We start from the raw sequence: 58929 nt of genomic DNA, 5'->3' as shown, positions 1-58929 counted from the left end.
ATATTCATACCCATTAACTATTGTTTATGCTGCTGTGTCACTGACATCTAAAGGGCTGAAGTTTGATTCGCTAAAACAGCTTAGTTATGTTTATCTGCTATATTATCATACAAGTTATACGGGCATAGAAGTTGTTCACTGGTCCTTCGGGAACCATGGACTGATGTACCGTCGATGTTTGTTATGTACCCTGAGCTCCTCGGGAACTTCAACAAACACCGAGGGTACATCATCCCATGGTGTCCGCGGGACCGGTGAACAAATTATTTATCTTACCGAAGGTCTCAATGTTAATTTTGAATTGCTTGAAGCACGGGACACAGGTACAAAAGGTGTTGTAACCATTACTAGATTTTACAGAAGATAAGAAAACAGATCTAGAGTTATTTCCTTTTCCATCGACTTACATTTCTAGAAAAACATCAGTGTCTCATATATCATACGTGATTCAATGCTGTTCAAGATAAAGAATTACTAGCTCGAAGTACCAAATGAGTTCGGCATTCGCCACTGGGTACATAGAAAATGTTACTCACTTGATAGGTGGGTACACTGAAAATAACGGGAGAGCGCTCAGCTAATCAGTGAACGACACATGTGAGGTAGGATAATAAACAGTACACAGGGACACTATAAACAAGCATGCCGATATATGCAAAAACTGCACCTGGCTTTACGTTAATATATCTTCGTGTTATGGATTTTCAGATGCTTAATGACGCTCGATTATCGCCTGACCAACTGTAAAACATGCCACTATCTCATAAGGGCGTTGAGGTACAGTCGCTTGGTTAAGCGTTAGCTCGTCCCGCCGAAGACCCGGGTCCGAAGACACATGCTTCACCCATTTCTGGTGTCCCCCGCCGTTATAGTTATGGAATATTCGTAAAAAGTGGCGTAATACCACACTCACTCATAAACTATATCATAAAAAGATAACGTTGTCCTAAACAAGAGCCATTATTCGAGAATTTGCAATGTACGTTTGACGCAACACCCCTTATTATAGCCCGTTTAAGCACTGCTATCCGAGATAAAAAACGAAAGCTTTTTTCCGACTTATATCAAATATATCTCAAGTATACCACACAAACCTGCAAATTAAATTTAAACTGAAATATTGTGTGGAAAAAGTTGTTAATAAATTCAGAATACACATGTGACAACTGTTTTGCTATGTTGGATTCTTTTGAAAATGATTCCTGCAATTTATCCTTTAAATTTTCAACAAACTATTCCTTTAGGGGTCCCCGTTGGTCCAACCTTTTGAAGAGACGCTATCCGACTATTACAGGTGAAAGGAACGTTATTAGTGATGAGAAATCAAGTTTCAGGCTCACGCATGTACTTATGGATTTCACCAGTGTTAAGCGTCTAAAATATCACTTCCTACTTAAATCCCAAGATGATATTACTGAGTGAGTGAGTGAGTGAGTGAGTGAGTGAGTGTGTGAGTGTGTGAATGTGTGAGTGAGTGTGTATGCGCTTTTAGCATTACTCCAACCAAATCCCGGCTCTGTTTGGCTCAAAATCTAACTTCAGAACTAATAAACATAAAATGTTCATTGAAATGATGACCATAATCGAAAGATCAGACCTCACTGTGAGGTTTTTGCAGATTCTATGTCTTAAAAAAAAAAAGAAAAAGTTTAACAAACTGTCATTAAAATATTGACACAATTATCTGTTTCCTACGAGGGAGGAGTTCAAAGAAAGGGACAGCCAGGTGTTCGAGAAGCACGTGCACCAGCGCCGACAAAGTTATTCATTCATTATGCTGTGCCGTCTCCATCCTTTCTCGCACACGTGTCCGTCCCTTTTTGATCTTGGTCTTTGTTCCCTGTGATTTACCACCCAGCACCATTAGTCTACGATTGACAGAGTTGTTAAACAACGTACGCGTGTACCGAACAAATGTAGCAGTCGAGTGCCCCCGACTATCGAAGCGCCGGTAAAAGGTTCACGTAACAGACCGTGTTGTTTAATTGAGAAACACTGAAGTACTGCCTGGTAATTGTGGCCTGATAGTGAGTAGACCAGTCGAATACTTTGATAGCGGGTTAAACCGAGAAGAAATAAATGTATTGCTAGTGCGCACATACCCACAAGAGTTACCTCCCTTGACCCTAACCGGCGCGTTTTGTGCAATCTTTCCAGGATCTTAAAAATGTACACTCAAAACTAACTTCCAAATTTTAGTCCACATATTCTTATTTCTCGTCACTTTTTCAAAAACATTTGCGGCGTGTGAATAACACATACGCATTTTGAGGCAAGTTGCATTGTGTAAAAACCCAAAACAAGCAAACAAGGGCGGCAATGTGAAAAGATGTAAGCATGTGTGTATGGATGGATGGACGGACGCCTTCCTGCCTGCCTGCCTGCCTGTATGAATGTATGTATGTATGCAGTTCCATCGCTTTAAATCCCTGAGCTGACCTGGCAGACTTAACAGTCTTCGAAGAAACCACAAACACTTTCATATTTCGCATTACATTATTTTTTATTTCTTTCCCAATTCACACATGGTGTTCGTACACCTCCTAAAGTTATCAATATCATGTATCACAACATCCAATACATATACAAATAAATAAAAGGGGCTATGTACAATAAAAAAATAAAGGACGGACTGGGTTGAACTATTGATCAATAAGGAGAAACTACTTTTTTGCAGCTGCAAGCTCCTTCTCCCTGGCAAGACAGGCCTCTACTCCTCTGCGCATTTCCTGTACAGCCTCGAACTCAGTAAGACCCAGTCGGCGCTTGTTGGAGAGGTCGTAAACACCTCCCACACTCTCTGTATGCTCGCCATGGATACCTGAAAAACAATACAGAAAAAGAACTTACTATTACATATCTACAAATGTATTCACATAATTTGATTAAACTGTGTTTGTAACTATAAATAGAAAATGATTAGGCAACGCCCACTCACGGACTACTATTTTTTGATTGGCTGATGACAAAATAGGCGGGCTGTGCCATCGGTTACAGAAGTGTGTATTTGTAAGAAATTACCTTAATATATTTTTTTCGTTTATGTAAGTATAAACGTAGGACAGACTACATGTAACTGGGAACATGTTGACATATTTTTACTGACAGAAACATTCTGGTCAAGTTCAAGATCTTCATGAGTAACTCGGTCGGGAGTAACCAAATCTTTGTTAAACTTGTTCCAGTCATGACTTGTGCAACATAAAGGGAATCATTACTTAAAAAAACCCCGTAAGGTCTTCACCCTATTCAATAAAAGGGAGGTTGCTCTAAGTCTGCTGCTCTAACTTTGAAAAGTGAAAACGATTACCTCATATGTATTGCTATAAACAGACTGCAATATTTATAGCTTGAAACAGACCTTTCTCTAGAATTCCTTTTTTATTGTAAAATGTTCGGTCTCACCTCTAGGCTGGATGTTGAGGCCCTCACAGAATTCCTTGAAGTCGGGCTGAGCAGCCAGATTGGGGATCTTCATGTGCACGGAGGCACGGAGAGCTGTGCCCAAGTTGCTGGGGCAGAAGGTCAGGTAGCCCAGGCCTTTACGTTTGGCAAATGAAAGACCGCTTCCTTCCATTGTCTTGATGGCCTGGAGATAATATAATTTCATATTCCAGTAGGTATTCTATGAATGATACAATGAAACTTAACACTTACAATATGTATGACTGATTATTAATTTATTACAATGATATAATATATTCCAGGCCAGTCGATACGACCCTGATAATTCAGTGATGGGCAGTGGTATACCCAGTAGACTGTGTGAAATGCAACTGAACCAAATGGATACAAACCAAACTGTCAGTCTGAATTAGATGCTACGGGTCCATTTTATCCGGGAATCTCAAGTGAAGGGATTCACCCTGAGTGGCTTCAAGTCCCAATGAACCTTGGGACTGTGGACAGTGTGGAACGGAGGACAGGTATTCCCTATTTTTGTAAATTGAACATGCAAAGCCCTTGAATGTTTCAGAGAAAAATATGGAAAAGGTCCACAATAAAAAACAACAACAACAACACATATCAAATATACTAACGGTGCAGAGTCTCTTGTAGACTGCAGCCAAGTCGCCGCCCTTCTGCATGGAGATGAGACGGAGATGGTCCTCCTCGTTCACCCACACAAGGAAGGTCTTGTCGTTGTTGAAGAAGATGCCTCTGCCAGCAGGCCAGTTCTTGTAGCCCTGAGCGTCTCTCAAGAATCTGAAATAGTTGTATGTACAGTGAACAGTGAATCAGAGAGCTGTCCACTAACAGCTGATTCATGGAGTTGCATCTCTGGACAAGAACAGATGTCCAGGTTCTGCTCCACAAAGAGGTGTCAGCAGTTATAGGAGTTGCGATGTCCCTGACTTTAAGACTGCCTTATTGGATTATGTTACTGGGGAATGGTCTCCTGTGAGAAAAGGTTACAGACGTTTGCCACTTAGGGTAACCACAAATTAACAGATAGCAATGGATCCAACAATCCAATGATCTCAGCAAAGTCACTAATGATTGAGCTTTTGGAACACTTCACAAAAACCAGGGCTCCGTTCCACACAGTGATCGATCATCTTTGCAATATGTCATTTTGTGGAATAGGTCCACGGGCAACATTAAACTCGAGGACTATGTAGTGTACCTGTCGTCATCCTTGAAGAGGAAATGGTCCTCTGTCAGCTGTTTCTGGTCCTCCTTTGTCATGCCATCCAAGGGGTAGTACTTCCCAGCCAGCTCACCACTGAACTTCTCGAAGGCGGCCTTGGTGTCTTCCTCCATCTTCAGACATTGCTGTAAAACGATAAAGACAGTGTAGAACAAGAAATATTCAGCACACTCACATGGCTGTTTAAACGTGTTCTATGATGGTAAGGTACACCTGATACCTATGGAAGGCTTAAGGTTAAACGAACATATTGTTCATTTCTGGATTAACAAAGTACTCCGGCTACATGATATATGGCATCTGTAAATAATCGAGTCTGGACCTGGTAAATCAAGGACTTGACATCATGAGCATGTTCTAAACAACTGGGATAGGTTAATGTATTTATATTAAACTAATATGTCTCACTGTCCCATAACCACATTACTTTCCCTTCTGCTCAGCAAGTTCTGCAGTACACAAGCCCAGAAGGAGCAACTCTAGATTTCCTCAGATTCTGATTCTCCCAACTCACTGTAGGCTTAAAAGGAATTGCACGTTTCTTGCAAAATCATATAGATTTCAGAGACTAAACATTAGTCTAAAAACAATATTAAACAAAGCCACGTCACGTGGTTCTTGTTGCTACTATTTCTAAGGTGCCCACAGGAACATTATTTCTTTGGAGTTATTTCCCGCTTATTCCAGTTCTTCGGTATGACACTTTCTCACTAACTTTGTGTGGCGGCTTTGTGTTTCAACATGTAGCTAATTCACATCAAAACGTAATTTGTAGATTTAAGATATCAATACAATACCTATAGTGATGTAACATTTTACATAGTGTCAATGTGTGGTTAACATGCCTGTTGTATCTGTTACAGTGTCTAATTCTGGAAAGCCATACTACAATACATTGTCACTCTTTTCAGCCACCCATTACCATTACCACTTACCACTGCAAGGACCCCCCCCCCCCCCCCCCCCCCCCCACACACACACACACACACGCTGTGTTGGGACGACGGTGAGCAGGATAATGCCCCCCTAGGAAACTCCCTCGGGTAGAGCAGGAACTCTGCTCACCTCAACCATTTATACTTGTTCGCCATGGCTTGTGGAACCAACTAAAGAAGTCTGAACTCTACTATGCCTTCGTCTTTGTCAAGGTACACTTCATCTTAATTCTATAGTTGTATCTTAATTCTTAATGTATCTAGTTGTAACGTTTGGTTGGTCATAGTTTCATACCACAATAACATTGCATATGGACCAGGAAATCCACTGACAGATAATCTCAGCATCCATCAGTGTGAACACTATCACTAACCCAGCAATATCTGCTTCACGCAAATCTCCTAGGCTCCTGGGACAGAACCAATAGGGTCGCGAAAGCGGAAATGTCTTTGTTTATTTTTTACAGATAATCTTAATCAAAACTGCACCTGATATTCTTAAAAAATGAAACGTTATGGACTATGTTTAATATCTTGGCCTACCTTTAGAATCCATTATGTTATTATACAGCTTTAGTGAGGTGTTACGAATTTTCAGCCTTACCAGCCATGCCATTTAATTATAACTAATGCATAAGGAAAGTAACCGGCTGAAGTAAAGTCCTACCTATTGGAATACCAGAACACTATGTCATTACTTACATCCTTGGAAAGCACAGGTGGAAATCCATAGCTGTCGTGGCTCCTGCCGACACGGACGCGGGTGGACACGATGTAGTCGCCGGATGGGTCAAGGTCACCGAAGCCCAGATTGTCAAAATCGCCCATGTCTGGCTCTGGGTGGTCAAGCTTCTCGACCTTGTGGTAGTCCTTGATGACCTCATCGAGGACGTCGGCGAAGACGGTGTAGCCCTCGGGGTCGCAGGCGTAGATTCCGACACCACTGTCGGGGTTCAGGCAACCTGAAACGTAAGATTAATATGTATTAGGAACACTGATGGCCACGGGACAAAAGGTTACCAAATGGAGACACCTGCTGCACTATACGGGTCTCTGCCTTCGATAATCAATCCTAGCCCTAACCTAATCCTCCATGGAGCCACTGTAGGATACGTTGCCACCCTAACCAAATCCTCACCCCAACCCTAAACCCTTTGATTAGGAAAAAATCGCTGGGGCATGGGGCAAGATTACAGAATACCGCGTACATTTTGCCATCTTTGAAAACAAGCAAGTTTACGTTTGGTTAGGGTTAGGGTTAGGGGTAGGGTAAGATTTAGGGTTTGCGTTTGGGTTAGGGTGACGTAACACAGGGTATCCGATATTCTGTAAACATGGTAAAATAGCACCATAATTGAAGGTCGGACGTATTCTATAATCTCACTAATTTATTAAACAGCAATTTCTAGCGGTTTTTAACGATTTGCTGCATTGTTTCTTAACAATGAAATGAAATTTATCTTGATGATAGCCACTTGCCGACATTAAATTTCCTGCCTGTTTACAGATGCCGAACGTGTTTCTCCGAAATGCGGTCTACACGAAGCCCGTGTATATTATATATAAATATATTTGGTGATAAACATATTGAAGAAATTTCATAATCGGACTTTGTTTTTAAAAAAAGGAAATTTAAAAAGAACAAAACTCGATTTCATTGGGAATGTTGACGGATGCTGATATAAGCTGACGGGAATATGGAGATGTCGCCGGGTGGCTAACTTCTCAAGGCTGACATTTTGAGTAGTTGTTTGCAATTTTGGCAATGTTTGTTTTCTCTGGGACAAAAAAGTAAAGATTAAAGTGAAAACTGAGTTATGTTTTGCCAGTATCGTCTGTGTGGTATCCGTGGCACACCTACAGAATACCGGATACCTACCAGCGATATTGTTTAGTGTCACGTCACGTCACGTCACCCTAACCCTAACTCTAACGGTAAACCTGACCCTAACCCTAATCAAAAGTGAACTGGCGTGCTGTCACAAATGGCGGAAGGTATCCGATATTCTGCACTTTTTATGGACTGTAATGTCATAGATTCACGACACAGCTAGGACGATTTTCATTCAGTTCTCACCATTTATGAAATTTCAAATTTCATGTCAACACACTAATAGTCATGTGACACCACACCCCTACCCTCCCTTGAGATTAGTGATTGTGTATTTGCACTTAACTGACCTTCACCACACCGAAATTACCATCTATGTACAACAATGTTTATATTCCTCATTACGACTACCGGTGACCGACTTTCATAAAAATTTAATGGCGTCACCACTATCACCCCCAACGGCGACAGATGCCAGATTTCCGTATGGCGCACACAAACTGCATCTTCTACATAATTTGACAATTTGTTCGCTGTTTGCATGTTTGTCAATGTTTAAGTGAGCGTCCTTGTAACCGAAGGAATAACGGCATGAAATACTGAAATAGTGAAACTTTGTTGTACCAGTCGTCATAGGAATATTCTCACAAACCATTGCCAATGTATGCAACGAAAGGGATCTCTAAAATAAGATAACATGCTACAGATTTCGGTCCCGGTAAGCCAATGACAACAGAAAACTAGGGATTTCCAGCAGAATTCAAAACAGTGAAGGTTGAAATCCCTGCCACACACTCACATGCCAAGAGTCTGTAAACTTACTAGACTTGGCCGCAATAGCGTGTGATTTTTTAGTATTTGCTGCGCTCATTTTGATAAAGGTGACACACTTTTGGATTGAGAGTTCAATTTTGAGACTGTGGCATCCAGGTTGTATAAAACGGGGGCGGTTGGACCTTGAAAATATGACAGCTGACAATCAAACATTACCCTTGATGATCAATTAGTCTGTCTTATGTATATTATCAGTCAATCAACAATCAGTATTCGTACGCCTACCTGACTGGATGCAGTCTTTCAAAGTTCCGCCGAACTTCGTCTTCTTGTCTTTCAGAGCATTGTAGCGCTCTTCTGTAAGATGTTTCTTCAGAAGAGATTTGCAGTTAGCTGCACTCTTGAGTTTGTTCCATAGTTCCTCAACCGAAGCCATTGTAAGTTACAAACTGAAGAAAACTAAAATGAAAAAAGAATCAAACAAAATGAACGTCCGAAAACCTTTCTCTCCTTTTGAACTATGAACTAACGGTCGGCCTTTGCGGTTGTATAATCACGCGCAGAACGTGACGTCACAAAGTGTTTTGTGACGTCACACCCTTACACAGGAAAGAATCCCACAAACATGACGCTCGAAAATTAAGCTGGGCCCCGTCTCGATATCGCAATATAGCTTTGCCGCAAGGGGAGCCGGGAACCAGCTTAAATAAAAAATATTCTGCAGTTGATACTTGTGGATTGAAAACAATGCATTATACTGGTGCGCGTGTTACTTTCCTCAGATTAAACAGACAACGGAAATTGTCAATCTTTTTTAATGAAAATATTATTATTCTTGGATTGTACTCGTACTGTAAATCTGTATAATTTTGAGCATAAATCTAGATGAAATAGGTCAACAATGCATATTGTTGATTACACCAGAGGCCTGATTTTATATAATTGCATTCATAGCAATTGGTGCAAGGTCAAAACATACAATACTGCAAAAACTCAGCCCACTAGAAATAGTCAGTGTAACACATTTCATACTCATAACAAAAAGGAACGAGTTCTGCCTATAAAAATAGCTCCCGTGGGGGCCATGCAAAATATCGAAATCGAACTTCCTGTACAAATTGAGGACGGAACGTGATCAGTCAGTCAGTGGTAAATCCCCGCCATATTGCTGGACTATTGCAGAGTGCGGCGTAAAAATAAACATAATGGTAAATCCATGGGTAAACGTCACTTTGAGTATTCCAGACGTGTTCTACTTTGGTAGAACGATCATGGGTGCAGTTCCGTCAGACCTAGAAACACATTCTTGGATATACCGCATTTCGAACCCAGGGCCAAGACTTTTGAAGCGCTGTGATAGTCGTAGGTGCTATGCATACATTTCACATTAAGTACAACTATATTTGCGCTAAGAGAGCTTCTAAAATCTAGGCCCAGGTTTTTGACGAAACAACGTTCGTCATTGCAAAGACTTGACTGATATGTTACAACTACAAGTCTAATGCATTTCTTTCTTGTTTTAGGATATAACCGTACAATAAATTACGCTTATAACGAGCTGACGGATATTGCGAACTGTTCATTTGTCCCGACCACTTGTATACTAAGTAGTTACTAAGTACTTACTGTTTACAGTATCGTAAGTGTAATTCATATTGCGCGTTAGGACGTATTGACAGTTCGAACTTGCTTTGCCAGACTACACACGAAAATCTTTAAGTACACATTTACCCCTCTGGGTCTCGATCCACTAAGCGTTCGTAAAGTTACGGCTTGTCGTAACTCTATTGTTTACCATAGTTTTGCGAATGTCGTAACGATAAGAAACGTTTTATGGTCGGGACCCTGGGCTACCAATCACTCCGAAAACATTTAACCTTTTATCACTTTCCCGTTTCGGGCAAACATCCAGTTTCACTTCTTGCTAGGCTGCTTTAAGGATCTCGTGCACGCGACCAAAACAGATATTCTATTGTTGTGATTTCGCAGTTCATTATGTCAATAAGTTTGGCAAGATGAACAGAATACGTCTCACCTTCAAACTGGAAATCTGATCCTGTTAATAGTGGAGTGAGGTCTCGATGACTTGGTGGGCTTTTATATTGGTCAGACCTTCGATACCTCTTATTGTTTGTTCCAGCAGGATGTAATATTACCCAACACCTAACTACTCATAAGCTTAATAATCGCTTTGAACATATCCAAGGGTCACGACGGACAAAAGGGCGAACTTGATACCGCGCAGTCAGTTCTGTTATATAAGACGATTCCGGGGGTGCAGAATTCCAGATGTATAAGTAACACTACTTGGCATACATACAGATTTCTTCAAAACGGAAACAGCAGCCATATTACTTAGGCCATATAAAAAATACTGCTGTCTATCATTACCCCCTTGTTTATAATTTACACTAGGGAAAATGCAACTTTGCGGCTTAAAATGTGCATGAATTTTTAGCACTTCTAACTTTGTATTTTCAATCGGTGAAAGGTTAAATTCCACAGAAAACAAGGGGTTTTGGACATTAAATTATATATACAGTATATATATTCAAATATATATATTTGAAGTTATGAGAAACAAGATTAATATTTGTACGTTGTCTTAGAGAGATATTACTTATCAGGTGAAACGAGTTAATATAACAGTTTTTTCCTCTTTCCTGTGTGAGAGTATTTCCTGTATAAACAATATTTCACTGATCAGTAACCGTTAAAATTTGGTAAATTATTCAGAAAGAGAAAACGTATACAAATTGAAGACATGTGTTAACAAAATTATTATTGTACATGTCATACATTATGACGTGAAAAAAAACAACAACAAAATTATCCCAAGCCATTATATGCAACAGTTCTAAACTATTATAGTTTGCCATTAAAACAATGCTTTACCAGTCTGGGATTTTCTTGGACATTCAAACATATCAATTCAAAGGTTCTAAGCACTGAACATTGTGTGTTCCTTTAGAACTATCTGTTTTATCATCGTTGCCTTTTCTACTGTTGCTGTCTGTTTTTCAATTGTCCAAAGAACAGGCGAGTCTGTCCTTAACTTTAAGCCCTGTCATTTCTCGACCGGGAGAATTCAGGAAAAAACATCAAGGGGAATTACTTTAAAGTAGTTTTTGTCATATATAATCCTTTGTTCCAGTAACGTGCGGCAAAAATATTCAGTTCCCGTGAAGATCCGGGTTAGAATTGATCTTCAGTAACCCATGCGTGTCGTAAGAGGCGACTAACGGGATCGGATAGTCAGAGTCGTTGACTTGGCTGACACATGTCATCGTATCCCAGCTTAGTAGATAGATGCTTATGATGTTAATCACTGGATTGTCTGGTCTTAGCGTAATTACTTAGCTTGAATATTAACGAGTAAGAGTAAACTCATTAACTCTCAAGCAGACTATTTTTGGCTCCATCTAGACTTGCATGTGCTGGAGTGGGCATAATTGTTTCAGGGTCTGTATGTTACAGACGAATGGGTCGTGTGAACACAAAGCGACATCTCAGTCATTGAAATATGAGTTCTAGTCTTTGAGATGACATATACTGAAGTTTGGGCTAAAATATGTAAACACTGCTAAATACTTGGAAGACTGAAACACTGGAAAGACGCTTCGGTGTTCATTCTGTGTAAGAGTCTACCCCGAAACGCATTATCAAGCTAAGAATAATGTCAGCTTGATACCTGAGTAAGTTGTAATACATTAAGTTGTATACCTCATTAAGTATTTGCCGTCGCTAACTTTTATTTCTAAAACTTCTGTACAATCGCCTGCCAATGACTGAGGTTATTGCAGCAGTTTTCTAAAACAATCTAATGTAACGTAGTCTGTCCGAAGCGCCGGTAAAAGGCCAACATAACACGTCCAGCCTGGGCCTGCTTGCACAGAGCATCTTAGTTACAGTCAGTCTTAGGCCCCTACAATCAACTTTACAATCACCATACAATTCATACAATTGTCCTAATCCACTTACACAAAGACGATCTTAAGACAGCATGGATTTAAGATCGCGATCGTAACTAACATCGAACTCTTCAATAATGGAGGTTTAAACTTCTTGTCTACAGCTGTCTGTAAGTGCGCATAGCATGCTGCGCAAATAAAACGTGGAACTAGTTACTGTACGCAACACACCTCCCTCAATCGCACCTTTGCATTTCATATCGAAAAGTTGACGACACCTTTGTCATCCTTCCCCCATCTGACGACCCCACAATCCTTCTCCAACATCTCAGTGCCCAAAACCCCCGAATGCAGTTCACCATGGAAACAGAGACAGACAACAAACTCCCCTTCCTAGATGTACTGGTCCAGAGAGAAAACCACATCCTCACCACAAGCGTATACCGCAAGCCGACCTCCACCGACCAATACATCCACTTCTCCTCCTGCTATCCCATCCAAGTCAAGAGAGGCGTTATCACAACCCTGACCCGTCGTGCCAAAACATCTCCTCTACACCTGAACTACTCGAGACCGAGCTGGACCACCTCAGACATGCCTTCACAGCCTAAAACCCTCCTTTGTAAACCAGACCATCAAGAGCACCCTCCATCCAACCACCAAGAGCCCCAGTAAACAATCCTGAAACAACAGGCCAACATCGACGTCACCTTCCAAACAGGCAACACCATCCAGAACCTCCTGCAAGCAACAGGCAGGCCCATAGTTTTATATCATAGGATATTTTGTTTAGATGTTATCTTCTAATTTTCATGATTATTAGGTCAATTAACTCAAGACCAAGATTTGTTAATGTATTTGTTTGTATTTCAATATTTTCATAAAACATGATATTTCTGTGGTTGCAATATCACATTCCTAGTTCATAAATCAAATTAGAATGTAGAAAAATTCGAGAATAACCCACGAGGTACATGTGATTATGTTAACATTCCACGTTATCATTTCCTTCAAAGATTTCTGGGTTTTCTTGGATAGGTATTGTAGAAGTTGAGTAGATGAAGAATGAGGACAATGATTTATGGATATACAACTTCTTTTATTCAGTGAGTGCGACGTTTCGACATAGATACTAATGTCGTTGTCAAGGAAATGGTACAGGGTAATCCATTGTGGAGGAATATATACATGAATTGTTGTTACACGGATGAGAAGACGATGAGTTGTTTATGCAATTAATGGGGTTGATGTACACAAGCTGATGGGAAGCCAGAAGTTAATATGGAGTAGGGTATAGGAGATTGGAAGCCGGTAGGGTGTTGTTATAACAAAGCGGATGGATTGAAGTACAGGATTATTTTATCAAGTGATGATATACGAGTGGGATTTGGTAGCCCTCATCTCTGTTGATCGCTGGTTCAGTCTTCATGATGTGGAGGGCCTCTAGTAGCTTGCGGATTTTGCAGTCTGATTGGTTCTTTTCTAAGATCTTTATGTTGTTCCAGTTGATGGAGTGGTTTGGGTGGTCTCTGATGCGGTCGGTAATGGCTGATTTGGAGTCCTGTTTACTAACTGAGGTCTGGTGTTCCTTGAGTCTGTGGATGAGGGGTCTGGAGGTTTCACCAACATAGGTGTCGCCACAGTCACATTCAATGTGGTACACTACACCTGCTGGTTCTGGCTTCTGGGATGCTATGGGCCTGCCTGGATTACCCTGTACCATTTGCTTGACAACGACATTAGTATCTATGTCGAAACGTCGCACTCACTGAATAAAAGAAGTTGTATATCCATAAATCATTGTCCTCATTCTTCATCTACTCAACTTCTACAATACCTATCCAAGAAAACCCAGAAATCTTTGAAGGAAATGATAACGTGGAATGTTAACATAATCACATGTACCTCGTGGGTTATTCTCGAATTTTTCTACATTCTAATTTGATTTATGAACTAGGAATGTGATATTGCAACCACAGAAATATCATGTTTTATGAAAATATTGAAATACAAACAAATACATTAACAAATCTTGGTCTTGAGTTAATTGACCTAATAATCATGAAAATTAGAAGATAACATCTAAACAAAATATCCTATGATATAACACCTCAGTGTACCATGATTTGTCAATGGCTGTCAATGAAACATAGTTTGGCACCTGGTTGGTATTATTTGGAGTAAAATCCCAAATATATCCCACAAGTATTGGATTTGTAAAGATATGAAAGGGTGACATGACTGTTGGAGTGCTGTGGAAGATGCATGACAGGGAAGTATGAAAACAATATTTTCCCGTGTGTGTTGTATGTGTTGTTAAATACTTATCCACTCCATGTCAATTACGTTACGCTATTTTCTGGATAATTCTTTTTCTTTTTGTTCAAAACCTTTTTACGGAAATTTCTCATGCCTCAGCAAGTATATTTTCCTGTTTGAAGAATACTTGTATTATACTTGAAATGCATAGATTAAAACTATTGTCTCTTGTCAGATTTAATTTTAGACTTTAGAATTAGAAAGAAACATAATTTTGTACGTTACCAAACTGTATTTTAATGTACAAACTTATTTTAATGATGAACTAAGACAAACATCATTGACACGAACATGACCGAAAAGAAATATATGTCGAGATCTGTGATGTCACAACATAACATACTCTGCATTTGGGCATGGCAGAGTTTACGGTAACGGCATAATACGTAAAGAGAAACCACTCCTGCTTAAAAACTAAGATTAGCTGCCCTTGAGTTATTGAAAAGGTCATGGCCACTGCTAATTGCATGCAGACACCTTTCGTTACTATCCTTTCCTTGTTTATCAAAAAGGTATGGTGTTCATACTTTTTCCAACACTGAATCGGGTGAGAATTGTAGTCTATGATATCGACTCCATAATGATGTTGCTCACTACCGCAACTAACGTTAAATCGATGTTGCATTCTTCGTGTTGTTGAAGTGTCGAGGCGAATCATACAGTTTTATGCAATATGAAAGCAAATCCCAAACGTAAAGCTAATTATTTGAGTTAAACTTTCACCACCTTGAACGCCATTTTGCTACTGACTACAATGATCTTAGCTCCTTACATTTGGTTCCGACTAATTGTAAGTTTTGATTATAACTTACAATGATCTTAGCTTACAATCGCTTTGTGCAAGTGGGTGGCGATTGTAGCCGAAGCCCAAGATCGAAATCTTAAGGATTTACAAGTTGGTGTCAGTGTCACGCAAATAATTAGCTTTACGTTTGAAGTCGATTGTAAGGGCCTAAGATTGATTGTAACTAAGATTACTCTGTGCAAGCGGGCCCTGGTCCCCAGCGGCCGGATTTTCGAAGCTCACTTCGCGCTAGGATAGTCGTAAGTGCCATACATTAACCACAACTATCTTAACTGTAAAAGAGCTTCGAAAATCTAGACCCTGGGTCTGTAATGTATTAGAACTATCCTAACATAAAACCCAAGTAATTCTCAATTATGGTTGCCTCAAAAGAACATATGTGTAAAATATCTGAAGAACCATGTCTCATTGTGTATCTAATAGACTCTCTATGAAGAACTGTGTCTCATTGTGTTTCTCTGCAGAACTATGTTTCGTTGTGTCTCTGTGAAGATCCACGTCCCGTTGTGTCTTTGTGAAGAACAGAGTCTCACTGTGTCTCTATGTAGAACTGTCTTTCATTGTGTCTCGGTAAAGAACGGAGTCTCATTGTGCCTTTTAGAAGCACAGTTTGGGATTGTTTCACTACGAAGAGCCATGTCTCGTTGGGTCTCTATGTAGAACCGTGTCTTATTATGTCTCTACGAGGGGCTCTCTCATGGTGTTTCTATGAAGAATTGTATCTCATTGTGCCTCAATGAAGAACTGTGTCTTTCATTATGTCTCTATGAAGAACTGTGTCTTCATGAAGAAGCATGTCTCATAGTGCCTCTATCAAGAACTGTGTCAGTTTCTGTACTACGACATCCAGGAACTCCGAACCTATGTCTTTGTGTATGTTAGAAAATAGATGTTGTGTAATGATATTGATAACGGTGATAAATACAGCGATAATATTTTTTACGTACCCACGCATGCTTATTCTCGTGCGCCGTTGTTTGTTACAGATACAAAGCCACCGTTATCACTTGGGCTCTGTAAATCCCAGCATGCAACGAAAGTGTAAATAATTGTCTGTTCTGATGGCTAATATATCTATAGTCACCACAGAGTTGGTATGATGTTCTTATTATGACCAGCGTTTCATTGAGTACGTTATGTTTATTAGTTTTCGAGCTAGACTGCATTTCATCGGTCCGCTTTTGAGCCAAACGGACTATAGCATTTAATCTTAATCTCGTTAAATCAGATCATCGGTCTCTTTACCGCCTTTGAGTACGCCCATTACGGGCAACGAGAATGATGTAATCTAAGCTTGTCAGTTTATACCAGAACGGTCAACTTGAGTTCAAAGGAATTTGATATCGGAATTATTTCTTGTTAAGTATGACACAAGAACAAGGTGATGTCCGGTATCAGTATCTAACCGAATCAAGGCAATACGATAATTATGATGACAATAAAGTAAACAATTTCGAAACAGTTCATTCATTTTGGTCGACATTGTTAAACTTAATCTTCATTCACTATTTATGACGCCGTGTAAATCGGTGGAAAGAGAAGGCCAGAGGCATTGCTTAAAAACATGCAAACAATAAGAGACATATTTGAAAAAAATACATACTAGTTAAGAGATACGTATTGACGCACCATGAAACCTTGGCAGATCACAGTTTAGCGAGAGTGTTGGACCACAGGCAAACTGTAACGCAAATGGGGCTCCGCAGCATAGAGAAAATGACCAGTCTTCTTATATGCGAGCGAAGCGAGCAAAGGTTTATCAACGTACTATCCTCGCTTCGGTTCGAAAAATATTTTTCATGTCGAAATATAATATCGCCACCATCAAAAGTATATACCTTTTTCTTCACTTGGGTGTGCTCTCACATTTCCAACACCATATTGAACAATTACTCACGTGAGTTATTTTTTAATCAACAATTTAAGCCCGCCTCGTGGTATGTCAGACCGTTCTTCGCCTCCATTCCCCCTTCCAGCTTCCGGTTCAAAGGAGTGAGGGAACAGGAGGGTATTATTCCATATGGAATACTTACAGTTACCTCCCCTGGTTCATTCGCCCATTACCCCAGAAGTGTTTTATGTCGAATCAATGTTACGAAAATTCTAACAATAGCGACGACAGAAATGACAAATAAACGCCAACATGTTCATGATAAAATTAGACAATATGGTATTTCTTTTTAATTTCTGCTTACTGAAAACTGAAAGTGAGAGAGTGGAACAATCCAGCAACCATAACACAATGTCCATACTGTTAACGATATCTCCCGCGGCACATGTTATACCAATAATATACGTGTAAATACGTTGCAGGATTAAAAAATAATGTACAGTGAGAACTGGTGGTACTATCACGCATGTATATGTCCATGCGGTTGAAGAAAAGGTTTCAGGAGAGTTTAACCACTTTAAATCAGCTATGAGTAGAGAAGTAACGTAAATTCTGTTAGGAAAACTGTACCCTCTCTTTATTACAGAAAAACGCACAAAGAGAAATGCTAGAATTCAAAGCATACTTATAATTATACACGGTATGCATACAACGCTTTTGAGTTTATATCAAATTATAGAAAAGCCCTTTGAAAACAATTAATGCTACGTTGGGTTTCTCAATCAATTAAGCACAATACCATCGTATTCTGACTCTGTTCAGCTTCATTGTCTTTTTTTGTCATTTGATCTCTTTGAACTATTTTTGATTCTTGATTCGCTGACTAAATGATAAGCGTTTCTGTTTCGTGAAAGTTTGGTCGAAGTCCGAAGACTGAGCCTTGCGTTTCTTGACTGCCTCAAGTTCCTTCTCTCGTTTGAGGCATATTTCCACGCCCCGACGCATCTCCTCGACGGCCTGCAACTCTGTAAGACCGAGACGACGTTTGTTGGAGAGGTCGTAGGTGCCATCCACAGCCTTGGTGCGGGTCCCATGGAAACCTGGCGATTGTGACAAATGAATGAGTTCAGTGGATACTAACAAGGATGTACAGTGAAAGGTCTCCCTACTGATTTGATTCGGAGTGATGGGATAGGCTTATAGTTAAGGCGTCCGCTTGTCACACCGAACACACTGTATCGATTCTCCAGATGGATACTGTTCGTGCTGTCTAAGTAAACTTATCCTCAGTACGTTTCGTTACCCTCCACTACTGAGTCTAACCTTATGGGAGGTCGCGTCAGGTAACCTTTGAGATTGACCAATCCAAACGCAGCTTACCAAATCGCGAAAGTGGACATTCGCACATACCTTTTGAACTTTTTATCTCGAAAAGGTTCGTTCCCGAACGATTCCGAATGCTATTTAGCGTACGCTCGCTTCCGGGTGATGCGCACGGCGCACGTTATGGCCATGACAACGGTGAGTAACCAGTCGATGAAAGTAGTGTTTTTGGCAATATTCAAGGATGTCATCTTGCGGAAATATTAGCTGATAGTAACCATGTGAACAGAAACCCCAAAGCGTATATACTGAAGGTCAAATAACTGTCACAGTGTTATATGCAGATTTTTGTTTGTGGAGAGATCTGTGTCAGTAACCTGAGTATTTAGAAAGTCCCTCCGATCCCTACATAGTAACCGTTGTCTGATTGGTTAAATCTATTTAACCGTCTCGCGTTTGATTGGACAGTCATTGGTCGCTCAAAGGTTATCCGACGCGACCTTCTACTAGGTTTTGTTAGACTCACTGGTGGAGTTTAACGAAATACACTGAGACTAAGTTTACTAAGACTGCAGTTCGTGAAGCCCATTTCTGGTATCCCTCTGCCGCGGTATTACTGCAAAATTGCTAAAAGCGGCGTAAAATCATACTCATTCATGCATTTTATCTCGCCCTGAATCTACTGATTTGCAGGTCGTAAAGGAACGAAACAACATTCGAACTAAATCTAGTTTTAATATGAAATTCTGCGAATACGTACATAGCGCTAACGGAAAAGTCAGGATTTGTTTGTTTTTTTCACCCGGCACTCAACATTTGGCCAGATATATGATTTGAAAATAATCGGGTTCAAGCAAGACAATCCAGTGATCAACATCGTGAATATCGATCGTGAATATCGAAAGTGGGGCACGATGCCATGCCAACCAAGTCATCGCACCTGACAATCGGATCCCGTTTGTTATCTTGTGCAACCTGTGCTGATTCTAAACAAGTCCGGTTCCGATCCTTGGTACATAGTATGAGACAAATTTCTGGTGTCCCCGACGTGATATTGCTGGAATATTGCTAAAAGTGGCGTAAAACCAGTCACTCACTCGGAACAAGTCACAAACAGTAGGGTTTTCTTTTGTACGTAATTTTATGGGTGTTTGCATCCTTTTATGCTGAACCCTGCCATACACCGACCCAGTAAGGTGATATTCAGTTGTAGACAAACTGAATGGTTAATAGTTCATACTATCACACGTATATGATTAAAGCTAAAGACAAAAATACATTTGTTTGATTGATGTTTAACAACGTATGTTTGACCTTCTGAAGCAAGACGTCGGAACGTGTTTTCCGTGTGATTCTGCGACTATTGGAGAATGCGCAATGAAAGTGTTTATCGTCGGTCTTAATTTACAACTCATCCAGATGAATTCGGGCTTTACGCCGCTTTTAGCACTATATGCCCAAGTCACCCGGATGAAATGAAACAGTGTCAATTGCCATGTGTCTAGACGAATCTTTGGACAATAATGTGTCATGCGAAAACGTCTCCAATGCTCGCATGTACCTCGAATCTGTAAGTGGAGGTTATCGCAGAATTCCCGGAAGTCCGGTTGGGCAGAGAGATGGGGGATCTTCATGAGGACGGAAGCGCGGAGGGTTGTACCCAGGTTGGTCGGACAGAACGTCAAGTAGCCCAGACCTTTCCTCTTGGCGAACTGCACACCACTTCCTTCTATTTCCTTGATGGCCTGAACAAGGAACAATGCAACGTTTAAAGCTGGTCTATAAACAATACCTTAAGCACCGTAAGCATTGCCTACCTTCGCCACAGTGTGTCATGTTTCGGGTCCTGCATCAGATATCGTGTGTCCTCTGTGCAGTATGTAGTTTCTTCTGTCAACCAGGTGTAGCCTGTCCATTGTGCATTATGTAGTTTCTTCTGTAAACCATGTGTAGCCCGTCCTTTGTGCATTATGCAGTTTCTTCTGTAAACCATGTGTAGTGTATCCTCTGTGGATTTTGTAATTTCTCCTGTAAGCCAATGTGTAGAGTGTCTTCAGTGTATTATGTAGCTGTTCTTGTAAGCCATGTGCAGTGTGCCCTGGGTGCAATAGGTAGTTACATCTGTAAGCCATGTGTAGTGTGTCCTCTGAGCAATATCCGACTTCTCCTGTAAGCCATGTGCAGTGTGTCCTCTGAGCAATATCCGACTTCTCCTGTAAGCCATGTGCAGTGTGTCCTCTGTGGAATATGTAGTTTCTCCTGTAAGCCAATGTGTAGAGTGTCCTCTGTGCATTATGTAGTTTGTCTTGTAAGTCATGTGCAGTGTGCCGTGGGTGCAATATGTAGTTACATCTGTAAACTATGTGCAGTGTGTCCTCTGAGCAATATCTCATTTCTCCTGTAAGCCATGTGCAGTGTGTCCTCTGAGCAATATGTAGTTTCTCCTGTAAGCCAATGTGTAGAGTGTCCTCTGTGCATTATGCTGCTTCTCTTGTATGTCATGTGCAGTGTGCCGGGGGTGCAATATGTAGTTCATCTGTAAACTATGTGCAGTGTGTCCCATGAACAGTATGTAGTGTCTCCTGTAAGCCTGTGCAGTGTGTCCTCTGTGGAATATGTAGTTTCTCCTGTAAGCCAATGTGTAGAGTGTCCTCTGTGCATTATGCTGCTTCTCTTGTATGTCATGTGCAGTGTGCCGTGGGTGCAATATGTAGTTTCATCTGTAAACTATGTGCAGTGTGTCCCATGAACAGTATGTAGTGTCTCCTGTAAGCCTGTGCAGTGTGTCCTCTGTGGAATATGTAGTTTCTCCTGTAAGCCAATGTGTAGAGTGTCCTCTGTGCATTATGTAGCTTCTCTTGTATGTCATGTGCAGTGTGCCGTGGGTGCAATATGTAGTTTCATCTGTAAACTATGTGCAGTGTGTCCCATGAACAGTATGTAGTGTCTCCTGTAAGCCTGTGCAGTGTGTCCTCTGTGGAATATGTAGTTTCTCCTGTAAGCCAATGTGTAGAGTGTCCTCTGTGCATTATGTAGCTTCTCTTGTATGTCATGTGCAGTGTGCCGTGGGTGCAATATGTAGTTTCATCTGTAAACTATGTGCAGTGTGTCCTCTGAGCAATATCTCATTTCTCCTGTAAGCCATGTGCAGTGTGTCCTCTGTGGAATATGTAGTTTCACCTGTAAGCCAATGTGTAGAGTGTCCTCTGTGCATTATGTAGCTTCTCTTGTATGTCATGTGCAGTGTGCCGGGGGTGCAATATGTAGTCCATCTGTAAACTATGTGCAGTGTGTCCCATGAACAGTATGTAGTGTCTCCTGTAAGCCTGTGCAGTGTGTCCTCTGTGGAATATGTAGTTTCTCCTGTAAGCCAATGTGTAGAGTGTCCTCTGTGCATTATGTAGCTTCTCTTGTATGTCATGTGCAGTGTGCCGTGGGTGCAATATGTAGTTTCATCTGTAAACTATGTGCAGTGTGTCCTCTGAGCAATATCTCATTTCTCCTGTAAGCCATGTGCAGTGTGTCCTCTGTGGAATATGTAGTTTCACCTGTAAGCCAATGTGTAGAGTGTCCTCTGTGCATTATGTAGCTTCTCTTGTATGTCATGTGCAGTGTGCCGGGGGTGCAATATGTAGTTCATCTGTAAACTATGTGCAGTGTGTCCCATGAACAGTATGTAGTGTCTCCTGTAAATCATGTGTAGTGAGTCCTCTTTGGAATGTCTAATTGTAAGCCATACGTAATATGTCCTGAGTGCAATAAGTAGTTTCTCCTTCAAGTTATGTGGATTGTTTTCGTAGTGTGCCTGTTACACAAATTGTTGGTAACATATACCAGGATCATATTTTTTAATGTGGACTCAATTTTGATTTCTCTCCTGAGAATCTGTGATTCGACAACAATATTACTGACATCGTCCTATACTAACGGTGCAGAGTCTCTTGTAGACGGCTCCCAAGTCGCCACCCTTCTGCATAGAGATTAGACGGAGATGGTCCTCCTCGTTCACCCAAACAAGGAAGGTCATGTCGTTGTTGTAAAAGATGCCTCTGCCAGAGGGCCAATCGTTGAAGATGCTGGCTGCTCCCAGAAGGCTAATGCAATGGTAAAGTAATATACAAACTGGACATAATGGCGAATCAACCAGAGAAGTAGTAACATTACATAGAGCAGCAGTAACTTCAGTATATGAAAGTAGTCACCTTAAATGTAAAGCATTTTTATCAACTAATGTAGCAGGTATATACCATTATAAGGTGGGGGATATTGGACATACAAGAATGCTAACATGCAAATGATGAGACCAAGCAGGAAACAGACGACGAATAGAAATTAAGGGAAGATGTGTCAATTTATTCGAAGTCTTTGGCAAGGTTTCATCTGTATGAGTATACATTACTGTTTCTCACATGCATTGGGTTGAGGTGTGCTCGTATATGGAATATTCCCAACTTTTAACGGTATACATAAAATAACAACAGTAACAATCATTGTAGCAGTAGTAACTTGAATTTCATCACTAGTGACATCAATTTACTTTCATCAATAATAGCATCAATTTTATCAGTAGTAACACCATTCTGAGCATTAACGAAGAAGTGACATCCGTTTCAGCAGTAGGATCATCAAGTGTAGCAGTCATACCATCAATTTTAGCAATATCAATTTCAGCAAAAGTAAAACCATATTGTTACTCGAATCAGTATAGGTTGTTTACAGTAAAACGCATTTCACATTTAACAAAAAGTAAATCAAACAAAGTGGAAGTAAGATTGCTCAGAATTCACAACTCAGAATTTCATTCAACTTAATAAAGTTGATGAAATAAATCATTAGTTTAATATACGACCATAGATTCAAATAGCTAATGTTGGTTTGAATTTATAAGGTGTTAAACGCAGTAGTTGGAAGAGTGAAACAAATACTGTGAGTATTCACTTAGACCAACCATTCGGTGTTTCATATAATGTACTTACACCCTCATAAATACAAACCAACAATAGCGATTTGAAACTATGTCCGTCTATTAATCACCTTTCAACCCAAGATGAATAAAATTTCCAGATTTAAATGTGCATTTGGCAAGATACGTAAAATTATGAGGATTCGCAATCTTGCTTTCACTTTATATGGTTTACGTTTCTGTTTTAAGTGTACTTTTTCAGTACAGACTATAGAAACCTTTCATCGCTTGATTGCCTGGTAAATAAAGACTCGAATACTTTCAAGTTGCTATCACAGAGCTGGACAATCGATTTGTTGCACAAGAAAAAACAAACAGAGAAGGGTTTGTTGACTTCATATCACAAAGTGCAGTGGAAGCTGTGAAAACCTGCATCTGTCCAATCCGGCAAGTAGTCATCAACGGCATAAAATCTCAGTCCCGTCCGTGGTTTGTACATTTACCGTCAGCTCTACAATCCGGCACATTTCTTAACCGGATTATTTCTTCAGTTCCAATGATTGCCGGTTTAGACAGCTTCCACTGAGTAGTACCTGTCCTCGACCCGGAACATGTAGTGGTTCTGTATCAGTTCCCGTTGTTTCTCTTGGCTCATGGTCTCCAGAGAGTGGTACGTTCCAGCAAGATCCCCAGTAAGGTTGTGAAGGACTTCCTTCGTAGTTGATTCCATCGTCAGCCGTTGCTAAACAGTGACACATGAACTCGTTACAATATGCGTGAGTGAGTTTGGTTATTGCAATTTTCCAGCAATGTCACGTCGGGGAACACCAGAAATGGGCTTCACACATTGCACCCATGTGGGGAACCGAACCAGGTCTTCGGCGTGACGACGTCCCCCACCATGATATTACTGGAATATTGCTAAAATCATGGTAAAACTGAACTCACTAGTGTACAGTATGGTAGATACTATGCAATAAAATGGCACAACTGGCACAATCTAGGACATTTTGCCACACACGCATGCACTATGCAAGTGCGAAATTGGCACCTTTGTGCCTCATCAACCCGTGAAGAATTGATCTTGATGGTCTTACTTGGATGGTCTTACTTGCTGACTTGATTGGCACATGTCATCGCGTGTCAGTTGCCTAGATTGATCCTAATGCTGTCGATCATTGGATTGTTTGGTTCAGCGTTATATAGCAGGACTATTTTTGAGTGTGGCGTTAGATGACAAACAAACTCTCTGCGGGCAGATTCTACACAGGGTCGCTGGAAATTGTAGCTGAATTTATCTAAACTTTCAATGTGAATATACAAGGTCCTGGTGCCACAACTGTCACGCACCTGTTTTGTTAAAACGGGTGGAAAACCATAGCTATCGTAGTTCCGTCCGACACGGATGCGGGTGGATACGATGTATTTCCCGGAAGGGTCAAGATTACCAAACGTAAGATTCTCCAAGTCACCAAGGTCAGGCTCTGGGTGATCTAGATTGTCGACCTTGTGGTAGTCCTTGATGACGTCATCGATAACGTCAGCGAAGATGGTGTAGCCATGGGGATCACAGGTGAAGATGCCTACCTCGCAATATAGATTCTTACATCCTGAAAGAAAGCAAATGGAGTCGATTTTTAAATTATTAATTAATGTAATTGGGTATAATCAAATATTTTCATCGAATTATCCACAGGTGTATCAAAGGTATCAAAGTCAATCAAGTTATTTCTTGATGAATTGTCACCGGTAAATTATGCAATGGATAGCTGACACACCAAGCGATTTGATCGGATAATTTGACGTCGAGAACATGTGAGCCATCCCATTTAGTGTATGCACGTCATCGTATCCCAGTGATCGATGTTCATGCTATTGGTTACTTGACCGTGAAGGTCCAGATTAGAATAGTGGTCTTCAGTAACCAGCCCCGTAAGAGACGACTAACGGGATGGGGTGGTCCGACTCGCTGACTTGGTTGACATATATCATCGGTTCCCAAATGCACAGATCGATGCTCACGCTGTTGATCACTTGGTTGTCTGGTCCAGGTTCCCAATGGGCAATGTCGGTAGGCAAAGATGGCGCTTAATCATGACGGCCGTAATGAAACTGATTTTGACTCCTTTGTGTTGGTCCTGCTTAGAGACACGGTATCATGACAATACGTGGCGTGTGAAGTGAAATCATCCAACCAATTACATCCTCGCTTTGTCAGCTAGTCGATGGGTTTAGACCAGAGTGCGAAATATCCACTCTGGCGCTAGCCCCTGGCTAGTTAAATTCCAGTCGGGCCGGCAAAAAACCCAACAGTTCCTGGTCTGAGTGGCTAACGAATTTTCATGGAGTTATTTTGTAAATATACCACTCTGTCCAACGTGTCATGTTATAATACTCTTTTTCTGAGCTACTCTACATATGCATGACCCGTGATGTCTCCAGGTCGAATAAACTTCTCTAAGTAGGGATGGGGAAGAGAGGGGGCAGAGAATGTCGAACATGTTGCGCTCGTTCCAAACATGCATACATGGATTCGTAGCAGAATTTCTTCCGGAAAACAACATTTTCGAAATGTTTATACAGTCATATGCTATCTAGATCGGTTTATTGGCTTTACAATGATGTCGAAGTCAGTTACTTTCACTCTCACTATCACGCTGTACCATCTGTAGCTTTCCTTTTTAAAGAACGTTAGGACATTGCTGACGATTTCTCGACACTGAGATGTCAAACGACAGCCTTGTCTCGGCTGTTCAGACATATTGACAATCAACTGACAAAGGTGCACCCCTCCACAATAATAGACACAACCAGTTGTGACACGGTCATGCAATGCATAAGTATTCACTATTAGATCTAGCTGAACAAGCTGTAACTGAAGCGTCACATTCTGTCCCTGTTACTGTGGTAGAAGAGGTCGTACAATGACACAATTCATCTGGTTCACTGCTTTCACCGTGTGTTTTTGCGATTATTAAGTGCATTTTTGTAACGTACATTGTGATAGATTGTATCAATCAAGGCCGTAAAATACAACCAAACTTTTCTAGCGGCCGAGACTCCTTTTGAGATTTCCACGTTTTCCAGATTTCCGTTTCTCAGAGCACCCTGTACGACAGAGCACGCTGCAAAACGTGTTTGAAAAAATTAGAAGATGCATACTGTTGCAGTATGCAGGTGATTAGATGTACCGAATAGTTTGGCTCAAATTTTGGACTGGATATGGTACTACAGATGCGCTACAGGACGGAATCCAGTCAGCAGGAAACGAGATAGTTGTGTAATCGATGTCTGTGGTCATGTGGACAAGGCGTCCGACTTTGGCCCATTCGGTCCGCGGTTCTGATCACCTGGTATGTGCATTCAGAGTAATCAGATGCTCGGCTATATGGCACACCAATATGTATGTTGCAGGATGTATACCAAACTCGCCATTCAATTTGTTCCGTGCTACAATTAATTACATCTGGTATTCTTTAGGAACAATGACTAATATGACAAACCATTGTCGGTTCAAACAGTTTACCGCAATCAGTGATATGCTTTACGGCTTTTATTGCGTCATTAATTATAAACAGTAAATAGTTATTGCTCACGTGTGCTCTATGGAACATAATTTGTGCATATTTACAGGATATTACACGGGTCTCTGTTCAATAACAAAAGAAATATAGTTTGCCCGATGTTTACCGAAGGCAAACTGGGAACAAAACCAAACGTAATTGTAGAATAAAATATAAATATGTACATGTGCCTTTCATAATATTGCTTAGTGCGGCGTAAAACGCAACCCACTCACTCACTCAAACTTTTGTTATGACCTTACTTATTATTTCAGGGTATTAGTGAATCTCGCCAATGTACAATAGCCATCATTTCTTTCTTGAGTTATCGCCCTGCCAGCTTGTATGATATATGAAATCCAAAGAAAATTTAAACAAACATGCGTATTTACGAGTGATTACAATTGTTATTACAATTTACGTAAATATTTTTTACATTTACCGCAACCTAAAGTTATTACAGTTTACTTCAATTTTTGTTACAATTTAGGTTTTTATTACAATTTATACACTGAGTCATTTTTCTGACATGCTATGTACTACGTAATGTCACATCACAACATAACTGCAATAAAATAACTTTTCTTATCTCAAGTCATTACCCATCATCGTAATGTGTCATTATCTAATTAGACCAAGCACCCCTCTCAAGAATAAATGTTGGACATAACTTTCAGAAGACATGAGTTGTAAATTTATTTTCCCACAAACTACAGCAGCGTATGAAGAATCTAGCTGCAATGCTCAGTCCATTTGAAAACGCACCACTCACGAAATCTGGAATAGCTCCACGGATTGATGTGTGAAGTATATACTTATGATTCATTTGAGATAATGAATGATTTAACAAGACATGTAAACATTATTAAATTTCATTCACGATAACGTTAATGCGCGAGAGAGGCTTAAGTGGTGTAGGGATCAAACAGGAAAGTCAATAACGGGTGTGACCGCCATTTGCATTGACACCTGCGGTGCATCGTCGTCGCATGGAGTTGATCAGTCTCTGGATAGTGTTCTGGGGGATAGCATTCTACTCCTGAACAAGGGCAACCTCAAGTTCTCGGATGTTGTACATCTGGTGGCGTCGACGTGAAAGACGTCGTCCAATTTCATCCCATAAGTGCTCGATAGGGGAGAGGTCGGGTGACAGAGTTGGCCACTGAAGCACGGGGATGTTCTGCTGTGCAAGGTACTGCATGGACACCCTTGCAGTGTGTGCCCTAGCGTTGTCCTGTTGGAAGGTGTGTACATCGTGGTGTTGGTTCAAGACATGGCACGACATGATTCTGCAGCACCTGGTCCCGGTAGTAGACGGCGTTCACCCTTCCTCTGCAGATATGGAGAGGGGTTCTGTGACGGTAGCTTATTCCACCCCACACCATAACGCTTTCACCACCCAACGGTCCGTCTGAACGACACAATCGGCGTTATAACGTTCATCACGTCTCCGCCGAACACGTATACGGCCATCTGCGTTCCTTAAGTGAAATTGTGACTCGTCAGAAAAGATGACACATTGTCGTAGTCGCCAATTCTGGTGCCTGTTTGCCCACTGTGGACGCTGGTTTCGGTGACGATCCGTCAATATGGGGCCGAAATAAGGACGTCGTGCACGCAGGCCTGTACGGTGTTGGACTTGAGCAGCCGTTCTTGTCGCCGGTAGTGTTCCGTCTCGGACATGATCCCGTGCGATCTGACGGCCCTGATGTGCCGTTGTCACACGTTGATCCGGTCGAGGACGGTTCCGAGTGCTCCCCGTTTGGAGAAACCTTTGATGGAGTCTTGCGATCGTTGTGTGTGCGCAGTGTAGTCGTCTGGTAATTTCCCTGGTGCTGGCGCCGTTTTGAAGTATGTTCCATGACGCGACTGGCCACCTCACAAAGTTGAATTAAGAATGGACATGAACTTTCAACTTCTTTGATGGGCATTTTTAGAAGTTGAGCTGATGAAGAATAATGACAATATTATTGCTATACTACTTCTTTTATTCTGTAGAGGCGACATTCCAACATCGATTCCTCGTCGCCTCCACGGAACAAAAGATGTATATCGACATTCATTATTATTTATGAACCTTCAAGTAACTGTAATATAATCTGACAAATATAACAGTGTATATATTTATATGTTGATGACATGTGATAAAAAATGTATTGCAATGTATATATATCTCATATTATTTACGTGTTTACTACATGCGAATTTTCAGTGTGATAGAAAAAAGACAATAAAGACATTAAATATCTTTTACTACCAAAAATAATGTCATTTTGAACCCCTGTATACCTCTTTCACACTTTCACATCACAGGAGTGGCGCTCGTTTAGTATTGGGTAAACTGTGGTCAACAGAGCATGAAGTGTTGTTTTAAGAATGTAGGCGAATAGAGATGTAGGCGATTAGAGAACAACCCCTTTCTAGACATTCCGTTGTTTGACAATGCACTGTGGGTCCCTATCCCAAACACGTTTCTAGCATTACGACATTCGTAAGCCTATGATAAGCTATAGAGTTACGACAGGTCGTAACGTTACGAACGCTTTGATTATCAGTGCCGTTCATAGTAGCACGGCATTCCTACACCTATGATAAACTATAGGGTCACGACGTTACGTTATAAAGACAGACATTAAAATTAGAAAATACACTGAGAATTTGTTATTCAGTTTATTGACCAGTTGAAAACGTCAGTGACCTTTGGACAATCACATGTGCATCTTTGTTACAACATGTCTAGAACGGTGGCGTACCGTAGTGGATCACACGTTCTCTCGTCACGCCGAAGAACCGGCTTCGAATCCCCACATGGGTACATTCTGCGATCCCATTTCTGTTGTCTCCCACCGTGAAGTTGTCGGAGCGGCGTAAAACTAAATTCACTCGCTCACAACAGATACAAAAAAAGAATTGGGCTTTACGCCGTGAGTATTAGGATTAGTGTGTCGTGAAAGGAAAGCCGAAAGAGGTAGGAATACTACAGGCAGATTGTAGACAGCGTTCGCATGACGTCAAAATTCGATAACGTCCTATCAGCTAAGCCACACATCGTAGACCCGTAAAGATCCCAGTTAGAATTGGCCTTCGTAACCTGTCGTAAGAGGTGACTAACGTGATGGGGTGGTCAGACTCTTTGACTTGGACTGACACCTGTAATCACATCCCAGTTGTGTAGATCGCTGGATTGTCTAATCTATTGCAGGGTGCGGCGTAAAACAACAAACAAACCACACATTGTAACCACAGGGATCTCGATGGTCGTTTATGATTATTATAGAGTGTACAATTAAATACACTAAGCCGTTATTCAGAAGCATGCGACTACATCAACACCACTAACCCCTCACCTGAGCGAATGCAGTCAGCCAGCGTGCCGCCATATTTGGTCTTTCGGTCTTTCAGCTTGTCAAACCGTTCTTGAGTCAGGTGTTTCTTCAAAAGCGACTTGCATTCGTCCGAGGGGGCGTTCGTCAGACTCTTCCAAAGATCCATCAGGTCTCCATTGCCGGAGACAATGTTACCAGAACTTCCAATAAACCCCTGGTCCATTATTAAATCTAGAAATGAAAAAAGGGATGCTTTATCAAAGTGAAGCAAAAACTGTGTGACCGACGAATCATTTTGTTATGTAGAGCGTGCCCGATGCTTATGCCCTGACGTCATGTGTTCAGTTTTATGAGATGAAGAAACTGAACCGTGGAATTAAGTCTGTTTTCAGCGCCTACCGTAATACATGGAATCGCTGTAGCATAACTCAGTTCTTTTATGTACCAACTGTTTCTGATGAATACTAGTCAGTATAAGTAAACTCAGAGTCAGTATTGTTCATTTCTGATTCTAACAAAACCCCGGCGTCAGGTAACCTTTGAGCGACGTATAAACGTCCAATGAATCACGAGACGACCGAACGGATTTAACCAATTACACAACGGCTGTTTTTTTTTTTTTTCGCTTTCCCGGTCGCTTACACTGATCCCTCAACAAGTGGAAATCCGTATAAAACAAAGATGTTAGACTTGCAAATAGTAGGGTTTGTTAGACTCATGAGGTTGTAAAGAAATCGAGTCTGGACCAGGCAAACGTTTCTTCTAGACAGACCTCAGTCATGATATGGTGGGACAATGGCGTCACCATCGCCCTCGTTGAGAACGGACGGGCTAGCCATTAAATGCATTGTGTGTAACATCAACACAGGTCCCCGACAGAGGAGGGGTATTTGTGGCCCCACATTTTGCCTGTATTAGTCAAGTTGACAATGTAACACTTGTTCTGACTGAACAGAAAGAAGGGAGATAATTCGTGATGCGATTTTTGGCCGCGAGAAGATTTTACAAAAACCGGGAAATATGGCCGTATTAGAGCATAACTTTGCAGTTAGATATATCAAGTAACCTCTTTGGGAAGAGAATGGGCACAAGTCAAAATTTGTGGGCATAGAGGATTACATCGGCCAAAATATTTTCACTCACATATCGCATTTTAAAAAGTTCTTCACATGTTTACCATAAAACGTTTTGAGAAGCATTTCACTACTCACCTGTTAAATATCTCTCTGTTTTATAAATCTACAATGTTATTACACATCGTGCCATTTAACACCACATGTTGCCGGAACTATTTGCACTTGGTCACATCACTGTCTGGGTCGCGTGACCTAGTTGTGCTGGCTTAATGCACTAGTTGAATCCTTAGGAGGGAGGTTTCAACTATTCTTTGTTGGTTGAGTGTATTAGCATAAAATAGACATAAAATATAACTGTTGCCAAAGCCCTCGGATACCACCAAATCACGATTATAAAACGTGCTGTGGGAACACAGATTCTGGTCTCCATAGATCAAGAATCGTGGGTCCACGCACAGCGGTATCTGAAGACAGGTATCTCCGCCACTATGGAAGGAGGGTAACCTTCCTTTTGACGTGTAGTGTATGTATGTCTGGAATCCAATTGGATCCAAATTGACAGAAAATGCCGATGACGTGTCTCAAAAAGAACTGCCGCGTAATGAATAAAAACCTCTGGATATTTTTGGCAAAGTAAAATTAAAATCGATTAGTACTTTGGTTTGACTGTGTATGCTATGTAAATGGTGTGTTATGGTTGGACTGTATGCCCTGCTCGAGTAGTTTTTTGGGACAAACAATTTTCGAGTCTAAGCAAACTTAGCCTCAGTAAGTTACACTCCACTACTGAGTCTAACAAAACCTTATGGAAGGTTGCATAAGGTAACCTTTGAGATTGACCAATCAGACCACAGCTTACCAAATCGCGAAAGTGTACATTCGCACATACCTTTTGACTTTTTGTCTCGACAAGGTTCCCGAACGACTCCGAATGCTATTTAACGTACGATAGTTTCCGGGTGATGCACACGGCTCACTTTACAACCATGACAAACGTCAGTAAACAGTCACTGAAAATAGTGTTTTTGGCAATATTCAAGGATGTCATCTCGCGGAAATATTAGCTATTGGTAACCATGTCAAGAGAAGCCCAAAAGCGTATACACTGCCGATCAAATAACTGTATTATATGCGGACTTTTGTTTGTGGAAAGATCTGTGTCAGTGACCTGAATATTTTGTTCGTCCCTCCCATCCCTAACAGCCGTTTTCTGATTGGTTAAATATGTTTGACCATCTCGGGTTTGATTGGACGGTCATAGGTCGCTCAGAGGTTACCTGACACGACCTTCTATTAGGGTATGCTAGACTCAGTGGTGGAGTGTAACGAATAACACTGAGACTAAGTTTACTTAGACTGAACAATTTTCAAAATACAAATCTAGACTTTTGCAATAGAAGACGGTTTGTATTATGTTATGTTTAACATATATTACAAATTCGAACGAAACTCTGCACTCATTACATAAAATACAAGGGTTACAGTCGCGATGCTGATGGAAAACCGGGCCGCCCGATTATTTTAACGTGCGGTTCAATCAAAATTTGCTTTTTTGACAAACACTTGTCCTGGGGTTGTAGGTAATTCTTTTACCTTTCTGCTCATTGTATTCAATTTGTCTAACTGCATTTCATATTTGACCACTGACCCTCTCATTAGCACCACCCTCTGCTTTGAGCAAACGTCTGGTCTCTTTTCGGTCAACATCGGTTTGTTTCCGTAGGGTTTTAGTGACACGGAAACAGAAAACGGTTCAGCATTATATTGTCATGTTCAATACTTGTATCGTTGTTTTATATCAAATACTTACATCTCTATACCCCGTGTCAGCGAGAGTGGTGGGTTAGTCTAATGGTTACAGCATCATGGGTAAGTAACACAATGGTGTGGAGGCGAGAAGATCCATATTTCACAGGCATTTTAAGTGACCTGCACACCGCCCACCGCATTAAACTGATACCAGGCCCTAACAAACACACACACATGCGTACAATGTGTGAGGCCCATTTTCTGGTGTCCCCCGTCGTGATATCGCTGGAATATTGCTAAAAGCGGCGTAAAACCAAACCCACTCACTCACCCTAACAAACAAACGATGTCAGAGAAAGCCTTTACGAAGTTTTTAACAATAGTCAAGCAATATAACGGCGGGGGCCCCAAGAAATGGCCTTCACACATTGCAGCCATGTATGGGATCGAACCCGGGCCTTAAGCGTGGCGAACGAACACTTTAATCACTAGGCGTCCCAACTCCACTGGACCCTATTGTGAGAATATTGGCAGATAATTGCATTATTTTTAAACTCTGAAATTATATATTAGTATTCCATTAATTTGTAATACATTAATTACAAATGAATTACACACCAACATAACATGTAGTGTATATTGTAATTATAGTTATCCTTGAACAAAATTAATCCAGATGATTTTTCTTTTGTGCGGATTGCCTTGATACTGCAGAAATTGCGTTCTTCATTCTTTTTTATTACCGCACATGTTGCCGCCTGTCTAGAGGCCATGTGTGTGTGCAGTGTTAGTGTTGGTTGGTTGTTTTTTAACGCCGCTCTCGGCAGTATTCCAGCTAGTAGTTTGTACATCATCGGGTAGTCTGTACCAAACAATTCATTGATCAACAGCATGAGCATCGAGCTATGCAAACTGTGATACGATGACAGTCAACCAAGTCCGCACGCTGACAACCGGATCTCGTTGCAAGCTCTTACAACAAACATGGGTTGCTGGAGACCAGTACTAAGCAGGATGTTCACGAGTTAACAGTGGGAATGGTTCAAAAAAATATTTATTTGTTTATCACACATATAATGGGTTGATGACGTGGCGTGTACGAAAACAACACGAGCATTGGTGATACTAAAATGCGAGGTAAAAGATATTTCCTTTTACGTGTACTTTCAAAATGCGATGTAAGGATGCTTACAAGTAATTACCACTCATGAAGTCATCATCATCATCATCATCATCATCATCATCATCATCATCATAATCATAATCATTATAATAATGCTCGTGTGAACCTTTACCTTCATGGAAGCCCGTGAAGATCAGGGCGAGAACTGATCTTAAGTAACCCTTGTCGTAAGAGGCTACTAACGGGGTTGGTTGGTCAGGCTTAATGACTTGGTTGGTACATCTCATCGTATCCCATTTGCGTAGATTGATGCTCATGTTGTTGATCACTGGATTGTCTGGTCAAGCCTCGATTATATACAGACCACCGCTATATAGCGGGAATATTGCTGAGTGCGGCGTGAAACTAAACTCACATTTGTGGATGAAACAACAACTGAGTAAAACAGACGGGTTGAAAAAAATATATGTGAACCCATAACAGTTTCCAATATCAAAAGTCACTTACTGTCAAAGATGATGACTCCCTGCCTTGCGTCCTTGCTCTAGCTTTCGAATAGAGTTCGATATATATGCAACGGAAAGGTCTTACGCTGTTGAAAAATATCTAATACACCGCACAAAATCACTGTATTACCCATATTTACTAACGCTGGGAAATACATAATTATTATTTGGCTCCCAGATTTACACGGGTTTATAGGGGTGTTAAAATAATCAAACACTCAACTCTGATTTACATGTATTTCACAGCTGTGTAAATCTAGCATTTTTTTCATGTGTTTCTAGCATGTGCAACATATGCAAATGCTGTGATTGTAGGACATACATTTCAGTACCTTTGAAATCTCGTGTGACCGTGGTTAGCTTTGTATCGTTTGATAAGGGAATGAGCGAGTTCTAGTTTTACGCAACTTTTAGCAATAACACGTTGGAGATAGCAGAATTGTTCTTCGCACATTGTAGCGACATGGAGAATCGAACCCGGGTCTTTGCTGTCACTTTTGTCATGACCATAAAGGACAGAGTTGGGGTAAACACGTGCAGAGTATCTGGGCCAGCTGGGATTATCCTTCAAAAACGCCATATGTACACTTAACAATCACTTATCATTGACTGCAATCAAATCATTACAAAAAGGCCATATTTCCAGACAGCATGACATCACCTTTAGTCGGAATATTTGACACAAGCAACTTGTCAGGTGATGCAAAGGAACTCTTGTGGCTTACAATGATGTCTTAATCATACTTACAAAGAAATATAAGTTACCGTGTGTTTTCCAATACGACTGAATCAGTGACATGCTAAAATGTGCAAAATACAATTCTGAAGGAGCCTTTCTTCAAACAGTGTCCTAACGCCACACGTAGCTGGACTTGCTTAGATTATAAAGGCCATAAAGGCCATAAAGGCCATAGATATATTTCACAAACACGGTACAGGACACTTAGTCTTATTATCTTAAAGTCTCACCACTTGCGAATTAAGCGTTGACAGATGTAAATGTTGCTGGAGATGCTGGTCCCGCCAGTCATGGGTGTTTGATACGAAGTTTGACAACAGAACATTGTTTGAGTCTTTTGATTGTAAATATGATTCAGATATACTCTTCAGAACTTGGAAGTCTGGTAGAAAGAAACCCCATTCAGCAACGTTACAATGACATTCATCTTGTGTATGCAGCATCATTTCACGTTATCACCACACACAAACACAATGCATGGGAAGCACGTACACAACACGTACTCCTACACGTGCATGGGGTGTCATTATGAATCTTGACGTTTTTCAGACAGGTCGATGAATCACTGTAGATCATTTTTCCGATAATTTTCTTGCATCTGTGCATGGTCAGGGTTTTAAGGGTCAGATCATACACTACTGACAGAAAATTGTAAACCTGAAATTTTCATGTCATACTCCAGTCACCTAACAAGGGAGATAACTGAACGAACAGCTTTGCTTTGAATGAACTCCATGTAGTGATGCATTCTCACAACATCCATCATTATTGTATCAACATTGATTCAATCCCATATATCTCCCAATTTCGACAATCGTACATTGAAAGTACAATTCTCCTACTTTTTTCAAGTGTATAGTATAACCTAAATATAAATGTTCTTCGAATGGACCAGAATATCCAGTCATCAACAACATGAGCATCGATCTGCACAGTTGGGAACCGATGACATGTGCCAACCAAGTCAGCGAGCCTGACCACCCGATCCCGTTAGTTGCCTCTTACGACAAGCATGGGTTTTATGGCAAGCATGGGTTGCTGAAGACCTATTCTATCCCGGGACCTTCACGGGTTATGTAACATGATGATGACATTTTGTGAACCGTTCAAACTCATACCCATGAAATCATGTATGATACAAAAAAAATATATATATCTAAGGTATGTAAACATATGCAGTTTGAAAATTTACATGTGTTTCCCCACCTACACAAATTTACATGTTTCCAAAAGTCGGAAATTTCAGCACCCACTGAAATTCTGGAGTATCTGTTTTGCAGTTCATGTGTGGAAACACCTGACAATTCGGTAAGGGCATGCATGAATGAGTTAATTGTGTATACGGAAATGTACGATGAGAAAATGCTTCAAAGGTATAGATTAGTATGAAATATATTCACGAAGTTGTCAACTCGCTGGAAACATACCAAATCCGGTCACAGCATGTATTTCCTACTGTATTTACGTGTATTTAAATCCGGTTTTCGGTCGTGTGAGAATTTCCGTTGTTATTCAGTTGCCTGTGACCAGGAGATTCATTATCAATACATGAGGTAGAAATAGAATATGCAATCGAAAACTAATGATAAGTTATACCGATACCAGTAACTCTGTGAAGTGATTTCACTTTTCATGTGATAATTCAAACATTACTTGCACTTAATGTGCACACACACATACCAAAAACAAAATAATTGATATCAAATAATGGCAAAAGCCGCGCATACCTCATGCCCAATTAATTGTGAGGAAATTTCAAAATACGGTTATCTCCCAACTGACAGACAGCCATTTGACAGACAGACGATTAACAGACTCTGAACAGGACGGTTAATTATGGTAACACCTTCGGGTATAATGGAACAGTCCACTGTCTAGTGAGTAGAGTAGGATCAGCCTGAAACAGGTTCGTTGCTCAGAAGGTCTCTCCTCAAAATTGTTTTACTATCAATTACTATCAAATATGAAAACAGGTTTGCCACTCAGAGGTTTGATTGTCTTTTTGATTGAAACATATTTTATTCATTCAAGAAAAAGGTTGGGCACAAGTTTTCCAACTTACAAAAGCCCTTTCCCATTCAAAGAGGTAATGAAAACATTCTCGCGGCATTTTATTCATACTTATTCAAAATATGTCACATTTATGAGTTTTCATCATACACCTTGTGTGGAAGACATTTAACCTCCTTATTCCATATGAATAATAATTAAGTTCTCTATTTTCTTTCAAGCAGATGTAAGATTTACGTAATGCAACAGCAATTTCTAACAAATTGGGAAATATTATTCCACACTTTAACTGTTGGTTTAATAAACGATGCTGCTGAGTCTTGTACGTGGTTAGCTAAAGTTATGGGAGTTTCTAAACTCATAACTTGTCTGGTTGCCTACTACAGGTGGGGGTAAATCCTGAAGAAAAACTGGTGCTGTTTGTTTAGTACCCAATCAGTTTAGAAGTCTTTTTACGAGAAGGTTAAACCCAAATGCTAGGCAAATCAACTGTTTTTATACTGCAGCAATATCTTTTAACGTAGATAATATAGCTTCAATTTTTTTTTGTATTATTGTTTGGACTATTCCATTATAAAGTGTAGGCAACAGGTAGTAGCTATCTGTTCACTGAACGGCAGATGGTGTTGTTTTATGACATCTTGGAACTGCCTGTTTGCGTAATGGGAGAACAATACACATTCACGGACGAATGATGCCAATAATCACCAACACGTTATCGATATACAATGTTCAAACATCGAGCGGAAAGGCGTAAGGTTTATACAATAACTTTAAAGATTAATGGTGAATATTTGTTGCAAATGTTTAAAATGATTGCATTTCAACTGGGTAGAACAAATAGTATTTATTAAAATGCCGTTTTCGAACAGAAGAAATAACTTTTTTTCAGGGGCAGAGAGGCTGCAGTGGTTTGAACAGATATTCAGTAACAGATAACAACTTCAATGTTTCTCAATACAAATCAAAATCAATTCTAATACTAAATTTGAATGATCTCTTTAACGACACTTTCAAGTGTTATAAACATTGAGTGGTTGCAGTGCCTACATGCAGTTTTACTTCACAATGATCAGATGATTAATTATATTTTAACAGTCATGACAAAGCTAATATTTAATTTAGCCCTAGTTTTTTTACGCTTCCTTGCCGTAAACTGAATTTTCAAATTCCCACACAAACTAATAAATAATGCCAGTCCTATTTTCTCTTTACATCAGTATATATCTGCATTGTAGTAAGTTTAATTGATATGTGATAACAACTCCCTCTGTTTAACGGTGCATGTGTAATCTGATATAACGTGATGCATGCATGACTTTAGCAGTGTAAAACATAAATAAATGTATATAACATGCATCCTGATTGACTGATTATGGGTTAAATTAAACTTACGTCAACTTATAACAATACTGATTTTAAATAAACGTTTTGTGACATATTAATTCCCTATGAACAGACCTCTTGTTAATGTTGAATGAATATCAGGATGCAAAGCTATAGCTAGATAGTAGATGGTCTGTAAGGAAAAATATCTTGTCAACATTATATTTATCCGCGAAGATACCCTGGGTATGATAACGCTTAGGCTAAATCGGTGTTTGAAATTCCCGCCTACCGGACCATCCGGAACGGTCTATTTTCATCTCGGGCGGTCTAATTTCAAAAGTTGCCAGTCCGGTGGTCTGGTAGATATTTTTACCCCTACGTTGCCTAACTGGCTAACAGTATACTTTTCATAGTATCAGCAGACAAGTTCAGATGGAATCAAAATCATCACAAAAGACCTGACTTCTTACCCAGGTCAAAATAAGCTTTGAAGAGTGCTGTTGTGTTTCAGCAGCATTTAACTGCAGATAATGATGAAGTTCCTGCTGAAAATAAAATTACACTGCCGACTCCGACTTGTCCGATTTTGATTGTGATTGTGGCAGAAAATGAAAAAGATTTAGAAACCTTTTTTTGAATAGCTTACATGCAGTAAAGACAGTATTCAGAAACCTGATTATTTTCGTCTTTTTATTTTTGAAACCCGGACAAGCAAAGTTTGTATCCGGACTGGTAATATTTTCAAGCTACCAGTCCGACTGTCTGGCTTGAAATTTTGGGAGTTTTAAACACTGGGCTAATTCATGCTTCACGGGACAGGTTATATTCCTAGTATAGCCCAGTTAGATATACCTGGGTCAAAGCGGCCCAGGCTAGGCCATAGCCAGGAATATTATGGCCTAGGCAAATTTATGCCCCAGGTTTAAAGTGGCTAAGGCCATTTCATACCCCACTCCAACCAACGTTCCCAGATCAGAACCTTAGAAGTGTTTATTGAATAGACTTTTATTACTTCGACGATGAAAACCTTGAACAGAAAAACAAACGACCAAAGATCACTACTATACTTGTCAGTACATTTCATTTACATTAACATAGAACATATTATAAAACAACGAAATGCAACTGTGAAAAAAGAAGATATTAAGTTATTATAAGATTTCTGTTCATAATGTGATAACATGGGCAATATGCAGAAATTTCAGTTTCAAAGTCGTCACTACTGTATGAATGCACCACTTTAAATGCCGACAGCAACATCAAAATGATCATGGTTGTATTTAAGATAAAGTTCATATGCTCCTGTTGAATGGTGGTTGAAACTTGCGAGGTAAGTCAGCCAGTTCATGGAGGCACCGATTTTTGTGTAAATGATGACGTCACAACCCAACCGAATCGAAAGTCCGCGAGCGCTCGATCTTGAACACCTGTGCCCGGACGAGCGCATCCCCACAGCTGCCTCGGCGTTCGAAACAAGATGGCGACCAAAGATAATGTCACTCTAAAAGAAACAAATCACAAAAGCAAGATTTATGGATGTCAACTTATTTATTGTTAGAAAAACAGCATTTCGGAACTTATTCTTGCTCCTTCATTAGATGCAAGACTATCATTCGTCACCACTTGCCCCTTTCCGTAGCCTCCAACCGGAAGAAGAAGAAGCTATTCGGCTTGTCCCGGAATATCACGAGTTGGTCACGAATGGTTGAATGCAACCAAGCGCTGGCGTCCGTTCTGGGCCGATGAGAAAGCTCGCGGTTCTGAATACACCTGTGGTAATGACATCTGCATCAGCTGCCCATCTCCATTACGAGAAATTCCAGATGTGGTTGCATTGTCAGTCACATTTTGATTCAAGCAGTCTTTTTAGTCAAAACGGCGTTCATGTTTGTTTTCTCAGAGAACGGAGTGGTTGTCCTCTGATCTCGTATATGAATGCCATACCAAATGTTTTGCCCATTTGTAAACATTAAGGATATTTAATATACAGTGTAAATACAGTCAAAGCCATGTTACACAAGCGGGGTATAGTCTAGCCTAGGCTAATCTGGGCTCATTCCCGGTTACCCACCGCCTATATGTTATTATAAGGGATTAGTAAAGATTAGCATGGGTTAGTGGGTGTTCACTCTTTTGCCTGTGAAATTTGTTCCTGATGGGCAAGGGGGTACTAATTAGTGAACTGTTATCACGATGAACTCATGATCACAGGTGACATGTGAAGTCTCATCTTTGAGTGTAAGTTATTTAGTTATTATTACAACAAAGTGAATCATTGTATTTTGTTACACAATAAAGTGAACACTACTTGTGATTTGATATAAAATGGTGTGTATATTCCATACTCTCGTCAGTCACAATGGCTAACCAGCAAGTAAATATCAGCTATATTCCAAATGGCAGAGGTGGTCAGTATTTAGTATTCCAAGGGTTTAAGTTCACAGTAAAAAGATGACGAGGTACACCAATCCACTGGAACTGCTTCCAGAAGACATGTAGTGCCACTCTTAACACCAAAGATGGCATTATGACATAGAGAGCAACATAACCATTTGCCAGACCAAAGCCAGATTGCTGTCGATTCATTCATCGCCAATCTGAAGAACAGTCCGAGCCGACTCGAAGCCGATTCGTTCCCTGTTTCAAGAAGAGTTAGGGGTAAGCATGAATCAATTCAGGTTGTATGAATCTACTTAGACAGAATCTTGATCAAAGTCTAATTTGTTTCGCCTCTGCATACATACTTTTGAGACGTCACTCTATTTGTACGACTAATATTTCCTCTTTATTTCACAGGTCTTCGAGCTTCAAATTCTGACATCGTGCCCAGGGTTGCAGTCTTTGATAGTGTCCCCACCATGCTCTACAGATCCCGAGCGAAAGACATCCCCGCTCTTCCACAGACCAGAGTTGACATTCTTCTTCCTGACACCACAACGCCCTCCAACGACAACTTCCTCCTGTGAGGTTGCTGCCGCCAAGAACATTGTGATGAACCTGACTAGTGTGTTTACTGACCAATATGCTCAAAACGCCATTCGTATTAAATTGCCTGGTGTTGTGATGAAGACGTGCTATTTCCATTATAGTGTTTGTGGAAGAATGACCAGAAGTACGGTTTGTGCTGGAGTGGTCGGACGTGCTGTTGCATTACCGTTGATTCCCGTTGACGATGTCAGTGATGTGTGGTGGCAAGTCCCGGAAGATGCTCCCCCTAGTGCGAAGTTAGAATCCTTTACAGACTATGTAACAACGTATAGGGTGGAAGGTGACGATGGTAGACAATTGTGGAATCACCCTAGAACAACAGACCACGCTGAAGGGTGGCATCGCAAGTTGTCAGTTATCCCAGAGTGCCACCCCAACATATTCAAGATGATAGAGTTTTTTAAGAAAGAGTAATCCTTTGTAGAAGCATCACGTATGCAGCTCCTTGCTGTTGCCAGCCCCCCACCAAACAAACTGAAATGCCTGTGTATCGGTGCCCAAAGTACAATCCAAAATTTAACGCGTGGGTGACATACCGCATTAATAAGTGCCTCCGGCGCTTATGGATGACTGGAAGTTATGATTTAAGGGTCCATTCTTTAATATATTTATTTTTAGACCAAGGGAGAATACATTTGCGCAAAAATGCAAAGGTCTTATTAGAGGCCCGGCGCTTACCACTTACAGAACTGCTTTGTCCCCGGCGCCCGGCGCTTAATAGAGACCCTGCGCTTAACAGAGGAAATACGGTATCTGTGTTAGTTGCCCCTGTGTGTATTTGAAGGGAATATGAACTGAGAGCTGTACATAGATATTCTCGAGGAACATTTACTTTCATCTGCTTCCATGGAAATGTTTTAATTTTCCAGCGACCCAAAACTTCGCCCAAAGCATTTTCAGGCCTGGTTTCGGACCCAATATATGACATTATTAGATTGGCCAAGCTATAGTCCTGACCTAAATCCAACAGAAAATATTTGGGGACTTATGAAGGAAAGTGTCAGTGGGAAAAATCTGATAAATATTGCCGAAATGAAAGGAGAGGTGGTCCGATTTGGGTACAGCATGGTCTTTCTAATTTCTTTGATCAGTAGTATGCCACGCCGAATTGAAGTCTGCATTGCTGCCCATGGTGACATGACAAAATACTAACTGTTGCATCTGATTTTGAATCTGGAGTTATGTTCAGCTAATAGTCACATTTAATACGTGAGTAATGAGTAAAAAGTGCCACCTTTAAAATCTCAATAATTTCTGGTCATGCCATAACCATTTTGTCATGAGTATGCAATGAAAGGTGCAAAATGATCGCGTTTTTGTATGGATCTATTAGAATATTAATGTAAAGCTGGTAAAAATTAAGACATGACCTGGTTTATATATTTAAAAACATTTCGTATGGATGTTTTTTGAGTTTGATATCCTGTCGTCACAATATGTTTCAATCGATTATGTTATCGAAAACAATGATAATGAATCGTAAAAAGTTTCTGATAAACACGCACCTGAGCCATCCATATTCCAATGAACAAAACAATTTCTTTAAATATACGTGTCTATGCATTCCATAAAATGTATGAATCATTTTCATTAATATTATCAGATATTCTTACAAGGTTAAATTAAATCGCTGTTCATTAACCTGTTCTTTAGAAAATGCAATATACATGTAAGTCCAAACATTTTGAATATTGTGGCTCACAGGAACTAAAGCAAATGTTACAGTAATGGCTACGTATGATCTTCCTCTGTGTAAAACTATAAGATACTCCACTAAATGTGTCAGTTTCCGGTGTAAATATTATTCAAACAATCAAAAACTTTCAACGAATAAAATCGCATACCCTACGTCCACGTATGATATGATATTCAACAAAGCTAAACGTAGACACTGATGTTATTTTCATGAAAAAATATGTCAACGGTACGCAAAATATACATCATAATAGTGAAAAAGTAATCGGATGGAACGGAGGAAGCGTCATCTGTAAATGAGGAAGAAGGAGACCCTTTCAACAACGAATCAGTTGACGAAGAACTTCGAAGCAATGAAGTCATTGTTGAAGACTCAAGCAGCGATGATGACGAGATCGACCCAGAAAACTGGATGCAAATTCCAAAACGTTCAGCTCACGATTGTATTATGTGAAAACGGTGTTCAATGTTTTTTTTCCGAGTTTGTGTTCCCTGATAAAAAATAGCGTTCATGTTCTGAAAATTTTCTCATTTATACCTCTGACCGCCGCTTATGTACTTCTGCCAAAGCTACAAACAAGAGAACTATTTGATCCATTATTTGCAAATTTGGTTAATGTGTTTGACAGTCCTTGCAGCCTTACACCAACAGGAGTCGTTACACTTTGCATAATCTTGTCAAAACAGTACCAAACGGTGTTGTCGACAGTCACGATTCAAACGTCTAGTATACGAGATCTGGCATGCACTGTCAAGCATACTAATGAGACATGCACGCTCACATTTGTGCATTTTTTGTTGCTGTTGCCATCATGGAATATAAAACTGGAAGGAAGTCTCATCATGTTTTGTTAAATATTTTAGTTCACACATGGGTAGATAACGTATTACGTTTTAGAGATACTTTAAAGAACAAAGATGGGAAACGCATTACTCTGTGTCATGTTTGGAGCTGCAGAAATAGTCACTGTGTTAGAAATAGATATTAGCCCCGCTGGGTGCGTCTGGGAGTTTGTATGTGTACCAAGTTATAATCAGTGGGGATTTCTGGAAACACACATGTGTGCATGTTATTTCTGGTAGATGGAGAACATGCAATTAAAATGATGAAGTACGCCAATCACGCATATACTTGATAAGGAAAGCTAGAAATCACGCTAGTTTTCAATTTTGAACGTATCATGTAGAACATGTAATGAAGTATTAAATGCTTTAATTTTTAAATATTTATAGCGTGATCCCTAACTTCGTTTATCCAGTATATATTATTCACAGAGAGGGATAATGTTTGACTTTTGATCGACTGATTGATTGACTGACTGTATATATGTTCCTGTGGCTGGCTAATAAGCCCCGCATCAGTTAGCTAGTGTAGACTGCATGTAGTTTAACATAGACGTATAGTTAGAAAGCCTCGCCTGAATTGGCAGAGTGTTTAGCCATGGGTAACGGGGCTTTACATTGCTTTGCTAATCTGTCTCACAGTCCCGAACCACACTACTGTCCTTAGTATCAAGCCCTTAATAAATCAAGTCTAGATTTCCTGTCTCCCTGGGGCTCCGTTTCAATTTAAATGGGTTTGTTTGTCGCTATCAATATTATCCAATTCGGACTTTTTGCTTTACCTGTAGTTACCAGGGTGGTGTACGGCCGCAAATGATACTGGATGAACGATCGAGCTTAGTGTAGGTCTTTTATTTTTATCTTCGATCCTACTCGTATCCCAAACAGGTCTTATATTTTTATCCCCGATCCTACTCGTATCCCAAACAGTATTGTGCGTGATTGCGATCGGTGTGGTGAAAGTAAAACCCCTCGGCCTATTAGTGTATTATTCACTAAATGCAGATAATTATTATATTGGGATGCATGGATAACTGTTCACCAAGATGGCAAATACAGACACAAGAACGTCTAAATTCCTCAGCATGGGTATGTCACACCACTCTGGGGAGAAGAGGGTTTCTTCTTGGTGAGGAAGGCGAGTCGGGCATTGGTGAATGGATGACGTTCTGGAACAGCCTTCACTTTCTGATCCCCGTACTTTAGCTGTCAACGCTCTTCACCTTTGTCTTCTTCGGCTGGGTGCTGGAAAACGCTGGTTCCATGGAGAGAGGTGGTCGCTGTCCTTGCTGTGGGATTGTGGTCTGTGGTGTCCATGTGGCTGATGTGGTGAACAGCCCAACGTCCATATACTTGTTGACTGTTGCATCTCCCAGCTGTGCAGCTATCTCTAGCATATCCTGTACTATGAAATTCTGATGCCCTGCTCGTTTGGAATTTCAATCCAACATTCTCTTTTTGGACTTTGTGTAAACGGACATCCCCATCCCCATTTGACGACCTCTAATGATCCCAGCAGGGAAGGGGGATTCCTCTGATGTTCTTGCCAAACTGGAAGACACTGGCACTGAAGACCCTGTATTTGGCTGTATTGTCAAGGCTGCCACGCCTAACTCTCATTCTGAGATGCATGGTACGGGAGTGTCAATGCAGAGTTCAAGGACAAAGTCCAACACTGAGGAAATGGACCCGTGGGTCACCCTGGTGAGGTGAATGCTCTAATCCTCGGTAAAGGGAATGGAAGGGACAGTTATATCCAGGTCTTGTAGTCGACTACCTGAGGAGGACCAGCGCTTTCTTCTTCAACAGTGTGCGGCAAACAAAGGTGACACCAAATTTAATGAATTTGATTAGGCATCAATATACTATTTAGGCCATGTCAGTTTCCAAGTTACAGCCTCATCAAGCAAAGGTCAGGAACAGCAGGTTCAAAATACAAAATTCCAATAAAACGAAAGGGAGCCTTAGACTTTTCATGATATGACTGTATGTCAAAATGTAGTCGCCTGTTTCTCCAATATGCTGTTGTTTCTCAAAGCCCCAAATGTTTTATAAATGTGATTTTGATATTTGGAACAGGTGCTGACTGAATGATAAAACCGATAACCCCTCGGGAAAACCCTCGGGTTGATACAAAACCAATTTACGTCTATTCAAAACATGACGGTTATCAAGTCTATGTCAACAATGAAACACAAGAACAACCTGACGGCGCCCCTTGTACCATACACAAAAACGATGACAAATTCAACCGGAGTTGTCTCCCTTTATTTTAGGTTACACTGAAACCTTCCAGTGGGTGGTGGTTGCCAAAAGTTCGTTTCCCCATTGCAACGATCATGCTTTTGGGCACTTAAACAGTCATAATAACAAACCCCTTTAATAATCATAAGAAAAGAAACAAACATTTAAACGAGCAACTAAATCATTTTAAGAGGCATCAGAAATGTTTTTATAAACACATGTGTTTTTGATCTCTTATTATTTCGGTGTCCGTCTGTGGACGTTATGGCTCTTCACTGTGCATTGCACATATGGATCACATCGGGACGATCAATATAAATATTACATATGTAACTTTCATTGAGAAAATACATGTATGCTAAAATCTGAAGAAAAAAAGCGTGCTAAGTTATCCGTTGGCCAAAGATATCCACTGCATAGTTGTGTGGTTCAGTGCTGACATCCTCGCCTTCAGAGCAGAACAGCTGAGTGTTACAATGTGAATAGATGGAAACTAACCCCGGTCCAATATCGAGGAACTAAGCATCTGTCAGTGTTCGCAAACATATGAGCGTATCCTGTAGTACCAATCACAAACCCAAGACGAAGTTAAAAGGCGAACGACACATGTCAACCGCAGTGGTACTTACCACATGTTTCGGAGACAAACTTGCGGTAGTCTATGCATGTCTCTGGTTAATGCTGCACATAATATCACAATACCGGTGAAGGGGGCATGTGTGGAATAGCAATGACGACAGTAAATCGTCCTATGAGTTTGTGAGCTTGTGCTGTGTCTATCACTGTGATATATGCACCGCTGATGCAGCATCAAATAGTCTCCTCTTCGTTATAGTGTTAAGTAGGATGACGCATTTGATACTGCGTAATAAAACCAGTCCTGTTTTCACGACAGTGAGTTTGGTTTTCAGTGTTCGCGGAAGGTTCGGGGTTGGGTGGGGGCGGTATCTTTGTATGTAGCTGTTTTAAGGTACGTTTTAAATTCAAGTAGCTCAGAATCTGTGCATCTAAAACGCCCATTCGGCTTGACTAGCGAACACCGTATACCACCTACCCTGAAGATGGGCAGTTTTCAGTTTCAAACCACCCAGAATGTGAAAGTCCACCAACATTGGTCCACATAGCCTGCAACCTAGCTACACTGCCAAAGTCAGTTAAGAGATATTTAGTTTCCAAACCTAAGGTGTCACACTTTTCAGGCGTTTTCGGACAACTGTGCAGTGCAGTGTTTTTATCACGTGACTTGACATACTTCACACGAGGATTATTAGACAATTATATGTCACAAATGCACAAGAAAATATATTGACGTGGAAATCCTTCACATCAGTCACTCATCTTGCATATGCTTGATTAATGTAAACGACTGAGGGATGAACGAGGGTGCCCCAGTGTATGAAACAGCGTGTGCCCGGCGACCCTCTGGCGGGCTTCCAACTTTATTTTCTTTATACTTTATAGTTTACAAATGTGGTAGCTAGACGACGTCCGTATGTATAGTTCATGATCTGAACTGTAACTTCCACAGATCAGTCTAAGTAAACTTATCCTCAGTACTTTTCGTTACACTCCACTACTGAGTCTAACAAAACCTTATGGGAAGTCGCGTCAGGTAACTTTTGGAACTGACCAATCAGAACACAGCTTACCAAATCGCGAAAGTGGACATTCGCACATACCTTTTGAACTTTCTATCTCGAAAAGGTTCCTACCCGAGCGATTCCCAATGCTATTTCGCTTCCGGTCGATGGTGTACGTACAACCATGACAACGGTGAGTAAACAGTCGCTGGAAAATAGTGTTTTTGGCAATATTCAAGGATGTTATCTTGCGGAAATATTAGCTAATGGTAACCATGTCAACAGAAACACCAAAGCGTATATACTGCAGGTCAAATAACTGTCACAGTGTTATATGCGGATTTTTGTTTGTGGAGCGATCTGGGTCAGTGACCTGAATATTTTGAAAGTCCCTCCGATCCCTAAATAGTAGCCGTTGTCTGATTGGTTAAAACTATTTAACCGTCTCACGTTTGATTGGACGGTCATTGGTCGCTCAAAGGTTACCTGACGCGACCTTCTACTAGGTTTTGTTAGACTCAGTGGTGGAGTGTAACGAAATACACTGAGACTAAGTTTACTTAGACTGTTTCTATCTAACACTAAACGTGATTGGTCACGAACACTAAACAATGCTTTCAGTGACCAAGTTGTTTTTGTTAAATTTGCTGTTGCGCATTTTAAAAACCCCACATGCTAGCTGCATGAAGAACACTTAGAGATCATTCTTGCCAAAGATACTGACCATTCTGACTTCGCCTGTATTATTCAGATGGCAGTGACACCAAATGAATCAATAGAGACCGCCTAGTCGTGCTTTGTAAAATTTGCTTTTGCACATGTTGAAGTTTATCTCACTATAAATAATTCCTTGATAACAGAATTTTATAACACCTTTCTTGTTTTTAATACATGGCTGGTTACATGTTCACAGGGCCCGCAACATTTTTCAGTTATCAGCTTCCCGTTTTTAGGAGTTTCATACCTCTGTGATTATCGGACATAACAGTATCGGTTTACTTGCTGGTTGTTGTCAGTTTGTTAGTGGGAACGGGGATGCACTCTCAAAGTTTGTTACCGCACTGGGAACAATATTCCAAAACCTGTTTTCAGGTGAATGGTAAAAACACCACATGACAAAAGGGTCATTTATTTACCTCCATAACCAGACAGGAGTATTAAGCACTGAATCAACGCAGTAAATGTCTTGAACTATTCTTTTCTTAACCTGTGGTATATTTATTGTTCCTTCTTCGAGGCATTATTGAACTTTGTCAGGTATATCAATGTAAAAGACACATTCATGAACCTGCTATGCACCCTTTAGAATGTTAAATCTTTGTAAAATGTTTTCATATTTTTTCAGATGACTGGTTTCACTTCAGTTAAGTTGAAAGGTTTCATGTTAAGTTCGTGTAATATCGGTTTCCTTGTGCAAGGAAGACAGTATACATCTACATTTTAATAAACTGCAGTTCAGTGAATGCTTTTAAAGACACTTCTGGTAAAATGCCATTCTTCAGTACTAGTCTTTGAACAAGGTACCCAGGGAAAGTCAAATAAGTATTGTCCATATTTTCACTGGACAACTGTCCACCTTGGCAGAAATACTTACATGTAAGCAGACCATATGCAGGTTCTGACCTAATAAATGAGACAATAAGAAAGTGTATCGTCAGATGCCGTTATTTGAGCATACCCCAGATAGTTCAAATCTCATTGGAATAAAGCATCCAAGCAGTGTAAGCTTTTCCTAATTTTCTGATGCGCTAGTGGCTTGAAGACCAATCAAATGTGATTTGATTTCTCGATATTTAATCTGCTTTTTGTATCCTTAAACTAAATCAGCTCCACATGCTGGGATTTGAACAGACCCTCACAGCTATCTTCGTTGACACTGGCAAACTCGACGAGACTGTACTGTTGTACTGCACATGACAAACACTCTCATTTAGATCATTGTAGAAACACCACATACTGCCATCAACATTTGTTTTTCATTTTAAGCCAATCTCTTCTTTGTAAATTTATAAATAACAAATTGTTGAAATCTATGTTGAAAATCTATAAGTTTTGTGTCTTACATTCGTTTTTGTATGCTGGAAATATCATTTATTTTTCCAGTCAAAGTCTGTTTTTGGGAATATCAACTGCCACTTGTTACAAATGTTTGGGTGTGTATCATTGGAAGTAAATTATCATAAACGTGTCTCCCTCCCTTGTAGATTTTTACAAGACAGATTTGGCGTTGGTTAATATTTAAATCCTTGACTGGTATTGAATGACAGTGGTTAAGAGTGTTTTCAAAAGAATCAGGTTTTATGTAGTATATATCTGTAATGTCAATACAAAACCACCTTAGATAACATATAGTTCTTTGGAAGATTCTAATGACAATAAACTAGTTTCATCAGAAACATCCCTAATGGTAAATATCCCTAAGTGTTAAATTTCTTTTTCTCCAAGATTGCTGAGTCTGTATGAATCTCCTCCAGTCTTTTTCGGATGTTGATTACCATAACTCTTCATGATCTGTTGTAAATGTAAAACCTAGTACATCAAATGCATCAGCTACCCATTCAATTTTCAGATCATTACATATCTTATCCCTCGCTGAAGCTTTCTGCTTTTCTATATCCAATGCTTTCGATTTATCTAAATTCATTTTCAAACCTGACATCTTGTAAAACGTATTGTGTCAAAAGTCTCTAGAGCCCCACCAAGACATATATATATATATATGTGTGTGTGTGTGTGTGTGTGTGTGTGTGTGAGTGTGTGTGTGTGTGTGTGTGTGTGTGTGTTTGTATTTTCATTATCACTGATATATGACTTTACCTTTGATAGCACACTAAGGCACCATGGCTTTGTGTAGTGCATAATTTCTACTTAATCATGATGGTCATATTAATAGTAATAGAAACCTTATGTTACCCTTTCAATAATGCACATACCATAATTACTTATTATTTGGTTTGATATGTGGTGAATATGATAATAATCAAAATAAAGGTTGTGGGATTGTAATGCTATATTATTGGAAAAATCAAAATGAACGCATTTGCCTTTCCGAATAGAGGCCTTCTGGGGAATATGGAGGAGCAAGAGGGAAAATCGACATGGCGGAATGCAGGAAAGAATGAAAATCACATGGGAGGTGCTAAAAGAAACAAAATAACCCCATCTGCAAGTTCCTGAAACTGGACTATTATAATACCACTTGTTTATACCACCGGTTTATATACGTTTCCTGACACGACATCTGCTACGTAATGTGCCATTATCTAATTAGACCAAGCACTGCTCCCTAGAATAAATGTTGAACATAACTTTCAGAGTGCATGAGTTGTATAGTTGTGTGGAGCCCAAACTGGAATCTGGGTAACGGAAACTGGTAATTCTACTGGTGTCTGCATAATCCTCCAATGCAGGCTGTCCCCAAATTTGGGTACAACCGTTCATGAGATATCGCGTTAAAAAGAAACGGGACGTATTTACGTATGGACACCGAGAATACGTAGTTAGGACAAAAACAAACGGAAAAGATGGTGTTGATGACGTAAATTAACCATCCTCGTTCAAAGTCAACTGACGTGCTGTTCCATTGACGTGACATGATATGTGTGGGGCTGTTTGGTGCGATCCATTTCCTTTGCTCTTTTCTTACATGATCATGTAACTGACATAATGACTGAGGTTTCAATACATCACGAGTTTAACAAAAAAACAGCTTTACTGCAAGATGCGACTAACTGGAACGGGAGAAGGCAAACCTGTTCTCCTGGGGATATAAACTTTATAACCCGTGAACTGATCTTTTTGCTTGTCAGAAGATTCTGTTAAGAGTGCGGGTAGTCAGGCTGCTGACTTGATTGACGCGGCCCCATGTCCCAATTGCATGTATCAGTGCTCATGGTTTTGACTGCATTGTCAAGTCTGCACTCGATAATTTAGACCGCCACCATATGGCTGGGTTTTTGCTGAGTGAGGCGTTAAACAACTAAAAATACTAAACAAAACATTTTAGTTATGATTAAATTACTTACGTCTTAATTAATTCAGCCCAAAGGAACTGAATCGTTCACTGAATTTCATCATCATCAGACTTCATCAGAAAAGTCTAGGCATAGCATTCTTACAGTTAAGAACAAATCTCACGAATTTAGCATTTAACACCTGAAATTGTCATTGTCACTTTGTGATCATGTTTTATAAGGACCATACACACATGAAATGGATGTTTTGCTCTGAATAATACCATAAATACGTGTCTGACAGTGAAATTGACATATGTTTGGGAAATTACTGTGTAGAGATGAAAACGCACTTACCACTGTTCTGACGATCAGACATCTGTGACTCAACTTGTGCTGTACCTAGGAATCGTATGCTGTAATAATTTCAGTCATCACACACTGGATAGCGCTCTCGGCAGGATATAGCCAATGAATATTTCGTTATTCGTTGTGTTCATATGGGTTGGATATCGATGCAAATTAGACAGGTCATATGTACCTTTTAGGGACTATTTTCACAGCGTCCGGATTGATTGACTGTCGTGGTAGGGTACTGTCAGTGCTTTGATCCATGAACATTTATGTCAGGTTTTCATAGACGGCGTGAATTACGAAGCAAAAGCAGAAACTCACAGATCTAGACTTACGAAGATGCCCCACCATGGCCAATACCAATTTGGACACCATCGCCGACAGATGGGCGTGACGCCATGTTTGTTAACGTTGTGAAAGTAGTTCCTAAAATGTACACATGACCTCTCTTATATACTTTTTAACCAAAAAAACAGAGGCTAGTAAAGCCATCTGGTCAGAGTAAAGTGTCAGTGCCCGATGTGACCACCACGAGCATCGATAACAGCTTGGCCAAAGAAGAAATGAGATGCCGAATGCTGTCTTGAGGAATCTTTTGATACCGTATCGGAAGCGCTGTGTGAACTTCTTGTAGTGTCTGGGGGTTGGATTGCGCTGGTACAAGCGTCGATGAAGACATCATATCCGCATCCGTATCTCTATCATCGCCGTATCCCATATATGTTCAATATAGGGCAAATCGTGTGATCGAAAAGGTCAAGGTGAAACACCTGGACATTGCTTTGCTGGAGGAAGCCCTGTCAAACACCTGCAAATTGATGTCGAGCATTGTCATGCTCCAAAGATCAACCACTGACGTTGATAATGGGAACGACGTGACGTTGAACTAGTCTTCTCGCCAAAGGTCTGACTTCCCATAGCCAGTTGCGAATTGTCTGGTCGGAGGAGATTAAGGGCAGTTTGGGGATTAGGGTCGTTGTGGATGATGCGGCCGTGGAGTGTGAACGAAGACGTCTCATCCGGATGTAGCGATCCTGTGCGACAGTGGTAACTCCAGGTCGACCTGACCTTGGCCTGTTATTGACACTCCCAGTGTTGTTGTATGGGGTCCATAGGTTTGAGATGGTCTGTCTGGACACGTTGAGGTACCTTGCCACCTCGTGCTGCAATGCTCGTCCTTGTAAACGGCCGATGGCGTTGTGTCGTTGAGTTTCTGTCAGTCTTTTAATTCTCTTGTCGTCTATACTGGCTTAAAGCAATGCATGTTGAGAACTATTGATCTGGCTTTTTAAAGCTTTCAGCTCAAGGGGGAAAAAAATCATAATGTCCGTGCATTTCATGTAGGATGTAAGTAGTGTAACATTACATTTTTGTTCAACGTTTTTTAAAATCGTTCAGCAAACCCACAAATTGGGATTCAGCATGAGTTGGTGGTATCAAATAATTTCTTCAAATTCACTTTTCCCACGTCAAGTTTCTTTTTTTTAAAGAGTAAATATGATCCCCTACAGATACCGTTGGTTGTATCTGCCTGGAACGGTGTCCATTGTATTAGACAGACTACACATGCAACAGACCATGGGGAGTGGGGGTTGGGTGGTAAGAGACAGATTGTTAGCATTAAAAGGGTACCGTATGTTTGTTAATTTGAGTGTGCGAGTGCGTGCGTGAGTGCGTGTGTGTGTGTGTTTCACGCAGCCACAAAATTCTGAACATGGGTCAGTCGCTCGGACAAAACTAAACAACATCAAGACAAAATTATCTGAAAAGTATTCATCGTTCTGATTTATTGCAATTCTTATATATACAATTTCTGGCGTCCTCTTGACTTGGGGCTGCTGCTGAATACGGAATAAAAAATATTTTTAACGATAGACTCACCCAAAATATCACAGACAGCATAGGATATTAAAAATGAAATCTTTGTAACTTAGTCGATATGAAAAGAAAGCTTTGCAATTAAATTCAAATTACATAGTTTTCAATTTCTTTCAATTTTCCTGCTAAGGTTGGAGTTTGACAGTTCGACGCCAATTAGACAGCCAGGGCTGACATAAATAAGAAGCTGACACAGTCTTAGTGTCTTAAGTTAGTACTTGAATGAGTTGATAAATTTTAGAAGATTATCAAATTAAGGAGACATTACTCCCACTTTATAAGTGATATGGAGGTGATACTTCAAAACAGACCAGATGGACAGATATAACAGTAGAACAATAGAATTTACAATGAATTCATTTATACATTACAAGCAAATGTGTCATCTTACATATAATGTTAATACCTAGCCTTTTGCCGTTTGTGGAGTTTGACAAGACCTCTCTCCACAGTGAGTGAGTTAAAATTTATCGTCGCATGGGCAATATTTCAGTCATATCGTGACGAGAACGATTAATCAAAAATGCACATTAATCAACAGCATGTAAAACCCTGTCAACGAAAGACAGTAATATTAACTAGGATATCACAGATAGGAATGTAAAACTAGTAATTAGTTTACCTATAGAGGACAATGCAATATAAAAATGGGCTATAGCTTGCCAACAACTGAAGGTAGATCACCACATGAGGGACCATGGGGACTTGCATTACTTTTGCTACCTGCATGGATCCTAGCTGGATTCACACTATCCCCTCGGTCATTGGCTTGTATGCAGAGAATAAGCCATACATTAAAATGACAAAAATGCTACAACTGAAAACCTGGAAAACCTAAATTTTCATCAGTTGTTTCGGACTTACATACCCTCTCAGGGGGACAATAATTTTACAGTACTTTAACCCCATTTGAGGGTACAGCCACTAACAAACTGAGATACTAATTTAAACTTCCTGTTATTAAATATTTATCTATTTACAAATCAGTTAACAGATCTAATTCTTTTAATAAATGCAATAAATTAAATGAGAACTGGTATTGTTAAAAAAAATCCTTCATGGTTCGTGATTTGAAATAGTTGTCCCTTATGATGGAATACTCAACACAGTCAAGCAAAATATGCTTGACCGTGATTCTTTCATCACAAGGGATACGGACCGGAGGATCCTTACTGAAGGATTCACAATATCTCTATAAACGTTTTCAACGCAAGGGAATGCCTGAACTCTATTAGGCTTTAAAAGAGATAATGTGCCTCAAGGACTTCCAGGCAAAGGGACAACGGCTGGAAGTGGAAACGAATTCCAAAACACCAGAAATTACCTCAAAACCTCCAGGGATACCAGCTCATACGCAACAGAAGAATTCATCAGGGCCCACTCGCACAAAACGGTCTTAGAGCTACAATTATTGTAAATCCTTAAGATCGCGATCTTAGGCTTCGGCTACAATCGCCATCCACTTGCACAAAGCGATTGTAGGCTAAGATCATTGTAAGTTACAATCAAAACTTACAATTGGTCGGAACCAATTGTAAGGAGCTAAGATCATTGTACTCGGTAGCAAAATGGCGTCCAAGTTGGTGTCAATTTCACGCAATTACTTAGCTTTACGTTTGGGGATTGCTTTCATATTGCATAAAACTGTATGATTCGCCTCGACACTTCAGCGACACGGAGAATGCAACATCGATTTAACGTCAGAAAAAGCGTTATTAGCGGTAGTGAGCAACATCATAATCGAGTCGATATCATAGAGTACAATTCTCACCCGATTCAGTGTTGGAAAAAGTATGAACACCATACGTTTTCGATAAACAAGGAAAGTATAGTAACGAAAGGTGTCTGCATGCGATTAGCAGTGGCCATGACCTTTTCAATAACTCAAGGGCAACTAATTTTAGTTTTTACGCAAGATGGGAGTAGTTTCCCTTTGCATATTATGCCGTTGCCGTAAAATCTGCCATGCCCAAATACAATGTATGTTCTGTTGTGACAGAACTGATATCCACATATTTCTTTTCGTTTAATGATTTTGTCTTAGTTTATCATTGAAATAATCTACAGTTGGATAACGTACAAAATTATGTATTTTTTCTACTTGTAAAAATTGAATCTGACGAGAGACAAGGGTTGTAATCTATATATTTTAAAGTATCCTTCAAACGGGAAAAATACACTTGCTGGGGTATGTGAAATTTGCATAAAACGTTTTTAACAAAACGAAAAAATAATTATTAACAAAATAGCATAAAGTAGTTAATATACTGTGGATGAGCATTCAACAACACATACAACACACACGAAATAATAACGTTTTCATATTTCCCTGTCATGAATTTTCCACAACACTCCCACAGTCATGTCACACTTTCATATCTCTACAAATCTAATGCTTGTGGGATATATTTGGGATTTTACTCCAAATAACACCTACGGGATGCCAAACTATGTTCAACTGACAACCACTGACAAATCATGGTACATTTAGGTGTTATATCATAAGGGAATTTTATTTATGTGCTATCTTTTAATTTCTTGATTATTAGGTCAATAACTCAAGACCCAATTTGTTAACGTATTTGTTTGTATTTCAATACTTGCATAAAACATGATAGCTCTGTGGTTGCAGTATCACATGTTTAGTTCATAAAAAATTAGAATGTAGAAAAGTTAGAGAATAACACGTGAGGTACATGTGATTATACATGCTACTTCCACGTTATCGCTTCCTTCTTCAACGTTATCATTTCCTTCAAAGACTTGTGGGTTAGGATTTTTGGTTTTGTTTTGTTTTCATGAAAAATCTGCAAGGTGCGATTAAGGAAGGAATGTCATTTGCGTGCGGGAACAAGTTCCACGTTTTATTTGCGCTGCATGCTATGCGCACTTGAAGACAACTGTAGACAGGAGTCGAGTTTAAGAAATTTCTACCTCCAATCGGATTTATCAAAAAAATCTGTTGTAATGTTTGTTCCATCTGCTTTGAGTATCTTGACCTGTACATGTAACTGAGTTCTCCTCAAGTCAATGTAATCTACCCCTTGTCCTGAGATGTTAAATTCAATGGGACTGGAATCGGTTGTAGTTTGAGACGTTGGTCTGTAGGTAATGTAATACTGTTTATCCACTGACGTATAGGTAGGAGGTACGGTGAAGAGATCAAATTCATCAGTGTTAGCCTTTCTGTGTATGAAGCCATTCTTTTTTACCTTTTGGTAGGTATATCCAAGTTTTCACCAGAGCCACTTCTGTGAGGAACTGTTTTTTCCAGCTTTACCTCTCCTTTTCATAGGTTTCTTCTGCATCTGTATAAGAGCATTGGCCTGTTCGATCGCTTGTTGAGTATGGGTCACGAGATTAATCTTCGGCTGCTTTGTGGATTGTTTTGGTTTATCTTTCTTAAACTCTGGGTCATACAGTTCTAAAAAGCGATCCACAGACATCATGGCAGATTTTTCTCCTCCACGCATGATGGAATGTTAAGGATGTCCTTCCCCTTCAGCCCGGAGCATGTAAAATCGGGTCCATTTTTTCAGCATCGGGTACGAAGAGTTTATATTGTGGATTGTTCATGATGGATACCAAAATGGGAGCGGCTTGAGGTGAAGTGTCACTGTCACTGGTTCACTGATAAATGAAGCTGGATTACCTTAATGGTCATTTATAGACATCCACAGTTTGCAAATCTCTCAGATTCATGGGGACTTACTGACATTGAGAAAATGAAAATGAACGTTCTTTCCAGTTTCTCATGAGACACAAATGCCTCAGTAAAGGTTGTTTAGTTTCCCCAACATTCACACATTGAGGAATAGATGTAAATGTCTCGACATTCCGGCTTTTTATCTATGTCCCAAGACAATATTGATATTGGGAATTCTATAATCCTGATCTGGGTTTTCTACCACTGCTTGTAGCTCTGATGAATAAAAAGCACTTTCAATAGGATCACCACCCGAATCTTTCAACTTGTACATGTCATTGTCGTGTGACCAGTATGTTCTTATTACTGTAAAGATTTCACCAGACCATATCTAGTGGTATTCTCTGTCAAACGTTCACCTAAGATGACACACTTTGTCACCCACCTTGAAGGTGAACCTTTTACTGAGTGTAAATGTCCGGGGTTGAATTAAATATTGAGAGAGTCGCACTTCATCCACATTTTCACGAGTTACACTAGCAGGTGACTGTCCTAACATTCTGTGTTTGGTATGGTTGTAACTCTTGACTACATCTTGTAAGATATCCACATATTTGTATATAAAGTGTTTTACCATGTAACGATAGTCTCATTTTAATGTTTTAAGCAATCCCTCAGCGTAAGGAGACTTGATTTCATTCAGTGTTAACAGCTGGGTTACCTTGTGCTTTTTCAAAATGTCTTTACCCACCGATGTTTAAATTCTGAGCCCATGTCGGATTGAAAAAGTTAAGGTTTCCATGTTCCGGTTTTCCACAAGTCTTTCAATGCTTTCACCACTTCTTGACCTTTTCCAGACATTAGTGGAATTGCCCACAAATAACGTGAAAATAGATCTATGATGACCAAGAGGTAATTGATCCCGTCGTTGTACTTTGCCGGTGAAACCATGAGATCTGACTGCCAGTGACTGTCTAAACCTTCCACTACATAGTGCCTTCTAGGAAACTTTCTTCATCGTATACTTCTCCTGACCTTTGAGCG

At 40.2% G+C, this 58929-nt stretch overlaps 1 protein-coding gene across 1 annotated transcript; it reads right to left on the bottom strand.

The window, feature by feature from the left end:
• Positions 1-2502: 2502 nt before the first annotated feature.
• LOC137287520 (arginine kinase-like) lies at positions 2503-52440 on the bottom strand. The gene is made up of 14 exons (XM_067819863.1): positions 52365-52440; positions 30194-30403; positions 24634-24893; positions 23877-24025; positions 22309-22474; positions 19942-20125; positions 18015-18157; positions 12558-12578; positions 8477-8612; positions 6289-6548; positions 4628-4776; positions 4041-4206; positions 3406-3589; positions 2503-2821 (listed from the first exon to the last, which is right to left on the bottom strand). The coding sequence occupies exons 1-14, from the start codon at positions 52384-52386 to the stop codon at positions 2664-2666; spliced, it is 2208 nt and encodes a 735-aa protein (XP_067675964.1). The 5' UTR covers positions 52387-52440; the 3' UTR covers positions 2503-2663.
• Positions 52441-58929: the final 6489 nt, after the last annotated feature.

Source organism: Haliotis asinina, chromosome 6 (assembly GCF_037392515.1).
Source record: "Haliotis asinina isolate JCU_RB_2024 chromosome 6, JCU_Hal_asi_v2, whole genome shotgun sequence".
NCBI classification, from domain to species: Eukaryota; Metazoa; Mollusca; class Gastropoda; order Lepetellida; family Haliotidae; genus Haliotis; species Haliotis asinina.
The sequence above is the reverse complement of the archived record's forward strand: the minus strand, read 5'-3'. Positions and strand labels throughout refer to the sequence as shown.

Bases quoted from the DNA above. Each gene is read 5' to 3' on its own strand.
- LOC137287520 (XM_067819863.1), bottom strand. From the start codon at position 52,386: ATGTCTGATCGTCAGAACAGTG. The intron at 4,207-4,627 runs GTACACTACATA...CAACTATTTCAG, and splicing joins CTCTTCAAGGATGACGACAG to ATTCTTGAGAGACGCTCAGG. The intron at 2,822-3,405 runs GTGAGACCGAAC...ATTGTTTTTCAG, and splicing joins CCTCAACATCCAGCCTAGAG to GTATCCATGGCGAGCATACA.